This window comes from Jaculus jaculus, unplaced genomic scaffold (genome assembly GCF_020740685.1).
Source record: "Jaculus jaculus isolate mJacJac1 unplaced genomic scaffold, mJacJac1.mat.Y.cur mat_scaffold_34_1_3701052_arrow_ctg1, whole genome shotgun sequence".
Classification (NCBI taxonomy): Eukaryota; Metazoa; Chordata; class Mammalia; order Rodentia; family Dipodidae; genus Jaculus; species Jaculus jaculus.
The window spans coordinates 2,794,032-2,866,120 of record NW_025423490.1 but is presented as its reverse complement, the minus strand read 5'-3'; the positions used below and the strand labels follow the sequence as shown (position 1 = coordinate 2,866,120).

At 42.2% G+C, this 72,089-nt stretch overlaps 1 pseudogene; it reads left to right on the top strand.

Annotated features, from left to right (window-relative positions):
* Positions 1–16,392: 16,392 nt before the first annotated feature.
* Positions 16,393–64,107, top strand: LOC123457280 (annotated as a pseudogene).
* The last annotated feature ends 7,982 nt before the right edge of the window (positions 64,108–72,089 follow it).

Below are 72,089 nucleotides of genomic sequence, written 5' to 3'. Positions count from 1 at the left end.
CAGATGCATGCACCATGTTGTGCATCTGGCTAACATGGGTTCTGAGAAGTCATACCTGGGTCCTTTGGCTTTGCAGATAAGCACTTTAACTGCTAAGCCATCTTATCAGATGTACAGGCCCTAACACACTCCACCAGAATCCTGGCTGTGCTTCTTTCCTTCATTGTCCACCCCTGAAAGAAGAGCACATCTGTGCCCTCACAGTGCTATGCTTATGATATTCATATCAGTGGTAGGGTCATTCTCGGGACTTCACTGTGTAGCCTCTTTCTCATATTTCTCACCACATCAGCTCAGAGATTTCCCAGTGCTGTGTTGTGAGCATCAGAAGTTATTCTTAAGGTGGGCATAAATCTTGTTCCAAGATTAGCACACTAATGGTATGTACTTCATTTGAAATTCTATGTAGACTCTGGCTCCAACATGCTTTGTGACTTTATTGCTGTGAACTTCCATGTTCTGGACATCTAGTGCATGCAGCATTCTGGAGATGGGCAGTATTTTGGACAAAGTATAGGGCTGACAGACATGACGTTTACCATTTGTTATTGTTATTGGCGTTTGGGAATTTTTTTTGGAGGTAGGGTCTTGCTCTAGTCAAAGCTGACCTGGAATTCACTATGTAGTCTCAGGGTGGCCTTGAACTCATGGCGATCCACCTACCTCTGCCTCCTGAGTGCTAGGATTAAAGGCGTGTGCCACCATGCCCGGCAGTGTTATTGTTATTATTATTTGCAGAAATAATTGTCAAGGAATCCTACCTTTGGGTAGGATTTGTCTTAAGAAAGGCTTGACTTTTTCTTCTTTTAATTATGTTTCAAAATACAAGATTAAGGTCACTTCCGGCCAAGATGGCAAATGCCAAACTGCCTCACATCCCCAGGAAAGAAAGGCAAGGCATTAAGTGTTCATTGGGTCTTTTAGGGGAGAGCAATCTCTAGTAGATCAACAGAAGGAGGGCACGGGGGGGGGAGAGGGAATCACTGATTCCCTCGCTCACGGGTAGCCCACCAGTCCCCGTATCCCCCAAGCATATACCATACCCACAGCACCAGCTTCAGGATAGTCCTGCACTTACTATAGGAAAGGGTACCTAGGCCAACATAGTTCCACTTTTCTCACTGCACAGGGGTAATCACCCTGCTACCCCCGCCCATGGGCAGGCTCTGCCTGCTGGCTCTCTGCAGTTCGGGCTCCATTGGTCCATTTGCCTGCCACATGCATACCTTTGATACCCACTTGTGCAAACTTAGCCTCCTCTGCCCTTTTGCTCACTTACTGCTCCAGCTACCACCCATCCATGTGCAAGCTCAGGCCCATTCCACTGGACCAAGTGAGCTAAGGCTTACTCTGCCTGTCCGCCTGCACCAGCTCAGGTGCATTCCCCAGCCTGTTGGCCACACTGGCCACCTGCCAGTGTCCTGTTGCATGCATAATATAAAACTACTTCTGTGGCCCAGTGTCCCAGAAGGCGAGTTTAGACTGCTTTGGTGCTTGGTGCTTCAGCTAAACTCAGAGCAGATTAATCTCCTAAAGAAACCTATCACACTCACCGAGATTGAAAATTAATCAAAAAACCTCCCCCAAAAGAAGAGTCCAAGACGAGATCACTTCTCAGCTGAATTCAATCAATCCTTCATGGAAGAACTCAAACCAAACTTTCTCAAACAGTGCCATACAATTGGAGAACAGGGAAAGCTTCCCAATTCCTTCTATGAAATTACTATCACCCCAATTCCAAAACCAGGTAGAGATCCCACAAGAAAACTACTGTCCTATTTCCCTGATGAACCTAGATGCAAAGATCCTGAACAAAATCCTCGCAAACCGAATCTAACAACACTGCAAAAGGAATATCCACCTTGATCAAGTGGGATTCATCCCAGGAACACGGGGGAGGTTCAAAACATGGAAATCTGTCAATATAATACAACAAATAAGGTAAAACACAAAAGCCACACAATCATTCCAATAGATGCAGAAAAGGCCTTTGACAAAATACATCACTTGATCAAAATATTGGACAGAATTGGCATGGTTGGTTCACATTTTAACATAATACAGGCAATATACAAAGTTCTAAAGGCCCAAATAATACTCAATGGAGAGAGACTGGAGGAATTCCCATTGAGATCAAAAACAAGACAGGGGTGTCCACTCTCACCTCTGCTCTTCAATATAGCACTGGAAGTCCTAGCTCAAACAATAAGACAGGAAAAAGAAATAAAAGGGATACCATTTGGAAAGGAAGGAGTTAATTTATCTCTATTTGCTGATGACATGATTGTATATGTAAGAGACCCAAGAGACTCCATCCCAAAACTCCTGAAGGTGATTAATTCATATAGCAAAGTAGCAGGATACAAAATCAATGTATAAAAATCAGTAGCCTTTCTATATGCAAATGACAATGATATAGAGAAAGAAATAAGGGACATGGTCCCATTTTCAATAGCAACAACAAAAAAATACTTTGGAATAACATTAACCAAAGAAGTAAAAAATCTATACAATGGTAACATAAAACACTCAAAAAAGAAATTGAGGAGGAGTGGAGAAAATGGAAAGACCTCCCACGCTCCTGGATAGGCAGAATTAACATTGTGAAGATGGCAATCCTACCAAAGGCAATATACAGATTTAATGCAATCCCAATTAATATCCCACCAAAGTTCTTCACAGAGTTAGAAAAAAAGATCTCAAATTTCGTATGAATAGGCAGAAGGCCTTGAATATCGAAGCATATCCTCAGCAAAAGAAATACCTCTGCAGGCATCACCATACCTGATCTAAATAAATATTACAAAGCCATAGAAATAAAAACAGCATAATAGTGGCATCAAAACAGGATTATAGACCAAAGGGATAAAATTGAGGACCCAGACTTTGGGTCAAGCAACTACAGCTACTTGATATTTCACAAAAGACCTAATAATATAGGCTGAAAAAAAGACAGCATCTTCAACAAATGGTGCTGGACAAACAGGATAACCATATGCAGGAAGTTGAAACTTGATCCACACATCTCACCATGTGCAACACTCAAATCCAAATGGAGCAAAGACCTCTATATAAGACCAGAAACTCAGCTACTGCTGGAAGAAAATATAGGGGGAATTTGCCATGATATAGGAATGGAAAAAGACTTCCTGTACAAAACTTTAGTAGCTCATGATCTTAAACAGCCACTCAACCAATGGCATCACATGAAGTTGAAGAGTTTCTTTACAGACAGACACATAATAAGTAAAGCCAATAGATTACCCACAGAATGGGAGAAAACATTTGCTGATTATCCAACGACAGAGGAATATTCTCTAGAATCTACAAAGAACTCAAAAAACCTAATAATAACAAGTCAAACAACCCATTCGCAAAATGGGACAAAGAGCTGGACAGGCAGTTCACATAGGAAAAAATTCAAATGGCAAACACACACTTAAGAAAATGTTCATCACCCCTAATCATCAGGGAAATGAAAATTAAAACAACTATGAGATTCTACCTTACCCAAGTACGGTATAGCAAACATCAAGATATCAAATGAAAATAAATGCTGGAGAGGATGTGGAGAATTAGGAACCCTCATCCACTATTGGTGAAAATGTAAGATGGAAAGAAATATGTAGACTCCTAAGAAAGCTGACTATAGAGTTACTAACAGACCCAGTTATTCCCTTATGGGGCACATACACTAAAACCTTTAAACGTCAGTTCAGGGAGATTTGCTCAACCATGTTTATAGCAGCCCAATTTGTAACAGCTAAGATCTGGAATCAATCCAGATGTCCACCACCTGAAGAGTGGATAACTAAGATGTGACATATCTACACAAGGAATTCGACACAGAAGGAAGAACGAAGGACACAATAAAATTTAAGGAAAAATGGTTGAACCTGGAACAGATCATTCCCAGTGAACTTACCTAATCATAGAAAGATAACCACTGCATAATCTCAGTCATCTACAGCACCTGACCTGAATCTATCCAAGTTGCCGACATACCTAGGAAGCATCCTGAGGACTAGAATATAGGGAGCATGGGGAGTGAGGGGAGGGCCAGGGAGGGGATGAGAGAACAAATCTAGACTCAAATGGCAACTTCTGGCCAGGATGGCAACCTCATAGCTGCACTGCAAATCCTGGGGAAAGAAAGGCAAGATATTAAGGGTGCACTGGGTCCTTTATGGGAGAGCAATCTCCAATAGATTATCAGTGGGGGGGGGCATGGGGGGGGAACATGGAATTGCTACACAAGCTCAGACTGTGTCTCTTGCTTGCACAAGCTCAGGTGTTATCCCCTACCTGTCTGCCACACCAGCCATCTGCCACTGTCCTGTGGCAGGGGAGCGCAGACTGCTTCCAGGTCCCAGTGTTCCCAGTCAGAGTTTGGGCTGCTTCAGTGCTTGGTACCTCAGTGTCCCTTCTATCTTGAAAGCAGGCAGCTTTGGTGCATTACCACTTGAGAATTCAGGCAAATTTGGTGACCCTGCAAGGCAGTAGATAGGCGGCTTCGGTATGTGAGAGCTAAACCCAGGCTGCTCGGCAAATGCCTCAGGCTGCCTCAGATTCCCATTGTGCTTGAGCCCAGGCTGACCCAACCACCTACATGGCAATACGCTGTCATGGGCAAACCACAGTGCAAAAGAAATAACATGAAAAATCAAATGCAAGAAAATCCAGTTACATCACCCAGTCCTACAATGAATATATCTAACCAAAACATAGAAGAGTAATTAGGAACAGAACATCAAATTGAAGCTATGAACAATGCAACCCTGACCAACCTACTGGTAGAACTAGCAGGAAAGCAACAAAGGACTGATAAACATGCTGGTGCTGCCATCACTGAACAAGAACTAATAGATAAGAAATTGGAAGGTGTTCAAAGAGAGTTAAGAGTTGTGAGGGAGAGTGAAAAAAAATAAGACCTTAAAAATCAGCTGGCCATGCTAAATGAAGACATAAAGAAATGCAAGGATGAATTCCAAGAATCATCAAGAAAATCAGAAAATGAGGTGAAAAGGGACCTTGACAGAGGGATGGAAATTGTACATAGAAAGGTAGTAGAAAATGTAAACTTAATTGAACAAATCCAAAACTCTCCAGAAGCTCTCAAGAATAGAGTCAGCGAAGTGGAGGATAGAAACTCTGATCTGGAAGACAAGATGGAAGAAACAGTTCAAGAGTTCAAAGACTTCAGTAAGTTCAAAAGTTCCTGTGAACAGAACATGAGGGAAGTGTGGGATACACATAAACATCCTAATATCAGAATCATTGGAATACCAGAAGGAGAAGAATTTCAGACCAAAGGCATGGAGATCTTATTTAAGAAAATAATTGAAGAAAACTTCCCCAGTCTCTTAAAAGAAAGGCCCATCAAAATACAAGAAGCCAACAGGACTGCAAACAGACTGGGCCAACGGACAAACTCCCCAAGACATATTATCATTGAGATTCTAAACATTGACACCAAAGAGAAAATCCTAAAAGCACCTACAGAACAATAGCACACCAATTGCAAAGGTAACCCCATCAGAATTGCTTCAGACTTCTCAATGGAAACCCTGAAAGCTAGAAGGGCCTCTAATGAAACACTTCAAAGAGTAAGAACCTATGGCTTCCAACCCAAATAACTCTACCTGGCAAAGGTATCCCTCCTAATAAATGGTGAAAGAAAAACTTTTCATGACAAAACTCAGCTTTACAATTATATGAACACAAAACCAAAACTAAGAGAGTATTTCAAGAAATTCTCCACAGAGAAGAAACAAATAACCAAACTCAAATGCCTACAAGAAAGAGATCACAATAACCAACTCAGAGTAGGCACAAAAAACATCAAAGCCCATGAAAACACCAACACACATCTACCATCACAATATGGCAGGGATCAAATCAAATCTCACAGTCATTACCCTAAATATTAATGGCCTTAATTCACCCAACAAGAGACACAAGCTAACAGCATAGATCAAAAAATTCAATTTGTTGCCTTCAAAAACTCAACTCACACCTGAAGACAGACACATCCTCAGGATGAAAGGGTGGAAAACAATATTCCAAGGAAATGGGAATGATAAACAAGCAGGCATAGCTATATTAATATTGCATAAAATAGACTTCAAACAAAAAATAATAAAAAAGACAAAGAAGGCCATTTCCTACTTATCAAGGGAATGATCAATCAGGAGGATATTATAATCATAAATTTGCATGCAAAACACAGGGGCACCAAGGTTCATAAAACAAAACCTACTTGACAATAAAACAGAAATAACCACCAACACCATCATAGCTAGGTACTTCAATACACCCTTATCAATAATAGACAGATCATCCAAACAGAAACTGAACAGGGAAGTATGAGAGCTCAACAAAACCATAGATCACTTTGACCTAACAGACATCTACAGAACATTCCATTCCAAATCCACAGACAACACATTCTTCTCAGCAGCCCATGGAACATTCTCTAAAACAGACCATATTCTGGGTCACAAAGCCTGCCTCCACATATTTAGGAAGATTGACATAATTCCCTGCATGATATCAGATCACAATGCTATATCACTAGATATCAACAACAGAAGACCCACCAAGATCCCAGTGGCACGAGGAAATTAACAGCGCACTTTTAAACAATAAATGGATAGTAGAGGAAATAAAAAATGAAATTGCAAAATTTCTGGAATTGAAAGACAATGAGAACACATCATACCAAAACGTATGGGACACAATGAAGGCCGACCTCTGGGGAAAATTAATAGCACTCAATGCCTTCACACACACACAAAAAAAAAAACATGAAAGATCCCAAATCAATAACCTAACCACTGCAAATTAACTCCAGACACATGCAGCCCCTTGTGCATCTGGCTAACGTGGGTCCTGGGGAAGTGAGCCTCCTACTGGGGTCCTTAGGCTTCACAGGCAAGCGCTCAACCGATAAGCCATCTCTCCAGCCCAAGTTTTTGGTATTCTTTTGGATGCACTGGTAATGAACATCCTATGTACAGGTGAAGGGCAGGCTGTAGAGCAACACTGCCAGTAGCAGGACATAGTCCCATAAAGTGTTTGGAGGGTGGCATGGCCCCACAGTCTCTTAGCTCAAAGAAAGACAAGGAAAATCAAGACTCTGAGGATATGTAGAGGCTCCAGACATCAGGAGTTATATGCCAGGCTGATAGACAAAAGAAACAGACACAGAGGTGAGTGACGGGAAGGTGGTGCCAGACATGATGCATGAGAAATGGCAAGAAGGCTTCTCTCCATGTCTGCTACTGTGCATAGTAATCACCAGGCGTGATGAGGAAACCACATATACCTTAACAGGGTTCTGAAATTGTCCAGGGCCCAGACAGAGGGCAGTTCAGTTAGGATCTATCCAGTCAGGACTGTGAGTGGCAAGGTTATTTATAGAAACAGGAAAATGACAAGCAGAAAAAGTGTTATGAAGAGGATAGGAGGGCTGGAGAGATGGCTTAGTGGTTAAGCGCTTGCCTGTGAAGCCTAAGGACCCCGGTTCGAGGCTCGGTTCCCCAGGACCCACGTTAGCCAGATGCACCAGGGGGCGCATGCGTCTGGAGTTCGTTTGCAGTGGCTGGAAGCCCTGGCGCGCCCATTCCCTATCTGTCTCTCTCTCCCTCTCTCTCTCTGTCACTCTCAAATAAGTAAATAAAAATGAACAAAAAATATTTTAAAAGAGGATATGAACTGTGAAAACAATAAGATAAGCTTCCATTTAGGAAAAGGATCTGACATGAAGGAAGGCAGCAAGAGCTTTCACACCTCTTTCACAACAAACACTGAAGGAACTTGGAGGCAGAAAACATCCCACCATTTTATCCACAATCATGATGTGTACATACTTCATTGCTCATTCCTCAGGCAAGAAGAGTAACAGAGGAATGCTTCCCACCAGAAGTTTCCCAGAGAACCCCCAAGGATGGAACAGCAAGGCCAGGTAAATGTGACTGAAACTTGTTACAATGTCTGTGCACCTCCCTTCCCTGTGGCCTCATTTCTCTGAGGGTGATACTGGTTTATTCTCTTCCATTTGTTTTTCTTACAGCATGCAACCAGACTAATATCCATTGACACAAATGTTCACATAGCAGGGCTAGACCCTGTTCATACAGTCAGCCATTGGTTAAGAAGTCTGAGGAAACTTGTGATGCTCACACAAGTACAATAGTGTCGCACAGCCATGGTGGGAAACCAACTGCTCTTGCTTTGGCTACCTGATCTTCTCAGTGGAACGGGACCCATAGCTGGAGCTGGGAAACAAGTCAGAACCATAGACAAACATGAGCCTGTTCTCCATTATCATCATCATCCCACCAATCGTGGGCTACAAGAGGGCCTACACCTATTACATTCTCTATAAAAAGATAAGTGTTATCCCATTTATCTGGTGCTAACTTTACTCTCCATTGGAGAATCTGCTTCTCTTTTTCAGGTAGACAAAGATCCTAAGGAGAGAACCACTCCATCATACCTCAAAAGGGCCCCAGCTGAAAGTAAGAACAATTGGCAAAACAAGAAAGGGTGCTGTTTTCCTGGTGAACTTGGTACCAACACAAGGGTGAAGGAGATTGACACGGAGAACAATCAACTCCTACCAAATCAGAGAGCCAGGGACACAGAAGCTTCCAACACCACATCACTGAAGCAGACACAAAATGGACCCAACATGACTCAGGGAAATTTTGCAGATGATGGGGTGGAAAGAATGTCAGAGCCACACATTGGGTCATGATACACAAAGACATTTCCTCCTACCCGTAACTGTGGGCTAACTCCACAATGCATGACCATTACACCTCAACAAGGAGGGGCCAGGGAGAGGAGGTAGGACATGGAGGAGGCTAACAATGGGACCAACTTGATAATATTCACTGAGTACAAAACTAATTAGTAAAAATACATAAAAAATAAATAAATTGAAATATGACATAAAAAAGTATGAGGAAAGTTCCATGTGCCCTAAAATGCCTAGTAGATTGAATCCTAACATGTTCTCTCTTCCTGGGAAGTATGGAGTTCAGGATCTGACTGTCAGTGATTTCCCCAAACCAGTGCTTAGGCACTATGACAGCAACCCTGCCTTTCAGAGAATGATTCGTACAGGAATGTCAGGAGACTTCTAAATTTCATGACATGGCCAAGTGTTCCACTCTCCTTTCCCTACCCAATTCCCTGGTGGGAAAGCACAGCCCAGGTTGCATCCTGCCACACAAGCAACAGGCCAGTTTGTCATCAAACACTACACATATATGTTTAAAAGACATACAAGGGTAACTCCACAAGATTACAGAACCAGTAAACAGTTCCATAGGAAAGGAGACTTCTGAGTAGAGCTGCCTGTAAGGGCCATAAAGAGCTCCAAGGAAGCAGCATTTGTGGACTTACAGAATTATAAATCTAATTTTCCGAGGGCCCCATTATGCTCAGTGTGATGGTTTGATTCAGGTGCCCCCATAAACTTAGGTGTTCAGAATGCTAGCTTCCCAGATGATGGATATCTGAGAATTAATGCCTCTTGAAGGCAGTGTATTATTGGGGTGTCCCCTTTCCAGTGTTTGGCTCACTCTTCCGTTCCTGTTGTCCTCCCGATGTTGGCCAGGAGTTGTTGTCCAACCTCTGCTCATGCCATCATTTCCCTGCAACCATGGAGCGTCCCCCTTGAGCCTACCTGTAAGCCAAAATAATCTCTTTTTTTCCAAAAAGCTGCTCTTGGTTGAGTGATTTCGGCCAGTAAAGTGTACCTGACTGCAACAGTAATGTTGGTACTGAGAGTGGCTTTGCTGCTACATACCTGACTGTGTGGCTTTGGTCCTTTGGAGCTATTTTCAAGAGGAATGTGGAATAATTTGAAACCTTGGTCTAAGACATGACTTACAGTGATGTAAGTACAACTTGATGGACTATTCTGGTTAAAGTTGAAGCCTTAATGTAGTAATAACTATGGGCTGTAAGGTTTGGCTCATAAGGGTGAGAAAGAGCTTTGCTTAAACTGAGATAGAAGCAGTTTGTGTGAGAGGCTTGCTGTTATGCCTGTGTCCTGAGAAGTTGTGCAGGGTTGCTTTGTATATGTAGAAATGGACTGGTGTGAGCAGAGGGATATGGCACAGAAATTAAACCTTTGAGCTGAAACCTCTTCCCGTTCAGCTCAGTTATATGAGATTATAATGTTTGAGATATGGTCACCTGACCTGCACTGGGACAAGAGGAGGAAGGTAGACTCTTTTGAAGGGTCCTAAGTGCTCAAGGAATGTTCTGGTCTTCAAAATCTGTTTTATTTCCCCCTGGCTTGACAAATTGGCACCCTACCTGGTATTATGGAGTTTAGGAAATGCAGGGAAGAGAGGGTTATTTAATTTGCAACATGGTCTTATGTTTTTGAAACAGTAGTGGGCCGTGTGAAGGAATATTGCTAGATGCCTGCATGGAGACCCTATGGAGCCATGAGGATGAACCATGGGTTGCACTGGAGACCCAGTAGAGATGCTGGGACCACAAGATGCCCTGTAAGGAAAGCTGAATTTTTGTTGTTGGTGGTGGTGGTGGTATTATGACTCACTTAACAGATCTTGGACTACGGAAATGTTTGAATATCCTCAGGAGTGATAAAAATTATGAGGCTTTTTAAACTTCAATAAATTCATTGTGTTTTATATCATGTATGGTTATCAGCTTGTGGGGCCCAGGGAAAGAATATGCTGGCTTGATTTAGGTGTCCCCCCCAAAACTTAGATGTTAAGAATAATAGGTTCCCAAGTAGTAGAGATTAGAGAATTAACGTCTCTTGGTGGCACTGTATTGTTGGGGATGGGCTTATGGGTATTGCAGCCAGTTTTCCCTTGTCAGTGTTTCTCAGACTCTCCTGCTCCTGTTGCCCACCTGATGTTGGCCAGGAGGTGATGTCCAACCTCTGCTCATGCCATCATCCTCCTTGCCATCATGGAACTTCCCCGCAAGCCTATAAGCAAACTAGACCCACCTTTCCCCAAAATCTGCTCTTAGTTGGGTGATTTCTATGAACAATTGCAAACCTGACTGCAAAACTACAGAAAGTGGATTTGGTTCCTCAGCCTCTATAATCATAGAGTGTAAGTTTGTCAAATAAACACATGCAAAGAATGTCAGACTAATTAATCACTAGTGAACAATAAAAATGACAGGGAGATGCCATTGTAAATTTTAGGCTCGATCAGGTATATTTACTTATTTATTTATATGAGAGAGAGAGAGAGATAGTGAGAATGAGAATGCTAGTTCCTCCTGCCACTGAAAACCATCTCCAGACGCATGTACCACCCAAATACTCAGGCTTTTCAATTAAAAGCCTTTAACTCCTGAGCAATATCTCTAGCCTCTGAATCAGTTTTATTTACTTATTTATTTTTGAGAGAGAGAGAGGGAGAGAGAGAAGGAGGGAGGGAGAAAGTGTTGATGCACCAGGGCTTCAACCACTGAAATTGAACTCCAGATGCTTTTACTACCTAGTAGCCATTTGTGACCTTGCACTTGCCTCGCCTTGTTATATCTGGCTTATGTGGGATCTGCAGAGTTGAACATGGTTCCTTAGGTTTCACAGGCAAGTGCCTTAACCACTAAGCAATCTCTCCAGCCCTGAATCAGTTTTAACTGAAAAATACCAATTACTAGAGATAATGGAGACCAATGAGAACTCTATTTATTGGGAGTAGAAATACACATTAAAATGTACTTTGCATTTCAAGACATAGCAGACAAAATATAAGTGCTAATCTCATGATAGCCAGTAAAGCTCCTCTATGGAGATGGTGATAGACACTAAAGAGACTTAAAACTCATCAAAGTTGAAAACAAGAGGCTGTGGAACATTCAATACTAAAGGAGAAATATCTAGCATGTCTCCAATGTTTAGGAAACACTGTGGAAAATTGTACAGAAATAATAACCACAGGGTGGAAAGGAATACTTTGGGGTACTGTCCAGACATGAACCAGCAGGTGCACTCAAGAGCAGTGTGTTCAGTTACTAAAATTCTCAATTAAAACATTTCCTAATGCTAAGACAATTCTCTGTACTTATAAACATATACTTTTAATAAAACCAAGAATCTTATTCCTAGACAAGTATTCAGGAATGGACTTATGGACATCCCTGCAACAAGTCAGATGTGCATCTCTACTAGATAAAGTGTGGTAGCATCACAAGCTGGTGTTGCTCACTGCAAATAAACAGTGCCTATGGCTTCTAGTATAGTATGTAAGTATACTGGAGGTGGCCAATTCATCCTAACAGCAAGTGAAAAGCTGAAGATGATAAAAGATTAACAATGTTTCTTAAATCCTCAGGACAGGACCACAGAGAGAGACCACAGAGAAGGAAGAGGTAGTTTTAATGGATGCATGAGCAACTCCTCAGGCTGTTCTCCCGGGCTCAGCTCAGAAAGAACAGACAAAAATGTCCAACTTGGGTCAAGATGGCATCTGCCTAACCATGCTGCACCTCCCAAGGAAGGAAAGGCAAGGCATTATGTGTTCACTGGGTCTTTTAAGGGAGAGCAATATCTAATAGATCACCAGTGAGAGGGTAATGAGGAGCAAAACATGGGAATTATCTGATTTCCTCACTCTTGGGTACACCACCAGTACCCCCAACCCCAAGCAGCATCCTAGCCACAGTCCCCACTCAGGATATTCCTGGACTTCCTGTAGGAAAGGAGACCCAGGCCAGCATAGTTCCACTTGCCTCACTGCTCAAGGGTGATTGCCTGGTGAGCTCCACCCATGTGCAACCTCAGGCCTGCTCCACCCATCCACCCACCTGCACAAACTCAGTCCCACTCAACCATCTGCCCACTACATGCCTGAGCTCAGGCTGCTCCAGCCGCCAGCCCACGCATGAGCTCAGGCTTGCTACACCTGCCCATGCTTGTGCTCAGGCCTGTTCTGTCTGTCCACTCATACTAGCTCAAGCCCACTGAGCCCGCCTGCCCACACATGAGCTCAGGCCCACTCCACCTGTGTGAGCTCCTCTTCCAAGCCTGGTCATGCTCAGTCATGGCTGCATACCTGCAGAAAGGGTCCAACATAAACTTAAAGGTGCACCCAAACTAATATGGTTAGTTTAAATTGGACAATCATAAAGATCATTCTGGAAGGTAAGCCAGCTAGCTAGTTTAGGTCCATGACTGGGATTACTGTTAATGGAATAAAAGATGGAGTTAAAGATTACTGGAGATGACAGAGCTGGTTTTGTAGGAGTTCAGATGTGTTGTCAGAGGCAATGTCTATGTTAGCCAGTTTGATGTGGTAAAATATATCACTACACAACTTAATGGAGCATGTTTGTCCACTTTTTCTTACTAGTTCAAAGCACTTGACAGTTTGGGGAGGAAGAGTTTATGTCAGCTTACAGTTCCAGATTACATTCTTGTATCATAGAGGGGAAGACAAGACTGTAGGAGCTACAGGCAATTGGTCACATTCAATACAGTGAGGAAGCAGTGAGTTATTGATATTGGTGCTCGGCCAGGTCTTTCTTTTCTTTGTATATAGTCCAGGACTCCAGCCATTGGAATAGTGCCACCTATAGTTAAAAAGGACTTTATTACCTCAATTAATCTAACCAAGATAAATCCCTCACAGACAATTCTAGGTCCAGTTAACAAACAACATAAACCATCTCATGGAGACAGGATTTAGTTTAGCTCATAATTCCAAGGATTTATCACTAGGCTCCTTTGCTGTGTGGTAAAACGCATCATGTTATGGTGAGGAGCATGTGATGGAGCAGACTGCTTCACCTCATGGGGGACAGAAGGCAGGAAGAAATATAACAAGGAAGAGGCCTGGACAAGCTATAGATTCCCAAGAACAACCCCTAGCACCAGTGACTTAATTCTTCACTGAGGCCCCATCTTTAAAAGCATTGATACATCCTAGTAATGACCAACCCTAAGGTGTGGTGGTGGGTTTACAATTTCAATCTTAAGATATACAAAGTTCCTAGTTCCACCTAGGTTTCTTGAAGTGTGCTGTGCTGTGTGGCTTTTGTTTTTTTCTTTTCTTCTCTCTCTCTCTCTCTCTCTCTCTCTCTCTCTCTCTGCCTGGTCCTTCCAGAGTGTATAAACTTCTACCATTATGGAACTTCCTGTGGATCTGTAGGCTTCAATAAATATCCCTTCCTTCATAACTGTGTCTGGTCTGGAAGTTCATCTCAGTGAACCTCAAGCTGTCTGCAACAATGGGCATGAAGCAGCCCTGGTCACAGAGTCCACGATCAGGAATCTGACATGAAAATTCATGTTCAGATTTCTTTCTCGTTTTTATTCATTCCAAAACCCCAACCCATTGAATTTCCCTCTCACATTTAGGGTGGGTCTCCTTATCTCAACTCTCCTAACCTAGAAAATCCCTCGCAGACATGCCAAGACATTTGTTAACAGGGTGATTTCAAATGCTGTCAAATTAACAACTGAGATACCCATCACAGCATTACTGGGTTGAAACTTCTAAAATCAAATCTATGTTTTTCAGAGTATGGGGGCTCACTCCTGTAATCCCAACACTCAGGAGTTAGAAGCAGGACAATCATGAGTTCATGGTCTTCCTCAGCTACATTACAAGTTCAGGGCTGTCTTAGGCCCTAGAGAAAACAAAAGAAGGAAGTAAAAGATGAGGACGAGGTGGTGGGTAAGAGAAAGAGAAGACTTGAAAATGTCAGAAAAGAAGGAAAGAGAAAAAGACAAAGTAATCGTATGTTAATCATCAGTGTCTTAATTATGGTGAACTCCCTAGCCCCTCTTCTACCTGACGATCAGGCAAAAAAAAAGATGCTGTCTCAACAAATGAGCATGAAATCTGACAAATTACACCTTGGGTTGTTCTCTGCATTCCATAACTGCTTTAATGAACACAATTCCTATGCTGCTCAAATCACTGTATTTGTAAACAGATAACATATTTGGATTCACAGTATCATTCAGGGAGGGAAAGTCAACCTTAGGACGAATCATACTATGTCTCACCTACAAATATATTTTTTCTTTTCTTTTCTTTTTTTTTTTTTTTTTTGAGGTACAGCCTCACTTTAGCCCAAGCTGACCTGAAATTCACTATGTAACCTCAGGGTGGCCTCACACTCATGGCACTCCTCCTAACTCTGCCTTCTGACTTCTGGGACTAAAGTCATGTTCCCCCATGCCCAACTTCATGCACAAATGTTTTGCTGCTGGTAACATGAGGTTTAGAAATCTTGGTTGAGAGTATTATGAGCTGATGACATTGAAGACATGTATTCTGAGTGTTTTGTAGTCAGCTCTGCATTGCTGGGATAAACTTCTAAATCAGGCACAGTTTAGGGTAGGAATGGGACTTCTTTCAGGCTTACAGATCCATAATGGTAGAAGAAGCTGGCTCCCTTTCACAGACCCAGCAGAGCGAGAGAGAACCACCAGCAGCAGCCAGCACAAAGCAAGCATTCCCAGCTAGGTAGCAAAACTACAGGGAACTCAGGCACAACTCAGACTATTCTGTACACCATTAGGCTGAAATTCAAACCCACCCCAATGGTACCTACAGCTACCTGTCTGGAGAGCCAAGTTTTAATTAAAAAAAAAAAATCTGAGTGTACTGTGGGTCAAAAATTCAAACTACTAAAGTTTGTAAAACATGAATCACAGGGATGAATGGTGCATTAAGAGATAGTGTTTCCTCCCCCAGTTTATATGTTGAAGACCTAACCCTCAATATCTCGCATGTAACTGTATTTGGAGATACCATTTAAATTGAGGAAGTTTAAGTTTAAATTAAATCATTTGTATTTCTAATAAGAAAGGGGGACTAGGCCACATACACCAAACATACACCACCCCATACCATAAATATACAGAGAAAATGTGGCCATCTGTAGCACAATGAATGAGACTTCAGTAAAAATGTTCCCTGTCTCTTTTTAATGGCTTCACCAGAATTAGGAGTTAATAAACTTCCATTGTTTAAGCTGAAAAAATGAAAAGAAGTGTGGATATATTCTATACCATACATGAACCTCAAAAGCTTTATACTATGTAAGAGAAAGGTGTTGTTATTACCTGTGGTCTGTGACATTTCCCTTTGTAGGTGGCAGTAAGTACTGGGAGACATAAAATTCATTAGTGTGCTGAGAATATGTGCTGATTGGGTGCATAGTGACCATAAAGATATCTATATCACACCCTCCAATGTCCAGGAATTATTATGAAAGAGAAGGTAGAAAGCATGTAAGGATCACAGGATGGGAGCAGTAGTTTAACATGTTCTCCAGGACATGGAATGCCTGTAACATTTATTACTCCACGAAGACTGTAATTCTTGCACAAGGCCCATGCAATATTGGATCCATCAACATGTCATCATGGATGGTAGAGAAAGTGAAAAACTACATCCAAGTAGAAGAGGGACTAGCTGGACACATGATGGAATTCAGCAGAAGGAGGATGACAGAGCACAAAAGAAGGTAATGGAAGGTTAGGATCAAAATACCTTATATACATGTATAAAAAGTGCCCCATAAAGGCTTCAAAAATGGCTTCAGGGAGAAAGTAACTTGCTTGCAAAGCTTGCTGGCCTAGGTTCAGTTTTTCAGTCTACACGTAAAGCCAGATGTACAAAATAGAGCATGCATCTGGAGTCCATTTGCATGACCAAGAGGTCCAAGCATGCCCATAGTCTTCCTCCTCTTCCCTCAAAAAATATTTTATTTATTTTGAGAGGAAGTATGCGTGAACATGTCAGAGAGAGAGAGAGTGAGAAGGCTGGCCAGGGCCTCCAGACACTGCAAAAAAAATGTCAGGACACATACACCACATTGTCCATGTGTTTACATGGGTCTTGGAGAATCAAACCTGGTACCATTGGCTTGGTACTTAAGCAATTTAACCAAGCCCTCTCCGAAGCCTGTAACAACAATTTTTTAAACAGTAAAAAGAAGTAATTACTCATGATGATAGTTGTAGTAAATATTCAAAGCCATGATTGTAATTTGGATGTGTCCATATGAAAAATAATATTTAATTGTTCCATTACCCAAGCTAATATTTAACTTAGTATTTATGTATTTAATAATATTTCATGAAATTTTAAATACATTTTTAGAAGTTGCAAATGTCCATGGTAATTTTTCATATTGTTATAGTAATTCATCACTGTCATTAAAGTTTCTTGTCTCATGTTAAAAAGAGTTATAAGTTACAGCAAACTGATGAAATTGGAGAGGTCATATATATTGTTTAAGTCTTTTAATCTCAAACTTAGAATCATAGAAACCTTGTGTATATCATATGGATGTACAATCTTTTAGTTGCTGCTTGAAATATCTTTGGGAAGAGTGGGTAGAGGGAAAGATAGGGGCCACACCCAATCAAGCCTCCGACCTCTTCCCTTCTCCCACCTGACCTAGATGCAGGTAACCTGTTTCAGCTTCACCCACATTCACAGCCTCTTCTCCAGGGCAGGAACTTGATGACAATGACAATTTCTACTTATGAGCAGCTGCTGGCTCCAGTAGCACAAGGAAAGCACCCATTGAATGCTTAGATACGGGTTCAGAATTTTCTGCCTCCAGAGAGAGTTTTGCAGTCCAAGAATGTGGATCTCTGTCCGTGCATAGCTGAGGCCAACCATAAGTTTCCAAGTGAGCAGGCCAACTTCCTGATAACAAATTCAGCCAACAGCAAAGTATGCTGAAGGGTCCTTGGTCATGGCTTTCCACCTTGCACCACTCACTTGTGGCCTTTATTCTGTCACTGTTCCAAACATGCATCACAAGTGACAGAAACCATTATGTGTTTGTGTGGGATTCTTTGTCAACTTAGGAAACTTCTCTGAACTGTAGAGTAAATTTAAAGAAAGTGATAGTAAAGAACTGTCCACAGTGGTTAGTTTTCTGAATGGGCTTGCCCTAAACACTCTGTTCTTTTACCACGCCTGCTGTGTTTTTCCAGCTCCAAGGTTTCACACGACAGATACAGCACTGAACCTGGCCAGCAAGCTGCCCCATCAGGATCAGGAGGCTTTACCCTGTCCTCACCAGCACTATAGCCATCTTGTGGACCTGCACTGGCTTTGATGTCTAGTGCAGCAGGGTAGGCCCTTTTATCCTGGGAGTCTGCCCTGACAGACAGTGGGGAAGGGCTTGCTGTGAAGAGTCTATCATCACAAAAAGTGATTCTGATGACAATGTAAGTACTTCATCTACATGTAAGTGCCTGATGAACAACTGCTTTATTCAAATGCTTCCAAGCCTGGGCTTCTAAATATATTTTTGATGCAATAACTCGTCAAACTGCCTCATTGTGCAATCGCATCCCTACTCTAAGAGACTCAGCAGCGAAAGAATTGCCATTGTCAGCTCCTACAGCTCCACCTCAGAACAGCAGCCTAAGAGAACTGATTCAGGTAATGCTGGTATAGGTGCTACCAGGCTTCCCAACCTAACTGCATGCCCGTTCCAGTTGCCTGCAAAGGAAGCCAGTAAAGATGGACATCAGAACAGCTCTGTAGCCTCAGTGGTACTTCACAGGAAAATCTGGCATGAAAAAGTCAAATATCATCCCAAAGTCAGCAACAAATTCCAAGAAATATAGTGCTCTCATCTGATCTCCTAAGTGTTATTCAGACAAGACCATCTGCTGCTGTCTCCAGAAGAGATATACTTCAAATCTTTTCCTAGGTCGCAAAGCTGGGTTTCTGAGTCACTGGGGGAAGTCTATGACCCAGAGGACAGAGCTGCCATTGACTGGTTCAACAAGATCTTGATGGGTAAGACAAAGGCACTTCAACTGCAATAACATTCATAATTCCTGTGTTTCCATCCTGCCTGCTAAAGGGCTTTTCTCTCTTCACTCTCCTTCCAGCTCCATTCACTCATTCACAGCAAATAGGCCTCCAGGAGCATGCAGAACCCTGGGCCTTGTGGTCTTCTCATAATCTGCTCCATTGCTTCCATTATAAACTGTCTTGGTTCTCCCTTTACCCTGCCTTGCTTTGTGTAGCTGTAAAGAAATAGATTCCTCTTAGTTGACCCACCATGTGTCTGTATTTGGCCTTTTCTGGTTATTTATTAGAACTCTGTTGGGATTTTCCTCAGTCTAGCTTTGTTCTTTTTCTTTTTTTCTTCTTTTTTTTTTCTTCAGTTTCTTTTTTGTGGTAGGGTCTCCCTCTAGACCAGGGTGTCCTGGAATTCACTATGTAATCTCAGTGTGGCCTCGATTTCACAGCAATCTGCCTGCCTCTGCCTCCCAAGTGCTGGGGTTAAAAGTGTGTACCACCATGCCCAGACTTTAGCTTTGTTCTTGAGACAGCCCAGTGAACACATGTGGACCCACTACCATGATCAACTTCAGTCACTGAGAGAATGTGATATTCTCATTTCTGATAGCAGTGCTTCAAATGTTGGGTAACTAGATTTTGTCAGTTTGGTTGATTCAGTGCATAGAAAAGAAAATGTTGTAAAGAGTGTTCCTCTAGGTAGCAGCAGGCAGAAAGTACCTTTGCAGAATTGCCTGCTTTGTGCTTTTCCTGCTTGCTTCAGTGGGGTCCAATACATCCACTTTAGACAAAATAAGTACATATGGGCTAGCAGGAGGGATGGCTTAGTGGTTAAGGCACTTGCCTTCAAAGACTAAGGATCCATGTTCAATTCTCCAGATCCCATGTAAGCTAGATGCTCGTGATGGCACATGCATCTGGAGTTTGTTTGCAGTGGTTAGAGGTCCTAGCATGTCCATTCTCTCTCTCTCTCTCTCTCCTCTCTCTCTCTAATAAAATATTTAAAAAATAAGCTCACACACAAATAAACATAGAAATACACCTAACCTGAAGACTACCATAAACATAATCCCTAATTCATGCTATATCTAGGTCTATATGTACAAAGCATAATGTTAAGTTTAGCACAACAATCCTAACCCTAATGTTAGTACTAGCAGAAGTCCAAGCCCTATTCCTAAACATATCCCAAAGCCTAACATTAACATTAATCCCTAACCCTAACTCTTATGCTACCTGTGGTGATTTAATTCAGGTGTCCCCATAAAACTATGTGTGCTGAATGCTAGGTCCCCAGCTGCTGCAAATCTAGAAATTGGAGCCTCCTGAGATGATGTATGGTTAGGTGTAGGTTTATGGGTATTATAGCCAGCTTTCCGTTACCAGGGTTGGGCACACTCTTTTCCTGATCTTGTCCATCTGATGTTGGCCAGGAAGTAATATTCACACTCTGCTCATGCCACTGTGTACCCCTTCCATCAAGGAGCTTCTCAAGTCTGTATGCCACAGTAAACCTTTTCTTCCCACAAGCTATTCTTAGTAAGGTGTGCTCTGCCAGCAATGAGAAGTACATTACAACACTACTGTTAGGTCATAATGGGCTTCCCAAAAACGAGTTGCCAAAAGAAAAACAGGATGGCTACAGAGAGATATAAGGAAATGGTTCATCCGCACTCCTCAAGAACAATGCCCCAAGAACAGGATTTACTGCCTTCTTATCTCTCACTAGGTCATTTCTGGTCTCACCCTGAGATCAACTGTTCCCCTATCTTTCACCAGGTCACTCCTGGTGTCTCCATATGGCTAATGTAAAAGAAGAGAAATTTACTGCCCTAACAAGACAATTATTTCCCTTTTTTCACCATCCCGCAATTTAAAAATCCTATAAATCCCACTATCTGTAACCCCGGACTGATTGTTCCACTCTTGAGACTCAGTCCTGGCAGCTCATGATTTTCCCTGAATAAAAACTTCCATTTTTGCCTCAGAGTGGTCTCCATGATCCTTGGTCACTCCTGAACCTTACAACTGCCCTAACCCTAACCGTACTCTAACATCTAAATTAACCCTATCCCTAACCTAATCATATCCCTATGGCTATACATAGACTAGACATAACCTGAATTCTGACACTCACACACACAGTAACACTAAACCTAATCCTAAATGTCACCCTAAATTTTAATATAACCCTACCCCCAGCCCTAGATATATACATACCCCTACCATAGACATAACCCTAACTCTAACACAACATAACCTTAAAACTAACCCCTACCTTAAACTCACACCTAACTTACCCAATTCCAAAACCTAAACCTAATCTTAAGATCAACCCTACAATGACACTGTCCCAAACTTAACCCCAACCCTTCTCCGAACTTTATGCCAAACATAACCCTGTGTCTAGGCCTAGACATAGACATAACTGTAACATCAGGCAGAACCACTAAGCTGCCATATACTTTAGCCTATATAAAGGCATAGAAATTATCCTAACACTTAGACTCAAATTAATTCTAACCATAAAGCCTAAGCCAAACATTAAAACTAACTAAAATAACCATAACACTGTGATAACCATAACTCTATCTCAATTCCTAACACTAGTCCTAGCCATATCACTAACCATACCCCAAACTTTAACACTTACTTTTACCCTAACACTTGACACAGTCCTATCTCTGACATTAACTTGACCCGGAAACTAACCCTAATAGCTACCCAAATCGAACCTATTCCTAGGTGTAGACATAGATCTAACCCGAACCCAAACCTAGCATAAACCTAACTCTTACTGTAACCTTAAAATTAAACATAACTCTATCCCAAGACCTAGATGTAGACCTAGCATAACCCTAACTGTAACATCAGCAATATTCCTAACACTAAAACTAACCCTACACCCTAACTCTTAACATGAAACAAAACTAACCTTAAGTGTAACACTACATTCACTACTCTCACTCAACTCTGCCCATCCCTAAAAAAAGCCTATCCCCAATCCCTGATGCTATTGCAACCCCAACCCTATCTACAGTCCCAACAATAGCCACAACCTTTTTTTCTATTTATTGATTTTTTTATTAAAGAAAGTTTGTACTCTTATACCCCTCATCTCGCCCTATTTCTGCTGAGGCTTATCTTTGGTGGGGTTATTGATATTCACTGTGTAGACCAAGAGGCCACTTTCAGTCTCTGATGGGTGGGGAGGAGTGTATGATACATAGTGCCTCAGGCTATTCCCACCCACCCTGAGGCTCTTATAATCTTTCCACCCCACTCACACAATGTTCCATGAAATTTGTTTGGCAAAAAAGGATCTGATTTGATGTTTCATTCTCTGTAGCCATTGGATTTCTGTTTTGACGAGGTTTGTATGACCAGTCTCTGTCACCATCTCCCTGGAACTGGTTTCCAGTTAGCCATAAAAGGAGTATTGGTGTATTTGTGTAGCTCAAACAATAAGACAGAAGAATGAAATGAAAGGGATACCATTTGGAATGGAAGAAGTTAAGTTAGCTCTACACGCTGATAACATGATTGTATATGTAGGAGACCCAAGAGATTCCATCTGAAAACTCCTGAAGGTGATTAACTCCTATAGCAAAGTAGCAAGATACAAAATCAGTGCACAAAAGTCAGTAGACTTTCTATATGCAAATGACAAAAATACAGAGAAAGAAATAAGAGACATGGTCCCATTTTCACCAGCAACAAAAATAAATAAATAAAATACTTTGCAAGAACATTAACCAAGTAAGTGAGGGATCTATACAATGAAAACATAAAAACATTTTTAAAAAAGGAGGAGTCTGGAGAAAATGGAAAGACCTTCCATGCTCCTGGATAGGCAGAATTAACATTGTGAAGATGGCAAACCTACCAAAGGCAATATACAGATTTAATGCAATTCCAATTAAAATCCCAACAATGTTCTTCACAGAGATAGAAAAAATGATCTCAAATTGCATATGGAAAGGCAGAAGGCCTCAGATATCCAAGCATATCCTCAGCAAAAATAATACCTCTGCAGGCATCACAATACCTGATCTAAATCAATATAACAGAGCCATAGTAATAAAACCAGCATGATACTGGCATCAAAACGAGTATAGACCAATGGAATAGAATTGAGGACCAGGACTTTGGGTCAAGCAACTACAGTTACTTGATATTTGACAAAAGCCCTAACTATATACACTTGAAAAAAGACAGCATCTTCAACAAATGGTGCTAGACAAACTGGATAACCATATGCTGGAAATTGAAACTTGATCCATATATTTCACCATGTACAACACTCAAGTCCAAATGGATCAAAGACCTCAATAGAAGACCAGAAACTCAGCTACTACTGGAATAAAATATAGGAGGAATTTGCCATGATATAGGAATGCAAAAAGACTTCCTGAAAAAAAAAAAACAAAAAAAACAAACCAGTAGCTCACAATCTTAAACAGTCACTCAACCAATGGGATCACATGAAGCTGAAGAGTTTCTTTTCAGACAAACATATAATAAGAAAAGCCAATATATTACCCACAGAATGCTAGACAACATTTGCTGATTATTCAACTGACTGAGGTTTAATCTCTAGAATCTACAAAAAAACTCAAAAAACCTAATAATAACAAGTCAAACCACCCATTCACAAAATGGGGCAAAGAGCTGGACAGGCAGTTCACAGATGAAGAAATACAAATGGAAAAAACACACTTAAGAAAATGTTCATCATCCCTATTCATCAGGGAAATGAAAATTAAACAACTATGAGATTCCACCTTACCCAAGTAAGGATAGCAAACATCAAAAAATCAAATGAAAATAAATGCTGACGAGAATGTGGAGAATTAGGAATGCTCATCCACTGTTGGTGGAAATGTAAGATGGTATAACTACTCTGGAAAGCAATATGTAGACTCCTAAACAATCTGACTATAGAGTTACTAACAGACCCAGTTATTTCCTTACTGGGCATGTACCCTAAAACCTTTAAACCTCATCCCAGAGAGATTTGCTCAGCTATGTTTATAGCAGCTCAATTTGTAATAGCTAACAGCTGGGATCAACCCACATGTCCATCACTAGAGGAACGTATAAATAAGATATGGTGGATCTACACAATGGAATTGCACATAGTACTAAGAAAAAAATGACATAATAAAATTTGAGGAAAAATGGTTGAACCTGGAACAGATCATTCTCAGTAAATTTACCCAATTGCAGAAAGATAACCAACACATAGTCTCACTCATCTACAGCACCTAACCTGAATCTACACAAGATGCCAACATACCCAGCAAGCATCTCAAGGACTAGACAATAGGGTGGGTGGGGAGGCAGGAGAGGGCAAGACAGGGAATGGGAGACACAAATCTAGACTCAAACAGCAATGGTACTATAAAATTCTACATCCTAAAAGGCAGATCAAATGGTTGAACCTTCACCAGGCCCTTAGAAGGAAAACGTGAGTCAAAAGCCACTGGAGAGTGTATGATGAAGACTGATCTTAATCTTATACTGTGTGTCTCTCTCTCTCTTTCTCCTCTCTGACATTTTTATATTAGTTACCTTTTTCTTCCTTCTCTTATTGGGCACTGACCTATAAATCCCAGTATCAGCATGTGGCTATCATCCACAATGAGCTTTTGATCAGGAGACCTAGAAGTTGTCCTAAAAGAAAGACAGATTTCTGTCGGAGTACTTGATGACCCACCAAAGGTTAGTGGTAAGACCCTACAGCTGAGGACACCACATGTGGTTGACACGTAAAATGGAATGGCATGGCTGGAAGCTGAAAGAGAGTCAGCCCCAGCCAGTCAGCATGTCTAGTTCCAGAAGGTGCTGCCTAGGTGACTGGGTGGGGGGATGATGAATATCTGTCCAAGCAACTCATGTTCTAACCTACTTAGCAGCAAATAATCTGTTGTGATGCTCACACAAGTGCAATAGTGGCACAGAGCCATGGTGGGAAACCAGCTGGTCTTGATTTAGTTACCTGATCTGCTCAGTGGAATGGGACCCATAGCTGGAGCTGGTAAACAAGTCAGAACCATATCCAAAATAAGCCTGCTCTTCATTATCAAGCTACCACCAATTGTGGGCTACAAAGGAGCCTACACCTATTAAATTCTCTATTAAAAAAAATAACTGTTATCTCATTTGTCTGCTGTTAACTTTACTCTCCATTGGAAAATCGGCTTCTCTTTTTCAGATAGATGCAGATCCTAAGGAGAAAACCATCCCCATCATACCTCAAAAGGGCCCCAGCTGAAACTAAGAATAATTGGCAAAACAAGCAAGGGTGCTATTTTCTTGGTGAACCTGGTACCAGCACAAGGGTGAAGGAGATAGACACAGAGAACAATCAACTTTTAGCAAACTAGATATCCAGAGACACAGAGGATCCCAATACCTTATCCCTGAAGCAGACCAAAAATAAATCCAACATGGCTCAGGGAACTTTTGCAGAAGTGGGGCGGAAAGAATGTCAGAGCCATACATTGGGTCATGACACGCAGAAGCATTTCTCCTACCCATAACTGGACTAACTCCAAAATGCATGACCCATATACTTCAACAAGGAAGATCCAGGGTAGTGGTAGGACATGGAGGAGCCTAACAATGGTACCAACTTGACTGTATTCATTGTGCACAAACTAATAAAAAAACAGATAAATTTTTTTAAAAAAAACTAAAAAGAACTCAAAAAAACTAAGGAATAAAAAAGTCGAACAGCCGACTCAAAAACTGGGATGGTGAAATGAATAGGGAGTACTTAGAGTAAGAAATACAAATGTCTAATACACAGTGAAAAATGTTCAACATTCCTAACGCTTAAGGAAATGTAAATTAAAACTATCATGAGTTCCACCTTCCTCCAGTAAGGATAGCAATCATTTAACAATGTAACAACAACAAATTTTGGAGAGGAAGAGGGAAAGAGGAAGCCCCATCTGCTTTTGGTGGGATTCTAAGTTTGTATAACCACTATGCAAATCAAAATAGACATGTGTGAAAATGATGAATGGAGAGCTACCAACATATTCAATTATTCACTTACTGGGCATTTATCCTAAATGCTCCAAGCATCACTACAGAGTTATTTGCTCAACCACGTTTATAGCTTCTCATTTCATTATAGCTAAGGACTGGAATAAACACAGATACCCATCTTTGTATGAATAGATAATGAAGTTATGGTATATTTATAATGAAAATTTATTTAGAAGTAAGAATAAAATGATACAATTTAGTAGAAAATTTTACAGACTTGGAAGAGATTATACACAGTGATCTCACACAAACGCTGAATGGTCTCCCTCATCTGTGGCTCCTAACCTGGACCACATAAAGTTGTTGAAATACCTGAAAGGCAACCCAAAGCCCAGATAATAGGAACGGAAAGGTTTGGGGAAATGAAAGGAAGGTTGGGGAAAACAAACACAAAACTAGGTTACAAAATGGATAGGTACTGTAGATACATTTATCCTTGGAGATCAAATAAAAGATACAACACCCAAGACACAAAATGGGGTGTGTTTGAAGAGAATATCCCTGGAGAGGATGAGATGAAAACTAAAATTTAAAAAAAAATTGTATCTGGATTTAAACCACCCAGTATTAGAAATTGGTTGCTCCCAACATTGCCCTGTTGATTGGAGAGATGTAAGAGGTCCCCAAATGAAGACAGGTTTCTGCGAAAGCACTTGATTCCCCCATTTGAGGCAAAAGGTAAGACACTCTTGCTAAGGACACCATATGCTGCTGACACAGAGCATGAAGACTCCTGGCTGGAATCTGGAAGAGGGGTAGTTCAGAGACAGCTAGCCCATCTAGTGCTAGAACGTGCTAAGGAACTACTGGAGGAAATTGGCCACAGTAGTCTGAGCAACCAGAGGTCCAACCTAAAGAGAAGTAAACACTCTGACATAACACATATGCCAGTGCAGTAGTGGCACACAGACTTGGGGGTTAACCAGTAGCTTTCTGATTGGCTAGGAGATCCACTCAGGGTAAAGGAACCCATATCTGAGATTGGAAACCAGATTTTTTTGTTGTTGTTGTTGTTTTTCGAGTTAGTGTCTCAATCTAGCCCAGGCTGACCTGGAATTCACTATGGTGTCTCAGGGTGGCCTTGAACTCACAGCGATCCTCCTACCTCTGCCTCCCATGTGCTGGGATTAAAGGCGTGTGCCACCACACCCGGCTCAGATCAGAATTCTATAGCGACAAAGATTATGCTCTCCAGTGTCAAGCTCTCCATGGTCTTTGGCTAAGAGAGGGGTTACATGCATCAAAATCTACCTAAGTTAATAATGCTTATACTATTTAAAACTATGCTGACTTCAAACTCTGTTGGAGAATCTGTTCTTCTTTTTCTTTTTCAAAAGAACCCGAGGAGATAAACAGCCTCTCGCACTTCTGCCAAGCCACAGCTGAAACTTCAGCGGAATTGGGGAGCAAACAAGAGTGCTACTTCCATAGTGAACCTGATAATCAGTGCCAGGGTTAAGGAGACAGACTCAGGAGATACTCAACCCCTACCAACTTAGATCCAGAGTCTCCTAAGAGCTTATCACTGAAGTAGACTTAATATTCACACACCACAACTCAGAAAATTTTGCAGAATAGGGGGGCAGAAAGATTGTAAAACTACAAGTTGAGACATCATGCCCAGAGACACTCCTCCCCCACCAAAAAAATAGCAATCTCTTGCTCCCACAATTCATAACCCCAACCCCATCGTGAATACCTACAACCCAACTGAGGAGGGTCCTCAACAAAATGGAGACAGGGATGAGGGAAAAGAGGATACCAACATGATGTATCCATATAAAATATGTTCTTATTAATTATAATAAATTATATTGACCCATGTTTAGAAATAGCTGTATGTTAATTTATGTTTTCTACAACGTATTCAATTTTTCCACCTTGGCCAGCCAACTTACACTCCTAAAGGTATAATGAAAAAGGGAACTCAGGGTCCAGAAAAGCTCTTGATCCACAAACTCCAAGTTTTCTTTTTGATGTATAATTTTAACCAGAGAATTGAATATAAAAAGACTGAGACAGAAATTATCATTATATGTATTGATGGAAGTACAGCAAGGAAAAGCACCCATGTGGCTAGAGATCTCACATAGAGGGCATGGACAAACAATGGAAAGACAGAAAAGAAAATTGAGGGAGCTCCTTCATGTGGGGAGCTGGCGGGATAAAGAGAGTAAGGGCTTAGGGCATCTCCCCTCTGTTCAAAGGGGCTGGGCATGGGCTAGGGTTTAAGCCTAGCCTGGGGAAAAACTCACCCATAAAGGGAAGTTCCCAAGTGATCAGAGACTCTCCCCTCCCCTTGCAAAGGTATTTATAACCTTACAGTGCTGGGCTGAATTCTGGGCCAGGTGAACCAGAAGGACAGCTGGTTGGTTAGGACTAGGGGCTGTCTTAGGAAGAGGCTAGTCATGATTCCACGTTCCAGGGGCTCAGCCTGATCAACTGCAGTGTTGAAATCCCATGAAAGACCTCCCTATCAGGAAGGAGCTTGGTTGTTTTGGATAAAAACTAGTCTAGGGAACTAGGCAAGAGATAAGAAGTCAGATCATCTTAGATTTCTAACAAGTGTAGATTTTCCTGCCTTTTTACTTCCGGGGACCCTGTCACCCTAACAGTACGCCCTCTCAGTACTAAAGTGCAGTAGGCAGTACATCAGTCTCATAAATACAGGAGCTGGGCACATAGTTCAGTAGTAGAACATGCTTATCATACATAACACCCTGGGCTTGATATTGATAGTGTCAATGTAGGTCTGAAAATTGCATGTTAAATGACATGATCTAACCTTTCCCAAGCAGTTCCAGGAGTATTACCACATTTAGTAATCACATTAGACCTTTGACATGGGCAAGTCTTCTTCCAAAGTAATCGATGATAAAAATCTAAGTTGATGTCTGATTTGCTACCAAACATTAATATAATACATTAAAATTTGAAAAATATCATGAGATAACATTTACAAATCCATAGATCAGATTGAAATTCAAATCTGTAGCACTGAATATGTACACTTACAAGTGTTGTAGCCAGAGCAGAAAAATTCACCTTCAGACTGTTTAGTTCCTATTGGATTAACTTCTCTTATTCCTAAAAAAAAAAAAAAGTAGTTGAATGTTTGTGTAAATGTCTTTTTGAACTCTAATGGTATTTATTATCATTGTGATTACTATTATTGCTATTGCTGTTTTATTTTAAGGGTATAATGCATCATCTTTTTGATACTAATATTGTTCCAGGAAGGGCCTGGAGGAACTCACTGTTTCACAAGGATTCCAGTTGGCTGCTGGTGTGTCATAGACATTCTATCATAGCTTGAGAAGTTCCTCACTTTCTGACACAGTTCGATGTTCCAGGCCCAAATGTAATCTCCCAGTATCGACCTCGAACAAGTCATTTCTCTAAGAATTCCTGGGCCTCTGTGGAGAGAATGCAATCCAATTTAAAAGTTTAAGCATCACATCAATACTTAGGACAAAGGAAAGAGAGTTAGAAAAAGATAAGAAAGAGCATCCTCTGGGACTATGACTCACAAGTAGGAGCCAGCAATTATGAGCTAGGACCCCTGTATTTGTTTTAAAACAATTTGTTGTAATACCATTACACCCATTATTTTACCTGTTGTGTGTAGTTACTTTCATTTAATAACAGCTTAGTGGAATAGTTTGGGCTAAGATCATCTGGTCTCCTAAGGTATAATTTTTCAGTAATTGACCCTCAACCAAGTGTCTACCCTTTCCCCCCTAAAAAGTATCTACATGTTACAATCAGGGCTACATATCCACAGTACAATGTGGATATGTTGTAAATATGACTTTCATATCTGTCTAGATGTCACTATGCAGCACTGACTTAATACTTCAATATTAAATAATGTACTATTGGAAAACAATAATGTGTCAGGATGAAAAATCTGGTTGCCATGATGATTTTCAATAGAAATGCTAGTTATTATGGAATCTAGAAAAACAATAACTGAAGAATGCATCTATGTGAGTATTGTCCAGTGGAGTGACACCTGAGCCACAATTGGTATGCTGGTCTTCAAGATGATTCTCATCATCATTTTATTTTGTTTTGTTTTGTTTTTCAAGGTAGGGTCTCACTCTAGCCCAGGCTGAACTGGAATTCATTATGTAGTCTCAGGATGAACTTGAACTCATGGTGATCCTCCTACCTCTGCCTCCCAAGTGCTGGGATCAAAGGCATGTGCCCTGTGCCCAGCAATTCTAATTATCTTTTGTTTTAATTTTTATTTACTTATTTGAGAGTGACAGACAGAGAGAAAGAGGCAGATAGCGAGAGATAGAGAATGGGCACGTCAGGGCCTTCAGCCACTGCAAACAAACTCCAGGCACGTGTGCCCCCTTGTGCATCTGGCTAACGTGGGTCCTGGGGAGCCGAGCCTCGAACCAGGGTCCTTAGGCTTCATAGGCAAGTGCTTAACTGCTAAGCCATCTCTCCAGCCCTCTAATTATCTTTTAAAGAAGAGAATATAATTTGGAATACTTTCAATGAGAAAAACTAATTTAAAAATGTTATAAAATGTGCTTAAGATCTCCCCAGTGGTACTTCTCCAACCCCCAGCATCATTCCTGAGAGAATAAGTATTTCCAAACTAACCATTGTTCCTCTTCCATTCGCTGTCTCTGGCCCTTACAAGACTATTTAGTAGAAAAACAGTTTTTCAAAATTCAAAGTAGAAAAAATTAGAAAGAAATTTTTCATATATTCTATGATTCTGAAATGGGTATCATATCATCCTTAGAAGTAAAAAGTTTTTATGAAATAGAAGATAGAAATGACCCTTTTTTCTTAAACAACATTTGTTTCTACCATGAACAAACATCTCAATGTGGTTATGAACTTAAATACTGGGCCTAGCTGGTCATGGTGGTGCACATCTTTAGTGCCGTACTCAAAGGGCAGAGATAAGAGGACTGTTGTAAGCTTGAGGCCTGCCTGGGACTACAGAGTGAGTTCCAGGTCAGCCTGGGCTAGAGGGAGACCCTACCTTGGAATCTTCCCTCAACAAAACCCCCTTCAGGGGACAATCAAATGCTCCTTTTGAATTACAAACTAAGTCTTCAACCCTGAATGTGCCTGAGCACATCTGAATTACACACCTGATGTACATTGGGTGGTTAATCATGAAGTAGTACCATGTTTGGCTGCCTATGTAACATTTTAAAGTGCAACATAAATCAAAAAATAAAAGAATCATTTTGGGGCTTAGGAGATGGCTCAGTAAATAAAGCTCTTGCCAATCAAATCTGCGACTTCTATATAAGAAGTCAAAATCCATAGCAGGCTTCTGTATGGCCACCATTCTAAAGGAGAGATGAGAGGTGGAAAATTTTCCAGAAGCTGTCAGACAGCACTGCAAAAATAAAAGCAGAGGGAGATGCAGAGACCGAAACCTCACCTCCAACCTCAAAGGAAGGGGACTGAAGAGGATCAGGACAACCACAAAGTTTTCCACTATCCTCCACCCGAGATCACACACACACACGCACACACACACACCCTCTAAAGCTGGGAGTGGTGACTTGTGTCTGTAACCCCAGCGCACAGTGCTGAGGGAGAAGAGCCAGGAGGACCCCTGGGAATACTCGCTAACTAGGCTAACTGAGGAGGTGAGCTCCGGTTCAGTGGAAGACCTGTCTCCAAACGAAATAGTCAAGAGCTGAGGACAGTTAATGTCAACCTCAGGCCCCCACACCTGTGTATGCTGGTGCTGGATCTCATGCAAAATAGCAAACAACAAAAATGTGAAGATAATATTAAGTCCATAAATAATGGCATTGATACATAGCATGCACTGTCCAATATATAGCATCACTGTGAGTGTGCTTACTGTAAAACACACCCATTTTAAACCTTTAAGGAATCTTGCTTTTCTCTTAAGAAAGAAATGTTTTACTGATTCATGAACCTATGTTTCATAAATATCTGCTGAACAAATTCTGACACAACACATATTTGAAAGATAGAAACTCCTTGAGATTTGCATCAGTACAAAATCCATGCAACTGCTACAAGCCTGTGGGAACATAGGCTGGGACAAACCTAAGTCTTCCAAAGTGTAAAATTTGCTGTGTTAATTCTTGGCTTCAGCTGGGTTTGGAAAATGACAAGTTATTATTGCAGTTACTAATAACCTCATGCTCCCAAAAGATAGCAGCAGGCAGGTGACACAGTCTATACACAAGATATCTGGTTGTTGACGGAAATAGAGAAAAGCTGAATAAAGAATGAAAATATGTAGGTGAATAATGTCTGGCACTTCCCTCCCTCTGGGTATTGACAGCTCATCTAATTCTCTGAAGTCTTCATGAAGGACACATGAGTTAACATTGAGAAAACACTGAGAAAGCCATGAGTGAACTTATTAAACTCAGGACATTCCCAATTTTGTTAATGACATGTACTAGTGTTCTATACCCATTAGTCACACCCCAAAAGCCTTTAGCATTTAAGCTGAGTTAAGGACAGGGGCTAGCAAAGCCAAGACTTCAGCTACTCTCCATCCTGTTCTTTTTCTTTTAGCATATAGTACTTAACAGTGTTGGTTTTTACTTTCTGTCCCCATCCACAGAACAGTGAAGGCAATGACTGTAAGTGCAACACATTGTGAGAGAAACTTGGCATCTATGTGCTGACATTGTGGGCAGAGCCCTGGAGTAGGCTGTGCTTCGTGGCAGGGCCAGTAACATGGGGTCATCTTGGCTATGTCCAGGGAGCATCTACACCCCTTTAGACCTTAATGATCCCCCCACCTACTGCTGAGGTCTCACCTGCAAGTAGAATGCCAAAGTTGCCTCCTCTGCCATCTTGCTGAATACAGACACAAGAAAATGGATCCCACTGCTACCTTTTCAAAACTACAGCCTCACTGCCTTTAAGTTCAGTTTCCCTGGTGACTCTAGTTGAGCTGCAGCATTATGATGTCACAGACCATTCCACCTACATATGGCACAGGGAGGCCAGAGCAGTTCACTGTTCCATAGGGGAGGGTGGCTTGCAGAATGGAGAAGGGCTCAGGGAACTGACCAGGCAGGTTGATCATTGGTAGGATACCCAGTATTGACTCAAAGCCATTCATCACCCACCACCTTTTTTTCTCTCCCCTACCATAACACTGAAATATTATAGTAGTGATATTACCCACCTCCTTAAGATAATTCTGCCCAAACTCAGACACACACAAACTCTCTTTCTCTCTTTATCCTATATATATTTCCACATAACTTATCTATAACATCTTGAATTGTGCTTAACTCTCTTCCCACCTCTCCTCTCCTTCGTACATTCTCCATGCCCCACTGGGACCATTTTACCTCCAGTATTCTGCCCCTCTGCTGACATATCTACCATTGCCTACACCATTCTTGAAGAAGTTGGAATCTGCAGAGGGAGATAATTATGAACTTAAAGATAAGACAAAATTAACAGAAATAAACAAACCTCCAAAGACAAGAGTTGAAACACCCTAATGTGTTCTGGACAGCCCAAAGGTGTATTCCTCTGAATTATTTTTAGGATTTTTCCTTGTTCTTTCTTTAACTTCTATTTCCAATGACTGATTTCCTCAGAGGCTACATTAAGGAAAAGAAAAACTGGGACAAAACATTTGGTCATGTATTAAAATCTCTATTTAGTTGAAGAATAAATAGTGGGGTGTTTTTGCCTTTGTCTTAAATATGCATCACAAAAAGTGCTAACACATCCCTTAGGACTACTGCTTGTCATTTGGATGATGAAGTTAGAGCAGCAAGAATTATTTCTTCTGTCCTCATGTTGGGGCAGGATGAGGAGTTCAAGGCCACCCTAGAACTCTACATAATGTCTCAAAACAAAAACAAATGCCAACAGTGGTGATGCACACCTTTCATCTCAGCCCTCAGAGGCAGAGGTAGGAGGAATGTTATGAATTCCAGGTGAGTAGGGGACTACAGAGTAAGTTCCAGGTCACACTGGCCTAGTGTAAGGCCCTACCCCCGCAACCTCCAGTTTTCCCTCTACAAACAATATGACTTACAAAAAAGTACTAATTATTCAAAGAATTCCCACAGTGTGCCTTTAATCAAAGAATCTGAAATGTCATTTGCCAATATCACTAACATAATAGCCAGGCATGGTAGTGCAGGCCTTTAATCCCAGCACTTGGGATGCAGAAGTAGGAGGATTGTCATGGGTTCAATGCTACCTTGAGACTACGTACTGAATTCCAGGTCAGCCTGGGCTAGAGTGAGACCCTACTTCCAAAATAAAAATAAAAGATGAATATTTATGCACTCTACTTCTTAGGTGGAGGTTGGAGCCTGACTTTCACTTGGTAGTCCAAGCTGTGAAATATAACTCATTATGTTGCCCTGGTTGCTTTAAAGTGGTGGTACTTCTCCTGTCTCAGCCTCCCATGAACTGTAATTACAGCTGTAAGGTACCACACTTGAGTCATCTGTTTTACATGCCAACAGTTCTAGTAAAATTCTATAACTAGAGCTAGGGAGATGGCTAAGCAGTTAAGGTGCTTGTCTGCAACACTCAACAGCTTGGGTTCAATGTCCCAGTACCCACATAAAGACAGATGAGCAGAGTGACACATACATCTGTAGCATGTTTGTAGTCGTAAGAAGCCCTAGAGTACCCATTCTCTATCACTCTTTTTGCAAATAAATTAATAAAATATAAAAAATGTAATTAGATGTATTTGATAAAAGTTACCTATACATATATACATATATTGAACACAAGCATACAGGTGATTATTAGTTTCACCAGAATACAAAAGTAAATATCTAGAACCATATTAAATGCCAATGTAGTCATATGCAGTGGAACACTATGCATTATTTTTTTTTGTTATTTTTATTTATTTATTTGAGAGTGACAGAGAGAGAAAGAGGCAGATAGAAAGAGGGAGAGAGGGAATGGGCGTGCCAGGGCCTCCAGCCACTGCAAATGAATTCCAGATGCTTGTGACCCCTTGTGCACCCGGCTAATGTGGGTCCTGGGGAGTTGAGCCTTGAACCATGGTCCTTAGGTTTCACAGACAAACACTTAATGCTAAGCCATCTCTCCAGCCCATACTATGCATTAAAAATAAATAATAAACCTGTGTACTGCAGAAAGCAATTCAAGATGTTTCATCACTGAAAGAAACCCATGGTACAAAATTGTATGCCTACAATGGTCAGATTTCACATTTGCATATGGTATTTCTAAGCCTCCATATGCATGTTTGATCTCTGGTGGGATATGCTTAATTTTCCTACAAAAGTCTGAGGTACCCTCTCCAGTGTCTTGTGGTTCAGGTGTTTCCTGTAAGGGTCTAGTAAAGGTTCAGCCATTTGGTCTGCCTTTTAGGAAGTAGAATAGTCTAACCTAAATCTTCTACATCTTCCCTCCCTCCCTTTCCCCCTCCTTCCCTCTCTCTCTCCTCTCTAACTCTTGTATATTAGCTATTTTTTCCCTCATTTTCTTAGTGGGCACTGACCTGTAACCCCCACTACCAGCATGGAGCTATCATCCACAATGAGCTTTTGATAAAAGAAACCTACAAGGTTTCCTAAAAGAATGACAGACTTGGGCTGGAGAGATGGCTTAGCCATTAAGCGCTTGCCTGTGAAGCCTAAGGACCCTGGTTCGAGGCTCGGTTCCCCAGGTCCCACGTTAGCCAGATGCACAAGGGGTGCACGTGTCTGGAGTTCATTTGCAGAGGCTGGAAGCCCTGGCACACCCATGCTCTCTCTCTCCCTCTATCTGTCTTTCTCTCTGTGTCTGTCGCTCTCAAATAAATAAAGTAAAAATTAAAAAAAAAAAAAAAAGAATGACAGACTTCTGTCAGAGTACTTGATGACCCATCAAAGGTCGGTGGTAAGACCCAAGACTCCATACGCAGCTGACACGTAAAATGGAATGGCATGGCTGGAAGTCAGGAGAGAGTCAGTCCCCAGACAGTCAGTGTGTCTAGTGCCAGAAGGTGCTACATGGGTGACTGGGGGAAATGACCAATATCTGTCCAAGCAACTCATGGTCTAACCTACTTAGCAACAAATAACCTGGTGTGATGCCCACACAAGTGCAATAGTGGCACACAGCCATGGTGGGGAACCAACTACACTTGATTTGGCTAACTGATCCCTTCAGTGGTACGAGACCCATAGCTGGAGCTGGGAAACAAGTCAGAACCATATCTAAACATAAGCCCACTCTCCAATATCAAGTTACCATCAATCATGGGGTACAAGAGGGCCTACATCTATTAAACCCTCTATCAAAAAGGTGTTATCTCAATTTTCCGGGTGATAACTTACCGTTTGTTGGAGAATCTGCTTCTCTTTTTCAGATAGATACAGATCCTAAGGAGAGAGCAGCCCCATTGTACCTCAAAAGGGACCTGACTGAAACTACGGAAAACTGGCGAAATAAGCAAAGGTGCTGTTTTCCTGATGAACCGGATACCAGCACAAAGGGGAAGGAGACCAACACAGAGAAAATTCAACTCCTACCAAATCAGAGAGCCAGAGCCTCAGAGGCCCCCAACACCTTATCACTGAAGCAGACCCAAAATGAACCCAACATGGCTCAGGGAAATTTTGCAGAACAGGGGGCCGAAAGAATGTCAGAGTCACATGTTGGGTCATGGTATGCAGAAACATTTATTGTACCAATAACTGGGCTAACTCCACAATGCATGACCCATTTACATCAACAAGGAGGGGCCATTGGGAGGGGGTAGGTCATGGATGAGCCTAAACAATGGTACCAAACTGCCCGTATTTGCTGATAAGAAAATTAATAAATTAAATTTTTAAAAAAAGTGTGAGATAATTGATCTTTCTTTGAATGCTATTTATAATTAGCATTTAAACCATGCAAATACGATATAGTTTCAACTTAAAAGAAAACAACCTAAGGCCAGGCATGCTGACATGTGTATTTATTCCCAGTACTTGGGAGACAGAAATAGGAGGACTGCCATGAGTTTAAGGCCACCCTGTGACTATATAGTGAATTCAGGCTATTGGCATGGCTCCATGGTCAAGTGCTTTCCTACATAATGAGTTCTAGATCAGCCTGAGCTAGAGTGATAAAATACTTTAAAAATGGGTTGGGGGGAATGTGGGGATGGAACAGTGGTTAAAAGCATCTGCTTACAAAGCCTGGTGGTCCAGAGTTTTATTCCCTGGTACCATAGAAAGCTAGATGTACAAAGTGGTGCATCTGTCTGGAGTTCATATGCAGAGGCAATGGTCCCTGGAACACCCAATCTCACTCACACTCTCTTTCTCTGTACTCATAAATAGATAAAAATGCTTTCAAATTAAATTAAATTAGAAACCTAAGTAATGGATTTGAGCACTAAAAAATAAACCTACTCATTTAAGATATGGTTAGGCAGCTGTGAGTTAGTGTAGACTGATTTTTGGCCTATGTTTGGAGAGATGATTAACAGCCTGTGACACTACCAACATGGAGAAGTGCTAGAACAGTGAAGACAAACTAACCTGTGAAGAGAGAAGACTGGGGTCTAGATGGGGAGGAAGTTGGAGACTGGGAGCATTCTCCTGAAGAGGACATTGGTATGTCAGTTCACTCTCTCTCCCTCTCTCTCAGTGATCCTGTCTTTTTCCCTCACTTTCCTCTCATCTTCTCCATCTCTCCTCTTCCTCACTAGAAGCTGAGTGCTTTTTCCACTGATTGCTTCCATCTTTGCTGTAGGCCCAAAGCAACCATGGACTAAAACCTCTAAAACTATGAACCTTAATAACTTTTTTTCTCTTTATTAGTTTATTCACTTCAGTTGTCTGTTAAAGGAAAGGCTAATGTGCAATATAATGCTATTTTTCTCTAGTTTGTATAAGTTTCATCTGCTTTAGTAAAGTATATATGTGTGTCCCTTAGATTATTAATGTGAGCAAACATTACACATATTAGCTGAGGGGGATGAGCCTATAAAGTGGCAGATGCCACAAGTGATCATTCTAAGTCTCTGAAGATGAGAGAGATTTCAGTAGAAAATGGTGTGGCCTTCTTACAGAAAGAGACATCACACTAATTTCTATCACTTTGTCTACATACCCACTTGCACTTGTGACTACATACCAGTCTTTTAGGTGGCAAGTAGATAAACTTTGATGATCATTTCATATGTGTAGAAAGCCAGTGTCTTCCTCTGTTGCTACTAATAATCAGTCTCAAATATATTCTTTGTTGCCTATCATTAAACTTGTAGCTATTGTAAACTTAAGATATCTAAGCCAAATTTGTAGTGGTGTTACTTTCATTTCATGTGACAAAGCATCCGACAAAAGAACTTATGGGAAGAAAGATTTATTTTTACTCAGAGTTCAAAAAGTCTTGGCCCATCATGGTGGGTAAGGAATAACAGAGTGTGGGTGTGGCAGAGGCTCCTCTCATCACAACAGACCAGGAAGCAGAGAGAGAGAGACTGGAACCACCAGTGGAGATAACCTACAAAGGCCCATCTATCAGCTAGTCCGACTTTATAAAGGTTCCACAAGCTTTCCAAAGCAGTGCCACAAGCCAGGTAACAATGCTTAAAACATGAACGCATGGGACACCTTTCTGACTCACATTACAGCAACAGTCTCCTCAAAACCCGTATGCACAGCAGTTCACACTACTACGAGTTTTTGGCAAATCCACTATTCCAGCGACACAGGCTGAAAACTGGTCTCATGACGGGCACCAGCTCAGCTGCTCTTTTTCAGACAGGACCAAATTTAGTGGTCAGTCGTCACCTTCCCGTCATTTGAGGCAAGGTCTCTCATTGTTCACTACTGCTTTCACAAGGCTAGCTGGCTCACAAACTCAAAGCTTCACTCAAGGTTTATATTAACATACGTGAAAATTCTCTTAAGGCTGTTGAGATATCACAGAACATGGCCATTTCTATCAACTTATGCCATATACTTGGAGCAATATGTACCATAATTTCTAACTGAAGTCATCTTTAAGTGTCTACCCTACCCATCTGCACTGAAAATGCATTGTAAAAACTAATGTTTTAAAAATGCAAATCAGGTCATTTCATTTTCAGGACACTCTTCTGTTTACATGGGAGATTTCTTTAGTACAATACACAAAGTATAGGTTGAGGAATCTACTCAGTGGATAAAGTGCTTATGACGTATGAGTATGAGTTCAGGTCCCCAGTACCCATGTAACAGTCACAAGCTATAGTGCCACTGTCTGTAATAGCAGTGCACATCTATATTTGGAAGGGAGGAAGGAGCAAAGTAGAGATAAATTAATTCTCTGGATGTTCATGGGTCAGCTCTTATGAATGTAATGGTGAACAAGCAACCCTGTCTCACATATTGTGGATAGTGAGAATTGACATCTGAAGTTGCCCTTTGACATGCACCATAGGACATGTACATTGCACTCACACATGTACACATAGACACACATCATACACATGAGTAGCAAAGAAAAAAGTAAAATAAAACAACTACCAACGTCCAAGACAGACAAAACACCAGAAATTCAAAACAAAGCAAAAAAAGCACAAAAACAAACAAACAAACAACAAAACAAAATCTCTATCACCTCAGGCCTTGTATCAAAACACTAAACCAAAAATATATATGACTTAAGAGTGTAGCTCAGTTGTAGAAGGCTTGCCACTAATGTACTGGGACATCTCTAGTTCTTCAAAGAAGGAAAACCAAGAGACAGGCTGGGGAGATAGATCACTGGTTAAAGGTGCTTGTTTGGCCAGCCAGAGTTCACCTCACCTGCACCCATCTACTGTGGAGGCAAACAGGTGCACACATCTATGACACCAATGTACCAATGACAATGACAAGAGGAGGCAGAGTCAAGAATTCCAAAGCTGGCTGGTCAGCTAGTCTTAACATTTATTTGCCATCTAGCAGGGTTTTTTTTTGTTTTTTGTTTTTTTTGCAGCACCAAGAAACCCTTCCCCAAAATGGAACAGAGACACCTCAAAGTTGACTTCCATATATACATATATATATATATATATATATATATATATATAAAATATAATAATAATATAGTATATAATAATATATTTATTTATTTATTTATTTGAGAGCGACAGACACAGAGAGAAAGACAGATAGAGGGAGAGAGAGAGAATGGGCGCGCCAGGGCTTCCAGCCTCTGCAAACAAACTCCAGACGCGTGCGCCCCCTTGTGCATCTGGCTAACGTGGGACCTGGGGAACTGAGCCTTGAACCGGGGTCCTTAGGCTTCACAGGCAAGCGCTTAACCGCTAAGCCATCTCTCCAGCCCTCAAAGTTGACTTTTGATCTGCAATTACATGCAGCGGTGTGTATCACCACATAATATTTAATTTAAAAAACCACAATCCAGTTGCTGGACATAAGAATGACAGTTAAGGAATGTTATGCTGGGTGAATAGATGGATAAGTATGAGGGCTTCTTGGACAAGAGACCACCAAATTTGACTGCCCAGAACCCATGTAAAAGCTGAGCATGGCCACACATACATGTTTGTGACTCCCGTCCTTGGAGGGTGGAGACTAGAGAATCACTGGAGCTTGATGACCAACAGCAGCTCCAGGTGAAAGAGACCAGTCTCTCTGAAATACAAGGAAAGACAATAGAACAACACCCAACACCCTCCTCTAGTCTCTGCAAGCATGTGCACGGGAGACAAGACACACATCTTCCTACCTTGAAACCCCAAAAAGAAAATAAAAGTGTATCACCTGTTTAGAGTTCTAAATCAGCTGCTTCTCAGATAAAGCATTATGCTTTATAATATGAATGGATAGATAGAATTGTGATTAATCCCATGGAGTTCAGATAAGAGGACTGTCAGTTTGGATGCTTGTGAACTGACAGACCTCTTCACTGAACTCCATGGGATTAATCACAATTTAGAACTCCTAACAGGTGATACACTTTTATTTTCTTTTTGGCTTTTCAAGGTAGGGTCTTGCTCTAGCCCAGCTGACCTGGAATTCACTATGTAGTCTCAGGGGGGCCTCGAACTCACAGCCATCCTCCTACCTCTGCCTCCCAAGTGCTGGGATTAAAGGCACGCAGCACCACACCTAGCTAGTTGATACATTGTGAAAGTATGCCCTTGTTACTATACCAAAAGCTCTAAATAATTTTGCACATGCATATATTATTAAAATAAAAATGTAGGGCTGGAGAGATGGCTTAGTGGTTAAGCACTTGCCTGTGAAGCTTAAGGACCCCGGTTCGAGGCTCGGTTCCCCAGGTCCCACGTTAGCCAGATGCACAAGGGGGCGCATGCGTCTGGAGTTCGTTTGCAGAGGCTGGAAGCCCTGGCGTGCCCATTCTGTCTCTCTATCTGTCTTTCTCTCTGTGTCTGTCACTCTCAAATAAATAAATAAATAATTTAAAAAAAATAAAAATAAAAAAAAATAAAATAAAAATGTAATCACACCAGGTTGGTGGCACATTGGAGTAAACCCAAGCACTGGAAGGTAGAGTCAGGAGGAGCATGAGTTCAAGACCAGCATTGGTGATTTTCACACCAGTTTAGGCTTACATAGGAAACTCTTTCTAAAGAAAAATAGTTATAACAACAAAATAAACTACAAAAAAAGTAGTATTCAAACGTTTTGGTACATCTTTCATCTATCTTGTTGAAAAGAGATAGAGGGAAAGAAAAGGAAAGGACTGGGCTTCAGGAAGAAAAAAGGAAGTTGGAACTGTTTCTAGGAAGTACAGGCCATAGGAACAGAAGGAAAATACAAGAGTGAGGGAGGAGTGAGGTAAAGCAGGAAAGAAAGAGGCTACATTGAGATGTTCCAGGAAACAAACAGGGAGTTTGGGTTGAATACTAAAAAAAGAGCCTGAGATTTCATGCCCACACATAAAGGCTTAAGAGTGAAATCTTCTCAGAGCAGGACAAACAACACCAATTTAGTGACTGTTCAGATTCATGGAGTAGGAAGGAAAGTAAGGTATGAGTCAGAAAACTAGCTTGTCCCAGATGTCCTTCATGCCTCAGCGTTTTGCCTATTGAATGTGACAGCAGATTATGTTTGACTGTTTTGAATGGGGACATTATATAAATAGAGTTTAGAAATCATTCTTAGGGCTGTATATTGGTTCCTGGCCAGGAAGTCCATCACTATTCAAGACTAAGCTAGGTTAGTGATTTCAATTCCAGCCTCAGATACAAAATGGGACTGTTTGGTTCTTTAAGAAAATAATATTCTTATTATAACCATGCTAATAAAAGTGCTTATAGACAATGCTGCAAACAGAATTGTGAGTGAATCATTTCATTATAGTAGTTAAAGTACATAAATCTTGATATAAATGTGTCTTTAGGGGCTGCAGACATGGCTCACCTGTTTAGAGTGCTTCCTTGCAATGCTTGACAGCACCCATGTAAAACAAATGGGGGCACATGATTTACAGCCACAGGAGGTTCTAGATTGCTGACACACACTCTCTGTTTCTCTCCCTCTCTGTCTGCTTGAAAATTAAAAGTCTTCAAAGAAACATGATACACTCTGTTTTGCATAAGAAGTAGGTTTTAAGTAAAAGCTACTTCTTGGGCTTTACGATAATATTCTTCCTAGGAGAGCATGTACTTTCAGAGTGCACACTTAGTCACTCATTAATACTTTCCAGACCTGAGATGAAAAGAAAGGCCTTCCTAGGAATGAAAAAAGTCAAAAACCACATTTCTAATTCCACCCTTATCTAGAAGAACTCCATGCACTCTTGTTTTCATAGAATTCTTTGCCCTCAGGGTGAAGCTCAGCAGAAAGGACCAGGTTTCAATCCCCAGGTCAAATTAATAAGTAAATAAAAGTACTTTTAATTTGTTAAAATTTTTAGTTATATTGTACCTGAAATGACGTTACTTCAGCATGACAGTTTCCCTCAATGTCTACACTGACTGATGAACTCAGTGTTGAGAATGAATGTTTTACAATTCTTGTCACTGCTCTCTCATTGCTTGTGAAGTACCTATGTGAATTGAAATATCTGCTTACTAGGACTGCTATCTGGTGCATGGTGGAGTGTTCAGAGATGTGAATGAGCGCAACAGTAGGTTAACTTGGATACTGTTTACTCCTCACTGTGCACCATGCTGTTCTGTGGTTTGCTTTTGGTTTGATGGAGGTCTCACTAAGTAGCCCAGGCTGGCCTCCAGCAATCACCCTTGTCCTGTGTTCCCACTGCAGCCTGGAAAGGTGCCCAGACTCATACCAATTTCTTTGACATGTATGTCTGTATAAATAACAGGTAACCGTATTTTCACAGTTAGTGCATTTTCCTGCTAGCTACATGGATATAGTATATGTGCTGAAAGGCACTCACATTCAAGCCAGGTGGGGAGACTATGCCTTCAACCCCAGTCACTAAGTAGGCTCTGGGTGGATGCTTGCAAGTTTAAGGTCAGCCTGGAGAATGTAGCAGGAATCTGGCCCTGCAAGTGCTTTACTTTGGATTTTTTTTTTTAACATATGAGGAGCTTACTTTTTAATTAAGGCTAGATTCAAACTCACTAAGTACTCCAGGGTGGTCTTAAACTCATGGAAATTGTCTTGTATAAGCCTACACAGGGATAGTATTGCACACATTTACCACTGTGTCTCACTGGAATAAGTATTTGATTCAAAACCAGTATCTTGGTCTGGAGAGATGGCTTAGCAATTAAGGCACTTGCCTGCAAAGCCCAAGCACACATGGTCAATTTTCCAGTACCGAAATAAAGCCATATGCACCCAGTGTTGCAAGCATCTGGATTTTGTTTGTAGTGGCTAGAGGCTTTGGCATGCCCATTCTCATTCATTCATTCTCTCTTGATTGTAAATAAATAAATTTAAGGAAATATCAAAAAACAGGTTCTTTTAGGATGTTTCATTAATTCACTAAAATTGGAAACGTTCATGTGTGATAACTAATCTTCTTGCATTAGTAATGTGACTATGCCTTGACAGTTGCCTTTATTAGGGAGCAATGGTGCATATTTTTTATTCTTTATTATTAATATACACACTATTTCTGACCCATCCCATTTTCTCATCTGTTCAAAAGCACTTTGTTGTATGGGCACTTTGGAAGTATTTGTGTTCATTGAAATTGACAGAATTTCCTCTCATAATATTCCACATATGACAGAATTTGAGGTGTGGGTAAAAGTACTAGGCTTTGATGCTTGCTTTGTCCACAAATTTTCAGTAATAAACACATAAATGTTTTAGTGAGAGGTAGGTATTTTTTTTTTTCTGCTGGTCTGTCTAGGACTCACTGTGGTTCTTCCATATGATCATATATACTATGTCCCTTTCATTCATGGGTAGATTATCAGTGTTATAACCACATAGTATCAGGGTCCATAGCTTTAAGCTCAAAGAGTTTAAATGAGTTTTTCTCCCACAAAGCTATCCTGGTCTGGGAAAACCACTCAACATTAAAGACATTGATTTGCAAAGCTTACTGCCCTAAGTTCAATTCCCATGTCACTTATAAAAGTCAGATACAGAAAGTGACTGAAGAATCTCATATTTGTTTACAGAGGCAATAGCCCTGGCATGCTCTGAAATACAGACACACACACACACACACACACACACACACACACACACACTTGAATAAATCCTTTAAAAAAAAAAACATTTTGTTGAGGCTGGAGAGATTGCACTTGCCTGCAAAGCCAAAGGACCCAGGACACAGGTTTGATTTTGATTCCCCAGAGCCCATGTAAGCCTGAAGCACAGGATGATGTATGCATCTGAAGTTCTTTTGCAGTGGCTGGAGGCTCTACCATGCCAATTCTCTCAATCTCTCTTCCTCTCTCTCAAACAAATCCCTAAAATATTTTTAAAATTAAAAAATATTTCACTGACAATTTTCATTTGCATACATGACCTACTTGTATCATAATCTCCTCCTATTACCTTCCTTGTCCCTGTCTCCTTGCACTTCCTCCACTGAAATACTTGTTCATTCTGAGCAGTCCCTCTTCTGTTTTCATGTCTTGACCAAGCATGATAACATGTTGATAAACCCAATATTGTCAGCCTTGGTGCAGTTAATGACACATGCTGACAGGTCACAAAAGTCACAGCCACCTCATATGGAGAAGATAATCATCCAGAATGCTCCTTCCCACCCTTGAGTTCTTCCATTCATTTTTTTTCCCTCTTTCTTCCAATGTGTTCCCTGAGCCTGGGAAGGTAGAACAGAGATGTTGCACAGTGATGAACTTTATACAGCCTCAAATTCTCAGCCTTTTGGGAGTTTTGAGTCTCCCCAGGAGTCAGCTGACCAAAGATGAGCAGAGCAATAACCTATACTCAAAAACCTAATATTTAGCCAAACAACAATAACGTTTCCCCCAGAGTCATAGATTTCTGACACAGCCTTGTAGTAATCAGAATGAATTCCCTCCAGTGTCAAATCCACTAAGTAGGTTACCTCCATATCACTCATGGCACTATTGTACCAGTGGAGAGACATCGTGCCAGGCTGTGCAGTACACAAGTTGGATCCACCTCTGGTTAAGATTGCTGATGACATGTGTAGGAGAAGCATGCACAGGACTTTTCAACACTGTAACAGCCTCTAGAAGACAGGAAATTACCATCCCAGTCACACTTAAATTACTCAGTGTACTACAATTGAAGAGCTGGGTGTCTTCAGCAATAAGCTCCTTTGCACCCTAGCTCTGGTGGGCAAGGAAGAACTTTGAAAATAGCTTTACTGGTTTGGGGCCTCAGTAGTCTCCCTGACCAATGACATACTGAGATGAATCCCATTTTGACACTGGGGTCTCTTCATAATGATCTATGGCTTCACCTCTGCAAAATACTTCTGTCCAGTCTCTAATTTTAAATTAAATTTTAAGTAGGTAACAAAGAAGTAGGTTTCCCTATTGCTTTTACATAATGTCCTGAATTTTGGTTAACACTCCACTATCTCCTCCTCTTCTCAATACCCTTTCTCAGCCCTCACTTAAAACTTTTCCACTTTCAGTATTCCATCTCTACTTACATATCCATATCTTCATTATCAGTCATGAGTTGAAGGGCATCTAGGCTGGTTCCATTTCCCAGGTATTGTGAATTGAGCAGCAATAAACATGGTTGAGCAAGTACTTCTAAGGTAATGAGATAAGTCCTTAGGATACATGCCTAGGAGTGCTATAACTGGGTCATATGGTAGATCAATTTTTAGCTGTCTTAGGAACCTCCACACTGATTTCCACAATGGCTGGACCAGATTGCATTCCCACCAACAGTGAAGAAGGGTTCCTCTTTTTCCACATCCTTGCCAGCATTTTTGGTCATTTGTTTTCATGATGGTAGCCAATCGGATAGGAGTGAGATGGAATCGCAACATAGTTTTAATCTGCATTTCCCTGATAATTAGGGATGAAGAACATTCTTTAGATGCTTATATTCCACCCACATTTCTTTTTTGAGAACTCTCTATTTAGTTCCATAGTCCACTTTTAATTGGCTTCTTTGATTTCTTATTATTTAATCTTTTGAGTTCTTTGTATATCCTAGATATTAATCCTCTATCTGATGTGTAGCTGCCAAAGATATTTTCCCCATTTTGTAGGTTACCTCTTTGCTTTATTCACAGTGTCCTTTGCTGTAAAAAAAATCTTTGTAATTTCATGAGGTCCCAGCAGTTAATCTGTGTTTTATTGCCTGAATAACTGAGGTTATATTCAGGAAGTCTTTGCCAAGACCAATATGTTGAAGGGTTTCCCCTACTTTTTCCTCTAGCTGTTTCAGAGTTACAGGTCTGATGTTAAGGTATTTAATCCATTTGGACTTAATTCTTGTGCATGGAGAGAGAGCAGAATCTATTTTTATCCTTCTACAAATGAATATTCAGTTTTCCCAGCACCATTTGCTGAAGAGGCTGTCTTTTCAAGGAAAGGTGGAAGGAGGGCTAATCAAAATCTAAGAGGAGGGCTGGAGAGATGGCTTAGCAGTTAAGCGCTTGCCTGTGAAGCCTAAGGACCCTGGTTCGAGGCTCGGTTCCCCAGGTCCCACGTTAGCCAGATGCACAAGGGGGCGCACGCATCTGGAGTTCGTTTGCAGAGGCTGGAAGCCCTGGTGCGCCCATTCCCTCTCTCTCCCTCTATCTGTCTTTCTCTCTGTGTCTGTTGCTCTCAAATAAATAAATAAATAAATAAATAAATAAATAAATAAATAAATAATCTAAGATGATATAAATAAATCATATGGAATCCTACTTTTTTGACAATGGAACACTCAGGAGCCATAGATTGTTGCTAAACAATTTTCAGTGACAGGGATTGGATACCTTCCAGTGAGTTGCTGGCCAGGGAGTTCCCTGATGCCCCCAAAACATTATAGGCCATTGCCGAGGCCCTTGGTTTCCCATCGTTAATAGATGGTAAGACCCTATTGCTGAAAACTCCACATACTTGGGCTGCAAGGCCACTGAGAAATCCTGCTGGAACTGAGCTGATAACCTCCTCAATGTAGACAAGCTGACAGAAAGCTAGAAGAAGCCCTTGTGCATGCAGTTCAATGGGAGAAAGAGAAATAACCAGTGAAGATACTCTACAGCGGACACTGCAAGCCTTATATTTGGCCAACCAGGCCAAATGAGCCAACAGGTGCAATAGTGGCATGTCTACCCGCTCCATGGAAGGGAATACATCCCTGATACTGAAAACTTAAAACAGGGATAGTGATGAGCCCTAGGGGTGTAACGTCTGCTGCTGTCTGGCTAAATGTATATACTATGCTTGTCAAACTGCCCAGTATGCACTTCTCTTAATGTTCATACCCTTATATTAATGCTACTCTCACTTTTGGTAGAGAATCTTCTCTTTTCACATGGCAGTGACCTTGGGATGACTCAGAAGATATCATGGTGCTGGAAAAAAGTGACCACAGTGCTCAGTACTGCAATATCTCTATCACACCTTCCAAGGCTCATGGTCTAATGTGGAAGAGGTGGCAGAAAGAATGTATGAGCCAAAGGAATGGTAGGACTCCTTACAATGTACTCCTTCAGAAATAAAATGGCCTGGATATCCATGACCTCACAGTGCCTGCAATGACCTACACTAGACTACCATAAGAGGAGGAAAAGATCATGACATCAAAATAAAGAGAGACTGATTGAGCTGGGAAGGGGATATGATAGAGAATGGAATTTCAAAGGGGAAGTGGAGGGTGGTATTACCATGGGTTATTTTTTATAATCATGGAAGTTGTTAATAAAACTTTGAAAAAAGAAAGAACTTGATCCATTTCAAGGTAACTTTTGTGCATGGAAACATAACAAGTGTCTATTTTTCATTCTTCTATAGGCAAATAACCATTTTTCTCAACATCATTATTTGAAAATGATATTCTTTAATTCAATGTGTGTTTTTGACATCTTTATCAAAAATAGGATAGCCCTAAAGGGAAGAGAAAGGGAGGGAGGAGGGTACTTAATAGGTTGGTATTGCATATATGTATGTACAATGATTGAGATGGGGAGGTAATATGATGGAGAATGGAACTTCAAAGGGGAAAGTGGGGGGGGGAGGGAGGGTATAACCATGGGATTATTTTTATAATCATGGAAAACGTTAATAAAAATTAAATAAATAAAAAATAGTTTTAAAAGATTAAAAAAAACAGGATGGCCCTATTTATATGGACTTATACCTTGATGCTCTTTTATATTTGACTCATTGCTGTGTGTGTTCTGTGGGTACTATGCTGTTTGTATTCCTATGGTTCTGTAGAGCACATGACAACAGTTACAGTGACACCTCCAGCAGTATATTTTGCTGATAACAGCTTTGTTTTAAATATTTATTTGAGACAAACAGAGAAAGCAGTAGAAAGAAAGAGAATGAATATGGGCATGACAGGACCTCTTTCCATTTGCAAACAAATTCCAGATGCATGTGATACTCTGTGCATCTGTGTTTAACGGGTGCTGGGAAAGCAAACATGGGCCAGCAGGCTTTTAGCCTTTGCCAGAAAACACCTTCAATCATCAAAAGTTTTCTCCAGTCTCCAATGACAGCTTTGACTTCATAGGGTGTTTTGTGTTTCCATGAAAATATAAATATTATTTTTCTCTTTATATGCAAAATTTATCACTTACATCTAACAATGTAAGCCAGAAACCTCCCAGAACCAAGAGAGAGGAAAACAAATCATGGTAGCACATCCAGGAAGAAAACAACCACATGAAGCCATACACCATTGCACAGAGCCTATAAATTGCAAAAATCAATCCATGAGCAGTTTTCATGGAGCTCTTTTGGAATATGATCAGAATAATCAGCAGTCAGAATAAGGTGGATGGGGCCTATCAATCTGTCAATTACACTACACTGTAAGAGACAAACAATATCTCAAAGAATTAATGAAGGTAAAGATTGATAAATGAAGATTGTTTTCCTCCTCTGATATCTGCTTGTGCCCAACTGGACACATGGGCAACATACACAATCATATACATAAAAAGGAAAAGATTAAAACAATATTAAAATGACCAAACATCAGGAATTTTTAAAATGTCATATGTGCATTGGATGGTAGTTTAAAAGTTGAATTGGGAGCTGGCGAGGTGACTCAATGCTAAAGGTGTTGGCTTATAAAACCTGTCACCTGGGTTCAATTCCTCAGTGCCCACACAGTGCTAGATGCAAAAAATTGCACATGCATCTGAAGTTCATTTGCAGTGGCTTGATTTCCTGGTATCCCCATCACCCCTATTTCACTCTCTCTTCTCTCTCTCTCTTCTTCCCTCTTTTTCTCTTGTCACTCTCTATGTTCAAATAAATAAATATTTTAATAAATGAATAAAAATGGACTTGTTTGGGGACTATATAGATGACCCAGCAGTTAAAATGTTTACTTGCAAACCCTAAAGACCCTGACATGCCTATTTCTCTCTCTGTATCACTCTCACTACATTTGTGTGTATGTGTTTGCAAATAACTAAATAAAACATTTTAAAAATAAAAATGGAAATGCTAACTATGTAGCTGAGAGACACTTCCTTTGTAATCAGGACAATGAGTGAAGGTAAGAGTATTCCTCTGTGATAGGGTAGAGGCCTCTACTTCATGATTAGAATCCACATCCCACACTCAAGTTACATAGAAAGAGAATTTCCAATATTTCTTGTTTTTTTTTTTTTCACTGTGATGCTGTATTGAACAGAAATCAATTAAGAGTGGAAGTTCTTGTTTTCATCATGTTTCAAATGGTTTCATCAGTAGTAACTTGAAAGAGAATGAAATTTCAGGACAAACACAAATTAAAGCAATTCATGAGAATGAAACCAATGCTATAGAAAATTCTTCAAGACCTCTTCTGAAGGAAAAAGGAAAACAGTTATAATCCATAAAAGGCATGTAAAAATATTCACCAAGAATATATCAAAAGAGAAAAAAGAAAAATTTATCACTTACATCTAACAATGCAAGCCAGAAACCTCCCAGAACCAACAGAGAGGAAAACAAATCATGGTAGCACATCCAGGAAGAAAACAACCACATGAAGCCATACACCATGCTGTGTTATTATGGAAAAGATCATCTCCATAATTACCTTAGAAGTAAATAGCTTGTCTTCCGGTTAAGATGGTGGCGTAGGTACCACGCCAAAGCAGCCTAGGGGGGAAAAAGACCAAAGAACTCAGCAAAATACACACTTTTACTAAAAAGTGAGGTGTATAGGAAATTGAAGCAGCAGTGGAGAAGTAGAAGATATCCAGAGCCTGCACAGGCCGGCAAAAGTGGCCCAGGCAGGTCCGCCCATCCACGGCACACCAGAAAGCCACCAGGCTCAGCTTGACCCACAGGAAAAGCCAGGTGCGGTGAGCTTCCACTCACACTGGAGCTCTCTGCAACTCAAGAAACAGGAAGAGAGAACAGCAGTGAACAACAGAGGAGCAGATCACAAGGTAGAAGAACACGTGGAACAGCAAGAGAACTGAAGCAGCTGCAGCTCCCTGGACTCCCCCACCACCTGTGCCCAGCTCCAGCGAACAGAGCAGCAGTCCCAGGACCCAGCCACACCAACTTGAGCCAACAGCGGGACCCAAGCAGGAGCAGAGTCCGGCAGCAATATCAGCTGCTCTGACGCCAATAACAGTGGCCCCAGCAGCAGCAGATCCAGTAGTGGCAGGAGTGATATATCCAGCAGCATCAGCTTCAGAGGCAGCAGCAGTGGTGGCTCCAGCAGTGGCAGCTACAGCAGTAGCAGCAGAGGCAGCAGCAGCGGTGGACCCAGCAGCAGCAGCAGAGGCAGAAGCAGTGATAGACCCAGCAGACGCAGCTTTAGCACCAGCAGTTCCAGCAGCAGGGGTGCTGATCTTCAGGCGACACTTGCCAGGCTCGATTTACCATGCAGGAAAAGCCAGTGCCCAGATCCAGAAATCAGAACAGCAGCCCGACGACCCAGGCAGCAACTTGACTGAGACCAAAATCATCTAAGGTAACTGGGATTGCACCAGGGAAGGGTCTCACTTGGTCACAAGCTGACATGGATCCCTCAACAGACCAGAAATCTTAACCTCTATGTTGATAGAGGATTTGGTTGTTATAATAACTACTCTTGCATATATACTTGGGGCTGTTTTTGATTGAATGTGTACAGTGTTTAGTCAACGTTTAGAATCTACCTGTATGTTATTACACTCACCCTACTTGAATACTCCCATAGCAGGGAAATTCAACCCCTAGGAACACCTTTGTAGATACTCTGAGAGCCTTAAGAGCCACACCTAACACCTTAAGCTCCTACCCTGAAGACATATAACATCAGATCAATTGATACAGCTAAGAATACTCAGCTCGGTAGAAAATCCAAGCATTAACTTAATCCAAATGCAAAGATATATACATTATAACACAAGAAACACTAAAAAGCAAGATGATATAAATCCACCTAAAAGTATTAATGATCAGAAATGACCTCCAATGAGAATGAGTTAGAGGAAAAGCCTGAGAAAGATTTCAAAAGAATGATTGTAAATATGTTCAAAGAGGTCAAAGAACAAATCAAAAGAATCAAAGAAAAAAATCAAAGAGTAAATCAAAGGAATCAAAGAGGAAATCAAATAAGATGCAGGATACCAAATTAATGAAATAAAGAAGGAAATACAAGACATAAATAAGGAAATAGAAATAATAAAGAAAAACCAGTCAGAATTACTAGCAATGAAGAACACAGTTAATGAAATAAAAAACTCTGTAGAAAATCTCACCAGTAGAATGGATGAGGGGGAGGACAGAATATCTAAGCTAGAAGACCAGGTGGCAGATCTAATACAGTCCAACAAAGAGAAAGACAAACTTATAGAAAAGTATGAGTGGGAATTTCAAGATATTCAGGACACTATGAAAAGATCAAATATAAGAATTCAGGACATAGTAGAAGGAGAAGAATTCCATTCCAAAGGCATAGTAGGCATCTTCAACAAAATCATAGAAGAAAACATCCCCCAAATTGGGAAAGAGGTGCCAATGCAGATAGAGGAATCCTTTAGAACCCCAGCCAGACAAAACCTGGAAAGAACCTCTCCTCACCATAGTATAATCAAACTTCCAAACACACAGACCAAAGAAAAAATATTGAAAGCAGTTAGAGAGAAAAAAGTACCCTAAAGACTCTACTAGCAAACTGTTAGAGCTGATCAAAACCTATAGCCATGTTGCAGGATACAAAACAAATACACAGAAATCAATAGCCTTCATATATGCTAACAACAGACACACAGAGGATGAATTCAGAGAATCACTCCCATTCACAATTGCATAAATAAATAAATAAATAAAGAAAGAAAGAAAGAAAGAAAGAAAGAAAGAAAGAACCTTTGAATAAACCTAATCAAGGAAAAAAAAGAATCTCTACAATGAGAACTTTAAAACACTCAAGCGAGAAATTGCAGAAGACACTAGAAAGTGGAGAAACATCCCTTGTTCCTGGATTGGAAGAATCAATATTGTGAAAATGGCAATCTTACCAAAAGCAATCTACGCATTTAATGCAATTCCTATCAAAATTCCCAAAGCATTCTTCATGGAAATAGAAAAAACAATCCAAAAATTCATTTGGAATCACAAAAAACCTTAAATATCTAAAGTAATACTGAGCAACAAAAACAAGGCTGGTGGTGTCACTATGCCTGATTTTAACCTATACTACAGAGCCATAGTAACAAAAACAGCATGGTACTGGCACAAAAACAGACATGTAGATCAGTGGAACAGAATAGAGGACCCAGATGTAAGCCCAAGTAGCTATAGCCACCTGATATTTGATAAAAATGCCAAAAATACTCATTGGAGAAAAGACAACCTGTTCAGCAAATGGTGTTTGGAAAACTGGATATATATCTGCAGAAGGATGAAAATAGATTCTTCTCTCTTGCCATGCACAAGAATTAAGTCCAAATGGATTAAAGACCTTAACATCAGACTGGAAACTCTGAAACTGCTAGAGAAAAAAGTAGGGGAAACCCTTCAACATATTGATCTTGGCAAAGACTCTCTGAATACAATCCCAATTGCTCAGACAATAAAACCACAGATTAATCACTGGGACCTCATGAAATTACAAAGATTTTGCACTGCAAAGGACACAGTAAAAAAAGCAAAGAGGCAACCTACCAAATGGGAAATAATCTTTGCCAGCTATATATCTGATAGAGGATTAATATCTAGGATATACAAAGAACTCAAAAAGTTAAATAATAAGGAATCAAACAAGCCAATCAAAAAATGGGCTATGGAGCTAAATAGAGCATTCTCAAAGGAAGAAATACGAATGGCATATAAGCATCTAAAAAAGTGTTCTATGTCACTAGTCATCAGGGAAATGCAGATTAAAACGACATTGAGATTCTATCTCACTCCTGTCAGATTGGCTACCATCATGAAAACAAATGATCATAAATGTTGATGGGGATGTAGAAAAAGAGGAACCCTTCTACACTGCTGGTGGGAATGCAATCTGGTCCAGCCATTGTGGAAATCAGTGTGGAGGTTCCTAAAACAGCTAAAGATTGATTTACCATATGACCCAGCTATAGCATCCCTAGGCATATATCTGAAGGAATCATCTCATTTCCTTGGAAGTATGTGGTTAACCATGTTTATTGCTGCCAGCCTCGATGTCCTTCAACTGATGAATGGATAATGAAGATGTAGCACATTTATACAATGGAATTCTACTCAGTGGTACAAAAAAAATGAAGTTATGAAATTTGCAGAAAAATGGATGGACCTGGAAGGATTATACTACATGAGGTAACCCAGGCCCAGAAAGCCAAGCGCCACATGTTCTCTCTCATATGTGGATCTTAGCTACAGGTGATTGGGCTTTTGCATGAGAATGAAAATACTTAGTAGCAGAGCCCAGTTAGTTAAAAAGGAGACATAAAGGGAAGAGAAAGGAAGGGAGGAGGGTACTTAATAGGTTGGTATTATATATATGTACGTACAATGATTGAGATAGGGAGGTAATATGATGGAGAATGGAATTTCAAAGGGGAAAGTGTGTGTGTGGGGGGGGATTACCATGCGATTTTTTTTATAATCATGGAAAATGCTAATAAAAATTTAAACACACACACACACAAAACAAAAGAAATGGGCATAAACTTGTTGCTTACAACTAAAGGTGTCTTCTGGAGTGGTAAGCCAAATTTCATGGACTATTCAGATAAAAGTCTAAAAATTCTAAATACTGACAGCAATAGACTTCAAGGCTTAGCTTATAAGCTTCCTAAGAGGAAAGAAAGTCTACAGGGGACTTCATTGGAACTGAGCTACTAGCATAAGGGCTGGCTGCATCCTGCTGCCCAGGCGCAGAGAGTTTAATCAAGGTTAAATTTGTAATAGACTAATATGCTTAGCTAGAGATATTGGATTAAAAAATTAAAGATTTGTTTTTTCTTTGTTTTGACTTTTCGAGGTAGGATTTCACTCTAGCGCAGGATGACCTGGAATTCCCTATGAAGCCTCAAGGTGGCCTAAAACTCATTGTAATCCTCCTACCTCTGCCTCTCAAGTGCTGGGATTAAAGGCGTACACCACCATGCCTGGCTAAGACTTAAGATTTTAAGCTAAAAAACCTTAAAATTAAAATTACAGGCACTGAGACAAATTTTAGGTTATGATGGTTCAATTGACATTGTTTTAGTCTCTCCTTGCTATGCCTTATACCAGTTAAAAATGTTTACTCTGTGTGTATGTATTAGAAGTGTTTTACTTGTTTAATTTTACAAATCTCAATAACTTAAATTGGTCAAGACTGTGGGGACCTTTAAAATTAAACTAACTACAATTTATAATATATAATAGTTATAAATCTACTGGGATCCAGGGACAGAATTTAGTAATTTAAATAGATGGCCCCCCTCCTGGCAGCTTGGGCCTGACCCTCCCATACTGGGAATTGGCTGGCAATCCACCTTCTGAGAGACTGCCACAGTGGCCCCCTTGGAATGACTCAGGTGGGGACAGGAGAGATGTCCGCCATCTCTTGGTGACTGGGCTCACTGACCTTTTCTGGTGCCTACTGGGCATTGGCACATGCCGGGGGGGGGAATCTAAACATGCCATTAGTTTTATGCTTCAATGTTTTGCCACTCTTGGGCTGCCTGATCAAATTAAAACAGCTAATGGCCCCTACTTCATAAGCAAGCCTTTGTAGATTTTCTCTAGACCTGGAAAATCTCACATTGAACAGGCATCCCATACAACCCCCGGGGCCAAGCTATTGTTAAAAGATATAATCAAATTTTCAAGTCTCAATTACAAAAACAAAAGGGAGAATCCTTACCCCCACACAACCAACTAAAAAGGGCCTTATTTACCCTAAATATTTTAATTTTTTCTAGCAATTTATAATGTGTGATGGTTATAAATCTATTGGGAGCCAGGGGTGGAATGTGATAATTTAAATAAATAACCCCCAATATATTCAATTGTTTATCTTAAGGTGTGATGGTGGGTTTCAGATTTCAATCTAAAGATATGCAAAGTGGACTTCCGGTTAAGATGGCGGCGTAGGTACCACGCCAAAGCAGCCTAGGGGGGAAAAAGACCAAAAAAAACTCAGCAAAATACACACTTTTACTAAAAAGTGAGGTGTATAGGAAATTGAGGCGGCAGCGGAGAAGTGGAAGAGTTATAGAGCATCCAGAGCCTGCACAGGCGGGAACAGCGGCTCCGGGACGGCTCGGCCACCCGCCGCAGCCGCGGAGCGGCAGAAAACCGCCGGACTCTCGGCTCGAGCCGCAGGACAAGCCAGGTGCGGGATTTTCCCCTCACACCGCGCTCTCCGCAACTCGGGAAATGTGAGGGGAGAGCGGCAGCGAGCAACGGAGGGAGGAGCAGACCGCGAGGTAAAAGCACACGTGGAGAAGCAATACAACCAGAGCAGCCGCAGCTCCCTCCCCTCCCCCGCCGCCTGAACCCAGCTCCAGCGAACACAGCAGCGGCCCGGGACCGGCCACGCCAACTTGGGCTGACGGCGGGACCCAAGCAGGAGCAGAATTCGGCAGCAACTTCAGCGGCTCCAGCACCGGTACCAGTGGCCCCAGCAGCAGCAGACCCAGGAGCGGCAGCGGCGGCAGATCCCGCAGCAGCGGCTTCGGGGGGAGCAGCAGTGGTGGACACGGCAACGGCAGCTTCAGCAGCGGTGGTGGCTCCGGGGGTGGCAGCTACAACAGCAGCAGAGGCGGCAGCAGCGGCTCAGTTTGCCCCGTAGGAAAAGCAAGTGCCCAGCTCCAGAAATCAGAACAACAGCCCGACGACCCAGGCAGCAACTTGACTGAGACCACAATCACCCAAGGTAACTGGGATTGCACCAGGGAAGGGTCTCACTTGGTCACAAGCTGACTTGGATACCTCAACAGACCAGAAATCTAAACCTCTTTGTTGATAGAGGATCTGGTCATTATAATAACTACTCTTGCATACATACTCGGGGCTGTTTTTGATGGAATGTGTACAGTGTTTAGTTAAATTTTAGAATCTACCAGTATTTTATTCCACTCAGCCTGCTTGAATACTCCTATAGCAGGGAAACTCAACCCCTAAGAACATCTTTGTAGATACTCTGAGAGTCTTAAGAGCCACACCTAATACCTTAAGGTCCTACCCTGAAAATATATTACATCAAATCAATTGATACAGCTAAGAATACACAGCTAGCTAGAAAATCCAAGCATTAACTTAATCCAAGATGCAAAAATATATACATTATAACACAAGAAACACTAAAAAGCAAGACGATATAAATCCACCTAAAAGTATTAATGCATCAGAAATGTCCTCCAGTGAGAAAGAGTTAGAGGAAATGCCTGAGAAAGAGTTCAAAAGAATAATTATAAATATGTTCAAAGAGGTCAAAGAACACATAAAGATATGCAAAGTGTGCCTAACAGGAGTTCCTAAAGTGTGCTGTGGCTTTAGGCTTTAGGTTTGTACTTTTAATATCTAACTATCCTTCATACTAAGAGCTTTAAAGTAGTTCCTGAGAAAGTTCAAACTGTACCTCCCTTTAAGATCTTGGACTTGATCCTTACCCTAGATAGTTGCACCTGTTAGATGCTCTATATACTAGAATTAAAAGTTAAAACTCATTTGGAGTCTCATGTAGATTTTCGATGGATTTGTGTTACTTCTAAAACATATAATAACAGTTAACAGTGTTGGGAAAATACATTTAAGAGATATTTGGCACAACGATAATATTTTCTTAGATCTGATTCAGTTACATTCAGAGATTTTGTCTTTACAAAATAATCAGCTTATTATTGATACAGCTAAAGCTGCTAATGACTTAATATCTACTTTTAAGTCTGCCTTGCTTGAATGGAATTCTCTCACTTCTTGCATAGAAAGCTTTACTGTTACAGGTGTTTGTCTTTTACTCATTCTGTGTCTGCTACCCATACTCGTTAAATGCCTTTTAAGATCCTTTATGGATATCAGTACAGAAATACATGGGATACATCTATGGACCCAACCCCAGCTTCCTAAAACATTATCTTAAAGCCTTTGTAGAGGCTGGTAGTCAAAGACGGGTAAGATTCTCTCAAGTTAGGTCAACCTAAGACAGGGCATGAATGATGGAATTCATTTACCGATGATGGGTAAGGCCTAAATATCATACAGAACAACCTAAGAGAGACACAGTCTTTCTACACAAAGGCCTGGAGGGGCCCGGTTCATAAAAAATAATAAATAAAAAAGGGGGAATTGTTGGGAGCCATTTTGGCTGCACTTGTATCCATAGCACTGGGCTTTCGGCAACAACAAACACTTTAGCAAAACTATAGCAAGGCTTTAGCAAAACTATAACACCTACAGTAAGCAAGATTATATATATTCAGTGTTAGGAAGCTGTTTCTGCAGCAAGACATTAGCACCTACATGTAAGCAAGATTATGTATATTCAGTGTCAGAAAACATTTGGCTGGCCTTAATAGTCTTTTTTACTGAGAAGTAATTAAAATACAAAAACTCTGTAACAGAAAGGAGTTTTTTGAAAAAAACTTGTGTGAAGCTCATAAAATTTTTGTCCATGGAAAAACTTTATAAAAAGAAAAAGACTAGGCTGGAGAGATGGCTTAGCGGTTAAGCGCTTGCCTGTGAAGCCTAAGGACCCCAGTTCAAGGCTCTGTTCCCCAGCTCCCACGTTAGCCAGATGCACAAGGGGGCGCACGTGTCTGGCGTTCATTTGCAGAGGCTGGAAGCCCTGGCGCGCCCATTCTCTCTCTTCCTCTATCTGTCTTTCTCTCTGTGTCTGTCGCTCTCAAATAAAAAAAAAAAAAAAAAAGTAAAAGACCCATTTGGGTACCAGGGAGAGACTTAAAATATTTGTCCCAACAAGGGGACACTAACAATCACTTCTCTATGGAGTGTCCTGCCCCTGAGGACTGTTCCTAAAATGGTCCTTCACCCTGCTAAACTCAATAACTCCCTCCCTTGTGGAGGATTTCTGGCTTTGCCTCCGATCTGGGCCTCTCCAGCTAGTTACCGTACAGTTGTCCATACGACCTTAAAAAATTTCTCAGCCACCTTCCCCATACCTATCCAGCTTTTCCCAGTGTTTCCTCTGGGTATTTGGGCCCCGCCTTCCCCTAATGATTCCAGTATAGTTGTGGGATACAGTCATCCTTCCTTCTGTATTTTTAACACAACTGAGCCCAGTGCTCAACGCTGCCTGCCTTCTGGAATGGTTTATGTTTGTGGAGGTGGGATGGTCTATGACTTTCTGCCCACCAACTGGATGGGCCTTTGTGCCCCAGCCACTTTAATCCCAGATGTAGATATCATTCCTGGAAGCTAGATTCCCTGGCTAAGGTAGTCCTACAAAACAGGAGAGGACTAGACCTACTAACGGCCAAAAAGGGAGGCGTATGTTTGTTTTTACAGAAAAAAATGCTGCTTTTACACCAATAAATCGGGAATCATCCAGGGCAAGATTTAGAGGCACCAGGAAGACTTGGAAAGGAGGCGACGGGACCTCCAGGACAGACCTCTATGGACGGGCTTACATGACTTCTTATCCTACCTCCTCCCTCTACCTTCCCCTCCTTCCCTTCCTCCTTATCCTCACTGTCAGGCCTTGTGTAATTAAGAAAATTACACAATTTCATCACCAGCGGCTAGAGGCAATAAAACTTCATCAGGTCGAGATACATTATCACAGGCTAGCAACTCAGGAATTAAGTTCCTCAGATGACCCACTGCCACCTCCCCTGCCCTCCATATGACCAATGATGGGTAAGATCTCCAGAGGAAGACAACCTAAGACAGGCCATGGAGTGTCTTCTCAGTGAGCTAAACACCTGGTATCCAATGACGGGTAAGATCCCCAGAGGGGGACAACCTAAGACAGGGGCCATGGCGACTAATGCTCTTACAAAAACAAAAGAGGGAGATGTTGGGCTCCGAAAGGCCCAGGCATGAGGTCTAGTGGAACTTCTTGAGCCTAGCTAAAGTTTGGCAACCTGTCTCTGGCCTGCTAGGACTCAGCGAGATGCCTAATGGCTTCTGGCCTGCTACTGCCACGTCTTAATTATAATTACCATTTCAATAGTTAAAGTTTACTATTAGCCCTTACCTCTTCCCCATCCTAAAATCCCTGTCTTCCTCCCCAACATCATATAGGCAACTGCTCAGAGTAATAAAGCGAGTTCATGCATCGAAAAGACTCCCGATTCAGTGTGGTTTTTCTCGGTGGCCAGGAGAGGTTTCTGAGTTGTCTGATGCTCATCCTTCTTAACACCTAGGGAGGAACCAGCAGGCCTGGTCCTTCCCTCGGCACTCCCTATCTGACCGGGAAGGAGCCCCACAGGATATCACTCAGTATTTGTGAACACATCCATGTAGTCACAGTCTCAGTTGTGATGTCTAAACTGTTTATTTTATTCTCTGGCAATATATATATATATATCCAGATTTATTTTTTATTTAATCACATTTTTCTATGTTTTCAATAATAGGTTATACATTTTTGCAATAAGGTCATGGAGGGAAGTAACATGGGAAATCTTTAAGGCTCACAACTAAAGTGGAGGAAAAATTATAACTGAAAATGTTACCAATGTAGTGATATTTATGTTGAAAATAGACATAGTTTTACCAATGCTGCTTTAGCAATAGGCAGTGGATGGAAGGATAGGATCAAAGGGTCCTATGGTGAGGAGAATAAGCCAGATTTCAACAATAAACAAATGAGTGGCAAAAATAGGAACTAAACCACATCTGAATGTGTTGTTGTCAGTCTATGGACCTATCTTCCCAGTGAGGATATTCCCAGTTAAGTATTGAAGGGATGGGGAAAGAGACAAAATATTTCATGAAACCCATGTTCTGGCACTCATATAGGCCCTGCCCTTAATTATTGAGAGAGGTAACTTCCACTTACCCAGCCGTTCTCCTCTTTGGGTGGGAGCACAAACTGCCTGCTGTGGGCCCTCACTTTCATGTGCACATTCTGCATTTTCATGGCTCTGAGGTGCTGACTCTTAGAATAGCTTGCCTCTAGTCTCATCTAGTATCATCAGGGCAGTCTTCCCCAGCTCATGGCTTAGGAATCCCTGACTGAGAACAGAAACAAATCTTTTTTTTTTTTTTTGGGGGGGGGGGTTTCAAGGTAGAGTCTCACTCTAGTCCAGGCTGACCTGGAATTAACTATGTAGTCTCAGGGTGGCCTCAAACTCAAGGTGATTCTCCTACCTCTGCCTCCCGAGTGCTGGGATTAAAGGTGTGCGCCACCATGCCCAGCTTACAAAGCTATTTTTGAACATGTGCAATGAAATGTCACTGCTGGTATCAGTACATAATATTGTGAAGTCCATCCGAAAAAAAATCAGCAAGCTGAATAGCTCTTCCCACTCCTCCGCATAAAATTCACAGATTGGGGCACATTTCTTTGTATTACCAACCTTGATGATAATATTTCCAGTTATTATTTACATTTCCAATCTCTGAAAAGAATGTGCTTACAATGAAATGGTATTTTATCTCACTCCATATTTACTGTCATGTACCAATTTGTGGGGAAACATTAGAGGAAATCAGCAGCTTTTCAGAGAGGTGGATGCTGGTGAGAGCACGGGGTCAGCATGCTGTGTCAGGAAGCTGGGCAAAGGGAGAAGCGGGAGGCCTGTTTCCCTACAGGACTTGTATATGTGCACCCAGGGTCACATGATATGCAGCATCCAATATAATTGATGGCTACGTCTCTTGACAGTAAAAATGCCCCTTGTAGTTAAAACTGCTGTATCCCCAAGCTGGCCTTGAACTTACAGTGATCCTCCTACTTCTGTCTCCTGAGTGCTCAGATTAAAGGTGTAGGTGGACACACCCAGCCCTTGTCAATGGAAGTTTTGCTTGCTCAAAATAATCACATTTGTTCTGTGGATTGAATCCACGTTATAGATTTATCAGTGTGATCATGGGAAAAAATATCATGAAAAAGCCATAGGGCTCACATGAAGAAGGGAAGGAGAGGCAGGAAAGATGGCTTAGTGGTTCAGACTCTTGCCTGAGAAGCCTGAGGACCCAGGTTCAATTCCCCAGTACCCACATAAGCCTAATAGACAAGGTGGCACATGTGTATGGAGTTCGTTTACAGTGGCTGGAGGCTTGGCATGCTCATCTTTCTTCTCGATTTCTGTGTGTGTGTGTGTGTGTGTGTCTATCTGAAGTAAATAATAAAATACTGAATGAAAAGGGAGGGCCTCTGCAGCTCTGTCCTGTCCCAGTTCCACTATGGCCAGGGCCATGCTCAACACCCTGCCCTGCCCTGCCCTGGAGCAGCAGAGGCAGCAGGAGTCCTGGAAGTGAGAATTTCCCCCTTTGTGCTGGCCCGCCATGGTGGCATCTTTGCATTCATGCCACCAACCAATTCCTCACCTTCCACTATCCCTATGTGGCCTGTAAACTCACCCTCGCCATTCCCTTCAACACCGACTATCTCTTCCTCTTCTCGTCTTTGTCATGAGCTATCTGCTGCAGATGAGTTTCATACCTCACCCTGCCCCAGGCCATCATCTGTGAAGCAGACTATCTGGAGAAACAGATCAACAACACACACAGCTCCACGTACAAGCCTAACACTCAGACACAACAGGTGATACCAGCCGGCTTGCTGCAGTTGGTGGTCTGCCCCCTCTACATCTGGTCTATTTTGTACCTCTCAGGGTTTCACATTTACCTCCAACCTGACACCTAATAATGACATCAAATGCTTATCCATCAAGAAGGGTGGCTAGTCCTCTGTCAATCTGGTGACAATAAAGGTATTACCTTTAATTGCTGTGCTGTGCTGTGCTGTGCTTTGAGGCACCTGATTGACTGGAGGGGATTTGTGCAGTCTGACAAGGTGATGTCCTCACCTATCAGAAGCAATGAGCCAGCCTGTGGAGCCAAGCCAGACACCACTAGTCTATATTTTTTAAAGTATTTATTTGTGAGAGAGAGAAAGAGACAGAGAGAGAATGGGCATGCTAGGACCTTAAGCCACTGCAAACAAACTCCAGAAGCATATACCCTTGTGCTTCTGGCTTGTGCTTGTGGCTTCGGTCTTGCTTGCTCAATATATATCAGACTCATTGTAATCACATTGGTGATTTCAATTCCCCAGTACCCACAAAAGAATGAAAGTCAATGAAGCACTTGCGTCTGGCATCCATTTGCAGTGGCTGGAAGCCCTATTGTGTCCATCTTCCCTCTCTGCCTGTATCTGTCTCTGTATTTCTCTCTCAGTCTCTGAAATAAGTAAATCAATAAATTGAATAGTAAATGAAAGGGAAGACATCCACAGCTCAGTCTAGTCACTGCTCTTCCAGCTCCACTATGGTCAGGGCCCACGCCCACTGCCCTGTACTGGAGCAGCGGAGGCAGCGGGAGCCCCCGAGGTGAGTGGGAGGCATGCCCCTCATGCTGGCTGGCCATGGCGGCATCTGTGCATTCATGCCACCACCCAACCCCTCACATTCCACTCTCCCTACCTGGCCCAGAAACTCACCCTGGCTATCCCCATCATCACTGATGACCTCTTTCTCTTCTCTTCTATGTCATGAGCTGTCTGCTGCAGATGAGTATCACCAAACTAGGAGTCCTGCTCTGGGCCACCATCTGTGAAGCAGAGGATCTTGAGAATTAGATCCCTGCACAGGCTCCACACACAGGCCACTCACTCAGACACAGGAGGTGCTGATCACCTTCAAGATGCCAGATGTTCTGGCCACTGCATTTGACCATCCCTGCCCCAGGGTGGACAACTGTGTTGGAAGATGAAACTACTTCTTCTATGTGCTTGTTCTCTTCCTAACACTTCTTACGGCCTTCATTTTGCCTGCATGGTCACCCACATGAGAATGCACTCTCAGAGAAGCAACTTCCTCTGTGCTTGGAAAGAGACTCCAAACAGTGTGTTGGAGTTAGAGATCTGCCTCTTCCAAATCTGGGCCATCCTGCACCTCTCAGGGTTTCACACTTACTTCTGAACTGAAAACTAAGGATGACATCAAACCCTCCCCCAGGAAGAGAAGCAGTGAGGCCTTTGTCCACCCCTACAGCCTTAAAGCATTACCACCAACTACTGTGCTGGGCTCTTAGGCCCTTCCTTGACTGGTGTGGATTTGTGCAGACTGACAAGATGTTTCCCTGGCCTATCAGAAGCAACGAGCCAGCCTATGGAGTCAACCAGACACCCCTATGGCTGGATGCCACCCCTAAATGTGGCTCAGCATCTGCCACCTGCTGGCCTTACCACTCGTTCACACCCACCTGCCACCCTTCACACTTGCGGAGACCCTTCCCAATGCCATCAAGGGAAGCAGAGCTGCAAAGACTCAGGGTTTTACGTATTTTCTTCCTATCCTCCTTGGTTGTCCCTAAACTGTTCCCTGGCTGTATGTTCTGCTCCCTAAACCCAGGTACCCAGGGCCTTGGGCCCTAGATTCCCCAGGTCCACCAGCTGATCTGTGGTAGGGGTGAAGGAGAGCCATAGCATCTGGAAGCCACTTCCAGCCTGTGCGTAGGAAAACCCTGTGTGAGTGAGGGTGTGGACTGAACAAGGCCTCTGCTGAACCAGGGACCTTAGGATCTGTCTGCTGTCCAGTCGGCTTGGACCATGGGCTATGGAGGGGACAGCTCCATGGGCTGCTTTGTTTTAGGAATCATGTGTTGTCTTGGTGGTGGGCATTGTACTTCTAGTGGACTGTTTGGTGGAATTGGGGGATTTGTATGGGTTTGGCCAATAGTACAGAGCTGAGGTGCCAGTGGGGAGAGCAGGGATAGGAGGATGGGCAGCCTGTGTCAGAGGAAACCACGCCAGCCAGCCAGACTCCCAGACCCTCAGCTCCTGTAGATTCCTGGGCAGCACAGAAGCAAGGGAGGGTCCTTGTCCTGCCCTGCCTAAGGAGACTCTCTAAGGGACCCCACCCCTATGTCTTTAACAGGCCTGGGTAGAGATGTGCAGGTTATGTCCATTCTGCCAATACTTGAAATGGGTTCAGCAATGTTGGGTGTTTTACACAATTTTATAGATCTTTTTTCTACATAGCCTTTTATAGATGAAAATACAATGTCAACCATGTTGCTGCCCATGCAGTGCCAAGTGAAGTCTATCAGACGGATAACTGGTTTTGATAAATTTATTGCTATGAGGCCTTCTATCTGTGAATGGTTATGTGGGTGTGCACACATACACATATGTGTGTGCTTACACGTGCCCCTGTATAAATGTGGCTGGCCCCCACATCCTCTGGGCTTCCCACTTTCCCATTTCCACCCTTGGGTTCAAACGCAGTCAAATCTACAGGACAGGGAGCAGGTGCATTGATCACAATACTCCTGGGCTCATGTTGGGGCTCAGGCCTCATTCTTTAACCTTTCTTTCCTTCATGAACCTCAGACAACCAGTTGCTTAGGACTGTCAATCAGGCCCCAGATCAGCCTTTCAGCTGACACCTGCCCAGCAAACTGAGACTGGGTCGGGTGATGGCTTTGGGGAGCTTTTGCCATCCTACAAGCCATGCCTCCTCCTTGTGCTCTGCTCTGAGTGGCCCTAGTGCCAGGGACTAGAGGACAAGGTGTTTCTATCAAGTGAGGGGAAAGAATGAAGGAGCAAGGAAGGAGAGGAGGTGAGTGCATGTTTTCTAGAAGCTCAGACAATAGCCTTGCACTGTTAGGAACTACAGTTTCCAACCAGGCTACATAGAACATTGTTCCTGTAGCCCTGTCGAGGGTGTGGATCCCTTGGAAAATTACAATAGGACATCACTGGGTCTCTACCCTTCCTCACCCCAGAGCCCAGTGGGTCACAGACAGAGCATGGAAGAGGTGGTCACAGGCAGTCTCTTGGGACAAACAGCCTCCTTCCTACCTGAGAGCAGTGGGCCATCCTGCAGTGGTAGTCCTGGGAGGTAGGGAAGAAGCTGGGCAGTGGAGGGCTCTCACACCTTTCTGTCTTTATTTAAACCAGCAATCTTTGTTCTGCTTGTAGTAAAAAGAAATAATAAGACCTGAAAGATTGTGGGAGAGGGTGGGAGGAGAAAGGGTGGGCTTAATGCCAGCAATAGGCCACATATGGAAATCTTAATTAAAATGCAGTAAGGACCCACTACTCAGAAGTCAATGTGTGGCCATTCCCCTTTACTGTTAGTCTCTCCTATTTTTCTGCAGTGCTTTCATCACATTGACACACATGCCTATCCTTAAACTGTGTGCTTCTGGGCTGACAGAAGGGATTTCCTTTGAGAGGACAAGACCCCAGAATATTCCTCCTCTCAATAAAAAGACTGCAGCTGATGCAATTATTATCTAATCCAATTGAGTCAAGCCAATCACATGGTTTAATCTTCTTTGGGGACAATGCTTTGTGTCATGACTCCAGGTCTGAATGCATATGGAAGTGTGTATATAGAATGTCTGGGGATGTATCTCAGAGGGACAGTTTCAACCTCATATGCATATAGCCATGGGTTTGAAAAAAGAACCACATCAGAAGAACGCACTTTAGGAGGCGGAACCATAAGGTACATTCTAACCATCAGGAGACACAGCTACTAACCCTGTTAGAAGATGTCAGCCATGGGGCCCTGCTGACAAATACAAAAGTATTGTGACCATGCAAGTTTCCTACTCGACATTTCCACAAGCATCCTGAAAGCAAGACAATACCCTAAGTGCTGTCTCCAGCATCTACCTCTCTCAGAACCTGCTCAGAGAACTCATGAAGATGCATTTATGGTATAAAGTCAACAGTATTTTCTTTGTAGACTGTTTTCACAAAAGGGCTTACACATTATCAATATGGGTTTATGGAGTTTTGTTATGATGTCATCATCATCTCATTGGAAAACCCATCTCATTCACACAAGATTATAACATGAACAATTTAAACACTTTATATTATCACAAAGTTTCATAATTCCAAGAACTATGTCCCAACCAATAATTTCATGTGGGGGTGTAAAACATGAAGAGTTCAAGGTTTTCCTTGGGTCAAAACACCTTATGCTTATATCCTCTAATGAATTTTCATTTCTTGTATCAAAATGATGTTTATTTCTGCTCTCAATAGCATGCAAGTTAAGAACTGAAACAAACTGCAGAAAAGGTCTGGATTATCCATGGGGCTGAAGGTGAGCACAGCTGAGGAGGTGAATGCAAGGTAATGTGGAGATTTGCCTCACTCACCAATGGGGTAGAGAGGCTGCATGAGTTCCATATGATGGGTTTCATTCCAGATCTTTCGTCTCTTTCATCAGTGATTCCTTCCAAAGACAGGTGCCCAGCTGGGGACCTCCTCCCTAGGAAGTCCATAATCTGAGTAACAGAGTCTGATGGTAAGTATGTAAATTTATTTTTTTTAGTCTCCTTTTCCTTATGTTGAGTCTAGAACAGAGGTTCAGGAACCTGACCTCATGTTGATACTTGAGAGACTCCTGATGTGTTAGTCATGAAGTAGTAATCGTCATTCCATACACAGTGCCAGAACAAGGAGGTCATGGTGAAATAAATGAATGCTGCTCTCACTGCTAGCCTGATACCCTCTTCCAGGGAAAGAAGAGCAGATACTGAAGAAGCCTAATCTCATCAAAGCAGAAAATCAGAGACTGCATGGATCCCCACCCTAATGGGTAGGGGACTTATGATCTCCATGGACAACAACATTAGGGAAGAAGGACTTGTTAGGTGGGACCCTGCTCAGAACAAAGGACCTAACATGATGGCCATGCCCACCACCCACCACCAGCATTCCTGAGCATGACTAGGCCCAGCAGCTTCAAGACTCCCCTGCTGGCCACCGCCAATCCCCCTCCATAGTTGGTACCTTATGTTCCCTCCCATCCTTGAAAAAGTTACTTTTCTCAACCTGCCCCTGGTTCCTAGCTAACACATCATCCTTCCTGGCCGTCCCCTTTAAAAAACCTCCATCTTAGGTCCTGGATGTTACTTCTCTGTCCTCACATCTAGGGGAAAATGAACCATGCCCGAGAGCTGTGCCAATTAACATGAACTAGCATTACTGATCTGGTCTGATCTGCTTCTTTGCTTCCGTTAAGCCTTTCATCTGGAGCTGAAAGCCTGGGTGGAGCTGAGTCTCTAGTTCCAAGGGGCCAGCCCCTTGCTGAACTGTGTGAGGCCTCTCTTCTTCCAGCTGTGGACCTGACATGATCGGTCACCTTCTGCTTCATGGCAAGTTGACTGCTTTTTAGCCTCGGCCTCCCTGGGCCCCTGTCTGAAGTTGTGGCCATGCCAGGATAAGGCAGCTGGGTTCCCTAAGGTGCTGGAAGACGTTCCCTCTTAGGATTTCTCTCAATCTCTCTCTCTCTCTCTCTCTCTCTCTCTCTCTCTTCCTCTCCCTCCCTCCCTCCCTCTCTCCCTCCCTCCCTCCCTCCCTCCCTCTCTCTCTCTCTCTCTCTCTCTCTCTCTCTCTCTCTCTCTCACACACACACACACACACACACACACAGTTTTAGGCCCAGAGCATTGTCTGGGACTCCTCACTCTAGTCTCTGGCCCCTGGCTCTGAGTCTTTGGCCTAGGCTTTAAAATGGGCAACTCCAAATCAAAACTCAGCCCCAGTCACCTCTGGGCTGTCTGTTACAATACATATCCAATTACAATATGTATCCAAATTGGAGCTCTCTCAAACTATTAAATCTAAATGCCTGATTTTTTTACTCTGAAAAAACTTGGCCTTACAGGGTGTGATGGGGCATGCCTTTAATCCCAGCACTCAGGAGACGGAAGTATAAGGATCGCCATGAGTTCCAGGCCACCCTGAGACTACATAGTGAATTCCAGATCAGCCTAGGCCACAGTGCCAGAGTGAGACCCTACTTTGCGGGGGGGGGGGGGGGGGGGGGGGGGGGGGGGGGTAGGGGGGAGAACTTGGCCTTTTCATGGACTCGAAAAACACTCACACTGCCCTCCAGAGGGCACTCTAGATTTCAGTGTCCTCCCTGATTCAAAAAGTTTTGTTGCTGTGCTAACCAGCCAATGGTCTGAGCTCCCTTATGTCCAGGCTTTTTGGGAACTTTGCTCTTGTCCTTCTCTCCATAGCCAACGTGCCATGGCTCAGGTTCTCTGGGCCAGAATAGAAAGCCTATGAACTAATCAGAACCACAAGGCTCAAATCTCAAACATTCAGCACCAATTGTACTCGCAGAACACTTTGCCCCGCCCCCCCACGTGGCCCTCCCAGTGGCTCCCAACCTCCCCTTTCTTCTCCCTCTCCTGCTGCCCCCCCCACCCATGCTTTCCTCTCCACCCCTTCTTCTCCTTCTCCTGCTACAGTTACCCCTCCCTTATCTCCTACTCCAACCTCAATCACAGCCTCCCTTCCAAGCCCTAAAGGCATTTGCCCCCATTCCCCTCTCCCCTATCCCTTCTCCTCACCCCCTTCTATGGCCCTCAGTCCCTCCTCCGCCCTACCCATCATGCTCCACATCCTCTTCCATTCCCTTGTCCCACTCCATGGTCCTATCCCCTCCTCCATCCTCTCTTCTAGTTCCAGCCTTTCTCCAAAGCCTCAACCGACTCACCAGGAATCCCGCTCTGTGCCCCCAACACCCCTGCCCCCCAACTTTATCTTCCCTGACACAACTCCACCCAGCTCATCCAGTCCTCTACCCCACACTCCCCAACTCCCACCTCATAGGAGGGAAACAAACTTCTGAAAAAGGGGGCCACCTGGGATATGGATGGATGGATTTTTAAAGAAACATTCAGCCAATTTTTCCCCAAAACAGGCCTCCACAATTATCTCTGACATTCACCAAACTTTACATATTGGACCTAAAGCCCTTTCCAGGTTCCTGGAACCCCTGTTGGACACCAACGCCCTCCAAACCCACATCTCACAGGTCCAGTCCACCTGTCAGATATGCACTCAAACCAATGCACAAGAGGGCCTGCACCTCCGACAGTCCTGCAACAATTAAGGGGACATCAACCAGGTGAAGATTGGCAGATAGATTTTACCTAGACACCAACCCACAAAAAACACAGTTATCTCCTTAAGCTAGTTGATACGTTTACAGGCTGGATTGAGGCTTTCCCAGCTTACAAGGAGACTGCGGATGTCCTGGCCCAAATTCTTCTAGAGCACATCATGCCAAGATTTGGGTTCCCATTTATCATCCAGACAGACAACAGCTGGACCTTCACTTCTAAGTCTCATGAGTATCAGAGGCACTCAGCCAGCATATCCTGGAAAATACAGATCCCTTACAGTCCACAGTCATTGGGTAAAGTAGAGCAGGCCAACAGCCTTATTATACAGCAGTTCGCCAACCTGCCCTGACCCTCCCTTCTCCCTGTTGCTCTAACCCACTTTTGAGCTGCCCCTTGCTCCTCCACTGGGCTTAGCCACTTTGAGTTGCTGTATGGGGGACCAATTCTACCCTCTAATCACCTTCTGACCCAAAGCCCCCGGCTGGCCAACTACCTCTCCTACCTTTCCCTTCTGAGCTCCCTTCTCTGTTCACATGCAGATAGATCCCTACCTGTTCCACTGCTGCTGACACATCAGGGACGACCTTTACTGCCTCATCAAGTCTTTCTTAATCAGCTTGTCTCCAGACCTCTCGCACCCAGGTGGGACAGACCCTACACTGTGATCCTTACCACCTCAGCAGCAAAATTTCTGTGACACTCGTGTTGGTACCACATCTCCAGGCTTAAATGAACTTCAGGACAAAATGGTTGGTCTGTACAGCAAACAGGTCCTATCTCCCTTAAATTCTCTAACCATCCTGCTCTTACTTAGCCTAGCCCAAATCCCTGGGGCTACTATTGCAGTCCGGTTTGCATTGCTGGTAGAAATCACCCAACCAAGAGCAGCTTCCGGGAAAAAGAGGTTTATTTTGGCTTACAGGCTTGAGGGGAAGCTCCACAATGGCAAGGAAAAATGATGGCATGAGCAGAGGGTGGACATCACCCCCTGGCCAACATAAGGTGGGACACAGCAACAGGAGGGTGTGCCAAACACTGGCATGGGAAAACTTGCTATAAAGCCCATAAGCCCACCCCCAACAATACACTCCCTCCAGGAGGCATTAATTCCCAAATATCCATCAGCTGGGAACCTAGCATTCAGAACACCTAAGTTTATGGGAGACACCTGAATCAAACCACCACATTCTACCCCTGGCTGCCATAAACTGATATCCATACATGATGTAAAATACAATGCATTCAGTCTGACTTTAAAAATCCCCATAGTTTTTATCAATCCCAATGATGTTCATACATCCCCATAGTCCAAGATTTTTTAACTGAGCCATAATACCAAACAATAACCTCAAAAAAAACCATAATGGCACAAAATAAATATTCACACTGCAAAAGATGGCATTGGGCATAGTAAAGAAACATTCAACCAATACAAGATTTAAAGCAACCAGGGCAAAGATCAAACTCTGTAGCTTCAAGTGCAGCAACTCTAACCAGTGACAAATCTTCAAGTCTGATCATTTTTTTTAAAAAAAAAAAACATTTTATTGACAGTTTCCATAAATTTAAACAATAAACCATGATAATTCTCATCCCTCATTCCACAAATCACCCACAAATTCACCCTCCATTGAATCTCTTTACAATTAGTCTTTCTTCTATTTTGATGTTGTCATCCTTTCTTCCTATTTTGAAGGTCTTGTTTAAATATCAAGTCCAATAATTCTAACCAGCAACAAGTTTCCGGCATTCCAATTCCGCCCCTCCAGCTAGACTACTCACAGTCCTGGTAAACTTCATCAGGGCCGGCAGCTCCTTGGCAGCCATCTCATGGTCCCGGCATCTCCACTGGGTCTCCACTGCAAGCCAGGGTTTATCCTCATGGCCCCATGGGGTCTCTATGCAGGCAACCAGCAAACCTGCTTTGCACTGCTCATGGCCATTTCCAAAACACAAGACCGTGTTGCAAACTCAATGACCCTCTTTCCAGGATTTCTTATACTCCACAATACCAGGTAGGGTGCCAATTTGTTAATCCAGGGGGATTAAAGCAGACTTTGAAGAAGAGGACTCCTTGAGCACTAAGGCCCCTTCAAAAGAGTTGACATTCTTTCTGTTACCCCATCACAGGTCAGCTAGCCCAGTCTCAAAGGTTGTAATCTCTCAGTTGCAGCTGAATGGGCAACAGTTGACCCAAAGATTTTTCTTTCTGTGCCATGTCCCTCTGCACACACCAGTTCATTTCTACG